The sequence below is a fragment of the Trichosurus vulpecula genome, chromosome 7, assembly GCF_011100635.1.
Source record: "Trichosurus vulpecula isolate mTriVul1 chromosome 7, mTriVul1.pri, whole genome shotgun sequence".
Lineage (NCBI taxonomy): Eukaryota > Metazoa > Chordata > Mammalia > Diprotodontia > Phalangeridae > Trichosurus > Trichosurus vulpecula.
The window spans coordinates 90,303,506-90,375,594 of record NC_050579.1 but is presented as its reverse complement, the minus strand read 5'-3'; the positions used below and the strand labels follow the sequence as shown (position 1 = coordinate 90,375,594).

Sequence of the window (72,089 nt, the reverse complement as noted above, 5' to 3'; positions counted from 1 at the left end):
ACTACTTGCTGTCCTTCTCACATTGCACTGGTTCCTGTTTGTGTGATTTGGCACTAGCTGTGCCCTATCCCTAGAATGATCTGTCTCTTCCCTTTGGTCTCTTGGAATCTTGGACTTCCCTCAAGAATCACCTAAACTACTTTCTTTTGTATGAGATTTATCTATTTTTTTTTTTACCAATCGTCTGTTGCTAGTGCCTACTTCTCTAAGACTACTTTCCATCTCCCCTGTATGTATCTTGTATCTAATTACTTATCTACATGTTCTCTCCTCCAATAAAGTACAAATTTCTTGAGAACAAGAGCTCCTTTTGCCTTTCATTGTATCCTACCACATGAGCATATAGTAAGGTCTTAATAAATTTAATTGATTGGTTTTATAACTTGATATTTATAGAGTAGTTTCAATTTGTTTTAATGGAAGCAGTACCCACATTGAGGAAATCATGGTTCATTGAAGTACCCAATGAAGATTAAGTGGTGAAATGTGTCAGGAATGACCTCTATAGTTGGTATGTGTGTGTGTGGGGGGCAGTGAAAGGGTTGGGGCTGGGCAAGTTTGGGTAAGCCAAGCAGACCCAGAGTCTGAACTTTATTAAAATCAGAGTACCTCTGTGAGTCTATAAGAAGTGTATGCAAGTGTCTTCACTGTAATGGTGAAGAGATAATGGAGCCATGTCATAGGAAGAACAATAAAAGTAATTGGAAATGTCTGTTATGAAGAAGAAAAGAAGTGAGTGGATGTGAGAATAAGAGAAGGACATGATAATAGCCTTCCAGAATTTAAAGGAGTCATGCAAAAGAATGATTAGAGTTTGGCTGTGTCATTCAAAGAGGTATTATTAAGATGAATAGGTGGAAGTTACAGAGAAGCAGATTTTTCAAAAACATATGACCAGACCTTTAAATGGCACTCAGTGCTATAGTTCATAGTGCTCATCTAGTCTAGTTTCTGGCACATTGTAGCTACTTATTAAAGATTACCGATTGACTACAAATCACTTGGTATGCACTAACTTCGCAACAATTCTGGAAGGTCGTGAGGGAAGTATTACATATTACAACAAATATCTAAGAGACTGACTGACTAATCCAACATCAAATAGTTTCTAAATGGCAGACAATCTTTTATGTCATTTTGGAAATGTAAGAAATCAGGGAGAAGACAGTGAAAATAGCCTCCAGTCACTGTCCCTACTTTTAGTCGATTAACATTTTAAATACCAGAAAGCCTTATGACTCATCACTCTCCTTGTGTCATTAGGGCATTTTAAGTCCATATTTCACATGTTTACTATCTTTAGGATCATAGACGTGATTTGAAGCTTTTCCTAGATTGGCATTCTCAAATATGACTAGATGATTGTGACCCTGTTTTTACATTGTTAGCTACCATCCATAAATAATTGTGGATGAGTTTTGAATCCTTTTTTCAGAGCAGATTTTGATTAAAAAAAGTACAGAAGAAAGGATGAAGGAGCTGGGCATTTGCAAAGTGGGAAGATGCCATCTTCCTCACTCGTCACTATTTTCCCTATGGCTATATGGATAGCTATATGGATATCCATCCTATGGATGGCCTATTCCCTAGAATCACAGAATCATAAATTCTTAGTATTGGAAAGACTTCAAAGATCATCTGGCCCAGCTCCTATCTTAATCCCTTTTACAACATCACTGACATATATTCATCCAGTCTCTATGTAATGGCTTGTGGGAAGGCAAATTCAGTATCTGCTAAGGGATCCCATTCTACTTTAAGATTGTTTCAACTATTAGCAATGTTGTTGTATCAAGCTCCTTACTTCCACTCTTTGCTTCTGGTTGTACTCTCTAGGACCCAGAAGAACAAGACTATTTCAATTTTGATGTGACACTACTTCAAATACTTTCAAATACTGGAACACAATTGTCCCCCCCTGACCCCACACACTTAATTTTTTTATTTCCACAGCCTTGATTCTTTCAACCAATCTTAGCTGAATTTCCCTTAACTTCTTGGTCACTCTCCTAAGTATGCACTTCAGCAAGCCAATGTCCTTTGTATGATGTGCTGCTCAAAATTGAATATGGTACTCCAGATGTAGTTTGACCAAGATAGAGTTAAGCAGCATTCTATCCCCTCTCATTTTTGACACTATGCCTCTACCAAGGTTGCCGAAGATAACATTAGCTTATTTTTGCTGCTCTGCCACATTTGATTCACGTAGAGCTAAAAACTCTAAAATCTCCCAATTGATTCACATGGAGCTAAAAACTAAAAAATTCAGCCTTTTTATAAGAATTGTGGCCTTGTTATGACTCCTGGTAATGGTCTGGGCCTGACTCAGGATGGTATTCTGGCAGTTTGTGGGAGTGAAACGGAGTCTGACAATGGAATGAAATGAGACAAACATAGCACATTTAACAGTTAACCAAAGGATGTTTACTTAGCCATGGACTATAAGGGATATTCAAAGATACGGAACTTAACTCAGGTAGAAGTGACTCCCTTCAGTTGTCTACTAAAATTAATCTGGTCAGCAGGATAGAGTATGGTGACTTGGACTTGGTGGACTTGGGACATCTGTTAAACATGAATTTCCCCATTTCCACATGAACTGGCATTTAATGCTCTGAGGTGACCAGAGAGTTAAGTCAACACCAACAAGGCCTAAAGTTACCATAAGGCTGGTTAAAGGTAATGGTTTTGATCCTTTGTCTCCTTGACCAATCTAGTCTTGGGAATAACTTCCTCACTTCTTAGGGAAAGAAATATTGTGACTTAAAATGTAGGTGGGATATGAAAACTTGGCAGATACCAATTCTGTCATACCCTCCCATCCTGTATTTGTGACATTTGGAGTGGGAGTGGCTCAAGTGTAGGATTTCACCTTAGCTAGCCTTATTAAATTTCCTTTTATTCTATTCAGGCCATCACCCCTCTTTGGCCTGTAATGATGCCTACTTACCTTATTTACCTTGGAGCAAGGTTCTTATTATGACCGAGTTTTGAAGTGTATGCAAGGAGCATAGAATTTGGCCAAACAAAAGTTATATTTATTAAAAAATTATGTAAGCTATTCTGAAGGTAAAAATAAGTTTGGTTTATTTGGGGTAAAGTTGTAGGTCAGATCCTGTTTGATCCAAGTCTCTTTGCTCCAGTTTTGTTTTAGAATCATAGGGAAACTAATTATCAGGCCTCAGTCATATCTACAGGGCTGTGGTTGCAGGCCTAACAATATTGCTGCACTTACTCTTTATTTATTGAATTATAACTTGTTTTACCCTGAACTATTTCAGCAATATTAAAAGATAACATTGACATATTTTTACCTGACTAGATTTAATTTGCTTCGTTATTGCTCCCTCAGGAAATATTATAATGATTATAATTATTATTTCCCAAAATCATCTGATAGAAACATCTAAGAACTACTTAGTTGTGGGCCTGGAACAGAAAATGATTATTTGGAGAAAATCTGCTTATGATACAGTTCGCAACTACATTATGCCATTTGCTTTAGGAGAACGTGGATAAACTGATTTGCAAGCAAAATATCTTATAATACTAATATTAGTAACATTATTGTGACTTGTAAAATTCTAACATTATTTTAGAGACCACTTGAATTGTAAAATTACTCAGGTCTCTTGTAAGGCGATCTTGGAAAAAATGGCACGAGCTGAGGGAAAAGCATAAGCAAAGATGTTAATAATGGCATGTTAGTATTATATTTTTAATTTACATAACCACTGCTTTTTAGTATAACTTATGGCAATGGTATACTTGCATAATACAAATATTAAAATATTTTATAATTTTATACTTTATATATGTGCATATTCACACACTGTGTATGTATATTTCATCTCTTCTTGTTCCTCATGTTGACATTTGGGAATAAATTGCTCCAAGCTGCGAAAGTGAATTTTTAATCCATGTATGTCTTAAATGAATCATGCTCACAGTAACCCTGATTCATTGTAATTAGAACCATAAGATTGATACATGCCCTGTAAGTAGTTCTCATGCATGGCATTCATCTTTGACTTTGCCTATTTTGCTTTTGATAAAGTATTTTTTACTTTGAGAATCCAACCTTTTTTCATCTTGTCTTTGTTTTAGTAAATACTACCCCTAACTCCCCACCCCTACATGACATATAGGAAGCCCAAGTTGAGGACTTGAATAGGAACTTTTAGCTATGTTTAACTTAGAAGACTTTTGTCCAAACAAAAATTATCAATACTCAAGACTGCTAAAGAAGGGCACTTTAGGGAGGGGAAAGGAGATGGAGGGAGAGAAAATTTGAAACTCAAAAACTTGTAGAACTGAGTGTTGTAAACTAAAAATAAAAAATAAATTAAAAAAAGAAGGGGAGTGTAGTAAACAGAAACTTCTCCTACACTTTAAGTAGGGCCAGGGTCACTGTGCCTAATATGTTAAATATTCTGATTAAGGGATAAATTTTATTTATTTTGTTAGTAATTTAGAAATTTGTATGCATTTTTCTAGAATAGGTTTGTCATATTTGTATGAGCCTATGTACTCATACATATGCTTAATAAATACTCTATTTCCTGTAGATTATGCTATTTATACTATCTATGACAAGTTACAAGGAAGGTGTTGATCTGCATTGGTGCGTGGAATATTTATTGTATAATAGGACTTAAAAGGTAGCTTGGAGTTAGTTTGTGAAGGAAACCTTCAAATGCCAAATACAGGAGTTTTTTTTGTTCCTAGTAGTAATAGAAAGTTACTGGTGTTAATTCAGTAGGGGACAGCTAATAGCAGACCAGAACTTTGGTACCATCACTTTGGTAGCAGCATGGGAGATGGATTCAAAGAGGGTAAGACTTGCAACAAGGATGCTGTTTGGGAGGCTATTGCCATGTGACACTTGATAGTGATGATAGTCCAGAGAGAAGTATAGGGTATATGGATGGAGAGAAGCAAAGAGAAACATCAAAATGTGGTAGAAATAAGAACATTTGGCAACCAGTTGGTTATGTATGGTAAGTGAGAACTAGGAATCAAGGGTGACACTAAGGTTGTTGCTTAGTGTGATTTGATGTACAGTGGTACCCTTAACAGTTCAGATGACTTCTGTCTGGTAAGGAAGTAGGTGTGGGGTAGATGATGAAAAATTTGCTGAAAAATATGTTTTAGGATAAAGAAATGAAAAAGGGTGAAAGTTCATCCTAAGAACATTTAGAATTAAAATTGTAAAGAAAAAGAAAACAACAACAAAAAACCAAATAGGCGTGAAATTGAACAGATCTGTTGGATTTTCTACAGTATTTTATAACTATTATCTTTAGACTCCAATAGCTCACTAATTAATATATGGAAGTAAAAATGGTTTCTTCTAGCTAAAACATACTGAAGTCCTACTTGAGTCAATATAATTTTAAAGGCACTTGGGGATCAACTTTCAATTTATCTCAAAGACAGGAGAATTTCAGAAAATTGGAAGATGAGTGCAAGCACGCTGTTTTTTGCCAATAAATTCCTATAGTACACATCTTCACAGATATATAATTTCCCATTTTTGATTGTTCCTTGATTACAAAATATTTACACAACAGAACAAAATATAGCCTTGTGAGATTTACTCCAGCAGTATAGCTCTCCAGTGTAGATATTATAGTCACATATGAATACATAAACTACATCTAAATGTGGAATCAAAATTATCCACTCCACTTAGCTTTAATATATTTATCAGGTGAAAATATATCTCAGTTGTTCCTTAGGTATGCACAAGATGTGGACACTTCTCTAGGTGCAACGAAAGTCTGTTCAGGATTAGCTAAAGGATTTGGTGGTATGCTCTGATGCCTATATAAAATGATTGAAATAGAATCAGAGATTTAAGTAAGCCAGGAGAGAGTGTCAGCCACATTCCTGAGAAGAATGCCCTTGTCCTTGTGAACTTCAAAGGTCTGGAAGATTTTGGACTTCCTGTTTTCTCACTGGCTGTGTCTTCATCAGGCTTTAAGTACAGAAAGGAAGAGATGAGGAAACCAGATTCCAGGCTCTACACCCAGCAGGAAAAAAAGAAAAAACAAACAAATGAAACTATACTATACCTAATGGGAACATCTTGAGTACTCCAAGAAAAGGATTTCCAGGAGCTAGTGAATTTACCCACTTTGCTACATGAGCTCTCTGAGCCTGAGCCCATTCCCCTGGACTCTCTGTATATACTTGTGGAAACGTGTTACAGATTTTGGGGGTGTGTGTATGTTTCATGCCAGCTGTTCTGAGAAGTGAAATTGTTTTTTTGATATACTTCTTTCTCAAATCTAACTCTGACTGATATTGCTGTCCACTGATATATTCATGGTGTTAAACAAATCAGTTGAAACCTATGAGTGATAGCATTAGAAAGACACTCTGATCCCCAGTCCCTCAAGAGTTAACCTTATAATACTGAAAAGGAGATTTATTTGGTTTTGCTCTGGGGACCAAGCCTGCCTCTGTGAGTTAGATGTTCTGAGCTTACCTGGGCTACAGAAGCAATCACACAAAAACCTTTGTTCAACAATCCTCAGAGTATCTCTATCAACAAAAGTGTTAGAGGAGAAAGATACTCTCTAAAACTATAGGCTGCTTCTACGGAGGATACCTTCCTCAGGTAAGACCCAATTGGCAGGTGGATTCTCTACTGATAGTGGAATTCTCTAGGTGTTTCTCTTTGCTAATGGCATAGTACTGATTTCATCAAGCGCCAGAATTCTATGGAGATTTGCCAATGATATCCAAGATCTTTTTAAGAGATTGATAATCTGGAATGAGAAAACCAAGTAGATAAAGCACATAATGAGCAGATTGTGAAGGGTTTTAGTATTTACGGTCTGTTGACTTAATCCAACAGTATAAGTAGCTTGGAAAAGTTAGCCATGGACAATAATAACTAAAATACGTGGAGGGGGTAGGGATAAGCATTAATTAAGCACTTATCATGTATTTTTACATCTGTAGCATTTTACATACATTTTCTCATTTTATCCTCACAGCAACCCTATGAAATAGTTATTGTTATCACCATATTATAGATCAGGAAACTGAGGTTCAATGACATTTACCCAGTTAGTGTTAAAGTTAGAATTTCTTTTTTTAAATTTTTTTATTGACCAGAACACAAATACAGAATAGAGAAAAGAAACAAAAACATATCATAAACTTAAATATTGAAACTTAAATACAAAGTAAGAATGAAAAAAGCATGTCATATGCATAGCAGAACATAAGAGAGGATTCAAAATATGTGACAACAAATTTTTATTTCAAGAAAGCCTGTGTGATAAATAATACACCTTGTGTTGAGAATTGTCTATATTTTCTTTGCTTTCTTGTGTTTTGTTCTCTGCTGTGCACTTTGAAACTTTTTTCCCTCCCCCCACCCCCCCCCGAAGACTACAATATAGTTTAGATATGTTTCTCAGTATATACATACACATATATACATGCTTATATAAACATATACTTTCCCAAACATACTCTACTCCTGACCTTTGTTTTCATGTTTGTACATATCTCTTCTTTCCTATTCCTCCTGCCTCATCTACTTTACTTCTACCCACTACATCGCCCTCCTATTACTTGCCTGCCCCCCTCCTCCACCAAACACCCAGCCCTCCTATTACTTGCCTTCCCCCCTCCAAGGATCCCTCCCCTATCCTCCCACTCCCATTGATCTAAATACCCTTTACCTGCTCCGTCATTCTCCCCTCTAAAAATCCCTCCCTTTTCCTAATCCATCCCTTGTCTTCTCCCCCCTGACTATACCCTTACCATTTTATTTCTTCTAGATTTAGAAGACCTTTATACTCTTCTAAATATATATGTTACTCTTCTAAATAGATATGTATTTTTCCCTCTTAAACGCATTCCTGTCCTCTTTTTCCAGCTGGAATCATGGTGGGTGTAGAAGAAAGAAGAAGCTACCACTCATTCCAGAATCCCTTCTGAAAAAGTGAAAGGCTTTTGCAATACTGAAGGCCAAACACTTGAAGAAGAAGACGGCTATTAAAAAGCTCCGTAAGATATGGAGAAAAGTTGTCTATGAAAAAGCTAAAGCCTACCATAAGGAGTATAGACAGATGTACAGAAGTGAAATCCAGCTGGCTAGAATGGCACGCAAAGCTGGCAACTACTATGTACCTGCTGAACCCAAGTTAGTTTTTGTGATCAGAATCAGAGGTATCAATGGTGTTAGGCCAAAGGTCCAAAAAGTATTGCAACTTCTTCATCTTGGCCAAATCTTCAATGGCACTTTTGTTTAACTTAACAAAGTTTAGATTAACATGCTGAGGATTGTGGAACCATACATTGCATGGGGTTACCCAAACCTGAAGTCTGTTAATGACTTGACTTACAAACATGGTTATGGCAAGATCAAGAAACAGAGGATTGCCCTGATGAATACTACCCTTATTGCAAAATCTCTTGGTAAATATGGAATTATCTGCATGGAGGACTCAATCCATGAGATCTACATTGTTGGCAAGCACTTCAAAGCTGCCAACAACTTCCTGTGGTCCTTCAAATTATCTTCTCCACAAGGCAGAATGAAGAAAAATACTACACATTTTGTGGAAGGTGGAGATGCTGGTAACAGGGAAGACCAGATCAACAGGCTTATTAGAAGAATGAACTAAAGTTCTCTGCCATGATTATTTTTCTAATGGTCTGTTAATAAAAATGCCTGTGACAAAATTAAAAAAAAAACCCATTCCTGATGAAAGTGAGTTATCAGAACTATCAGCCTTCCTCCTCCATCTACATCCTCTGTATCCATTCTTCTTCTTGCACCACTTTTGTACAAAATAGTTACTCTTTTTAGCTGTTTCTAAACGGTTTTACTTTTTAAATTCATATCATAGTCAGGTTTATCCCCCTCTTTCTTACAACCATGACAATTATTAATAGGAATGTTAGACATACATTTTACATTTTATGTTATATAAAAGGTAAACAGTCTGTTCTTATAGTCAGTCTTTTGTATGTACCTTATGTTTCTCTTGGTTCTTGTATGTCAAATCTTCTATTAAGTTGAGGATTTTTTTAAACAAAGTCTTGAAAGTCTGAAGGTTTGTCAAATGTCTATTTTTTTCATTCTTTGATAATACTGAAATTTGAAGGGTATGATATTTTCAGCCAGAGCCCCAGGTCTTCTGCTCTTTGATATATTGTGTTCCAAGACCTGCGGTCCTTTAATGTCTCTGCTGCTAGGTCTTCTGTAATTCTAATTGTGGCACCATCATGTTTTAATTGTTTTAATCTTGATGCTTTTAATGTTTTATGCTTGAGCTTGGGGTTTCAGAACTTAACTATGATGTTCCTATGAGTTTTCCTCATAGGATCTCTTTTAAGTGGTGTTCGATGGATTTTTCCTATTCCCACTTCCCTGCCTTGTTCTAATGCTTCAGGACAATTTTCTTTAATTATTTCCTGTATTATTGTGTCAAGATTCTTTTTTTGATCATAACTTTCAGTTACTCTGATTATTTTTATATTTTCTCTTCTTGATCTATTCTCCAAATCTATTGTTTTTCTTATGTTTCACCTTCTCTTCTATTTTTTTCATTATTCATGTTTTATTTAATTATTTCTTGCTCTCTTATAACTTTACTGGCTTCACTTTGCCCAGTTCTACTTTTCAAGGTGTCATTTTCCTCCTTGAGATTCTGGATCTCCTTTTCCTTTCATAACCTTCTTGTTTTTCTCAGATTATTTTTATTTTTTTAATTTATTTTTAGTTTTTCCTTCATCTCTGTCATTTGGTTTTTAAAGTCTTTTTTAAGATCTTCTATAAATTCTTTTTGGGCAAGTGACCATTTGACATTGCTCTTTGGGGGTTTCTTTACTTCAATATCCTCCTCTGAAGGTGAACCCTGGTCATCTCTATTCCCATAGTAGGTTTCTATGGTTGGAGTCTTTTTCCTTTGCCTGTGCATTTTTTTTGTGGTAATGATTTTTGTAATCATCTCTACCCCTAGAGTACGGGAAATGGTGCCTCTTGCCCCAGATCTTCAGTTCCCTCTGGCCTGGAACCAAAGACAAACTGCCAACCTCCTATCAGTGCCCACAGCCAGTTGCTTTCTGCCCCACTGCTTCTGCACTCACCTTCTGTATGCTGGTTCCTTCTCACCCCCACCACTCCTCACAGCACAGTTGGGTCTGGTGTTCCTCATCAGCAGAGGTTCCCACAATCTTCCTGGACTCAAACACATGACTCCCCTCACTATCCTGGGGTGCAAAATTCCAGTGGCTGGGGCTGAGGCAGCCTCTCAAGCCAACTAACCCTGGGACTTGCAACTAGTTGTTTAAGAGGCTTGCCCACTTGTGGTTAAATTGGAACCCAGTCTGGAGGTGTTTACTCCTCCCAGAGACCAAAACTGGTCCTGGGATTTTTCTTCCCACCTTCTCGAATTGTTTTAGGAAGATCCTGGTTGTGCCCCTATTCTTCTTTGTCTCCACCCACAGTTTGTTCTCCCTAAGGTGCTATTTTAACTCTTTTGTGGGGGAAAACCATGAAAGCTTGGAATTTTCTGATCTGCTCTGCCATCTTCCCAGAATCCTCTCCTAGAGTTAGAATTTCAGTGTAGGTCTTTTCATGCATTATACCACTCTGATCTCTGATGAGTGTTGAGATAGGCACAGGATTGAATACATAATGGAAGTCAAGCTGAGTTCCATTTGGGAAATTGGGTAGCACTGCTTGCTACTATAAAAGCCCATCTTGGTGATAGTATGTTTGAAATATCATGATATCAAAATAAGTCCCTTTACAAGATGCAAGACCAGGACATGGATCCAAGAAAAGGAGATGAGTTGTCTAATGCCACGATAAAAGGCAACAAAAGAACATTGTGGTTTCTACTATGTAATTCAGAAATGTCAAATGAAGCAGATTGACTGATTGATCCAACACATTGGATAGGACCTCTGGGGAGGATTGATGAGGAAATACTGGCAAGAAATCCTACATAATGAGAAGGTGTGGATGGGTTGCCTTCTGTACCAGAGAATAGTATGTATGGCATGAAAACATTGATCTCTGAATTATATTGAAGTATGAGTTCTTAGCCCCTTGGTCATATCTATGATTAAGCTAGCCATCATTTATTAGATTTAAACTGGTTGTATTCAGTTCAATATTTTGTTACCTTAGTATTATGTTTTGTATTTCACTCAACAATAATTAATGATATTTTATACAGCTGATGTACTTTTCTTCTCGCTTTCTTTTTAATGACTCCATTTCTTTAAAACCTACACTCTCAAGCAATGATGCTATCTAAAATTATCCCTGAGGGAAAAAGATAAATTCCTCTTTTATTTCTGTTTAGTTCCATGTATGCAACTATATCATGCTATTTAAAAATCCACATACATATTGTCAATTTAAGCTTTTTTTGAGAACATCGAAAATCCTCTTGAGTACTTAATAGTGCTGTTTTATATAAAAAACAGGCAATACTAAAGATAACATATTCTTTCAAATGGAAATATGATCGAGGTGACAACAGAAACATTTTTTTTCATGGATTATTTGAAGAATTTTTAAGTTGTGGAATCCAGAATAAGACAGCAATTCAGAGGACAATCTGCTAGTCCACCTTTAATGGAGAAAGCTGTCCCCTTGGCTCTAGAGAAGTTGGCTAGGGCTGCTACCTAATTTGGTTTGATAAGGAAGAGAATTTGTGGCAAAATTACATCCCTATTTTCACAGTTGGTTTGTCACCTGGAAGAAACAAAAATTTGTCAAGTATCACGCCATTGTTATCCTAAAAAATATTTCCATCAAAGCATTGGTCCATCTGTGTGTATAGTTTTATACTAAGCATTTTTGTTGTACAAAGCAATATGTCAATGTGGCCCCTGCTTTCTAATGGTTCTTAGTCTAAGACACAAAAACTAATGTAAACCTACAGGCCACACTATGCAAAGGGCTGGCAGGATCAGTGCTGGCCTTTGTAATATTTCACACATAACTGTTCCAGTCAAAAGTCAAGTGGTGTCCCATTCAATGCTTCTTATTCTCATCTCCTTTTCTTCCTCCTTCTCCTCTCTTCCTTTTCCTTGCTGTCCTTATCATCTCCCTTAACTTCTTTTCCACCTCATCATCTTCCTTTTAACCTTTCATTTTCCTCTTCCTTCTCCTTTTCCTTCTTATGCTCTTCTTTGCTTTTTTCTACTCTTCCTTTTCATCTTTTTCTCCTCCTCCTTCTCTAACTTTTCCTTCTCCTCCTACTTATCCTTCTCCTCCCCTCTCCTCCTTCCCCTTATTTTCTTCATCTATTCTTGTCCTTATTGTCTTATCTTCTTTCTCCTTCTCCTCCTTGACTTCAAAAAGACACACTAAACAGATGTGTTTTCTATATATAAGTTTACACATCTTAAATAGACATATTTAGACCTATATATAAATATATAGACATATAAAATACACATATTTATGTATAAATTTTACATATGTATGTGCACATATAAAACACATTCATAAATATAAACATTATATATAAACATATAGACAAAAATAAATAAACAATGTAGACAGACAAACAAATACAGTGGCATGAATAAGGTATCACAAACTAAACTGAGATGATTAAAGTTAAATTTTAAGAAACATACAGGAACAAAGTATAATGTTTGGGATTTAATTACAAGATGATGATGATGGTGGAGACCTATAACCTTTTAAGCTTTATAAAATTCTTTATACATCAATTAATCTATCAGTCAATAAGCATTTAGTAAGTGATTACTCTGTGCCTAGCACTGTGCTAGTACTAGAATACAAATACAAAGAATGAGACAATCCCAATTCTGATAAGGTTTATGGTTTTTAAAAAAATATTAATTTTACTTTTAGTTTATGGAATAAAACAACCACTTCTATAACGTAGTACAGGGTGTTCCTAAAGTCTGGACACATAGGCAAAAATGTATATTTTCAAGAAACGAAATGAATGAAATTCTTAACAACATTTTATTCAATTGGAATATTAACAAATACATCTTCAATATGATTTCCATCATTTGTGATGCAAAGGTTGATGCACTTTGCAAGATTCACGTGAACTTGATGCAATAACTCCACATTGCTGTCAATTTTAGCATATTCACACTTTATGCATTTAATCAAGTGTCTTGCATCTGTGATTTTCATTGGGTACACCTTCTCCTTTAGCATACCCCAGAAAAAGAAATCAAGGGGCCTAAGGTCTGTTAATACTCCAATTACATAAATGAAATGTTGTTGAAAATTTTTGCCTATGTCTCCAGACTTTAGGGATACCCTGTATAATAAAAAAGATGATTGCACATGAAACTTCAAAGCTATTATTTACAACTTGGTATTTCTTTTTAATAGATAATAAAATTGTTAGGTAAGTTTCTTTTTTTATTCTCACCACTCCACCCTGCCCTAGAGAGGGCTACCATTAGACATAAATATGCATATATATGTGTGTATATATATTTATACATTTTATGTATACTTCTATTTTTCTGTTATTTCTCTGGATTCAGCTAGTATCTTCCTTCATATGTCTTTTGTAGTTAATTCAGGTATTTATAATAGTAAAAATCACTTATTCATTCAAAGTTATTCTTAAAACAATTTTGTTGTTACTGTAAACAACATTCTCTAGGTTCTGCTCATTTTGCATTTCATTATTTTCTGCAAGTCTATCTATGTTTTTCTAAGATTATGGAGCTTATAATTTCTTATATCATTGAATCTTATGCTTTTGGGATTGAGTATATATAAATATGTGTGTGTATATATACATACATGCACACATAATGCATACATATGTGTATGTATATATGTATATACACATATGAAGAGAAGGCTTCTGTTAACAAAGAATGGAAAGAAAAAAAAATGCATTAGAGTTCTCCCTGATGGCCAATATAAAGGTGTGGAGGCAGGAAAGGGTATATCATGTGTGAAAGATAGACTTGAACCCAGGTCTTCTGATTCCACATTAAGTACTCTTTCCACTAACTCACCATAAACAGAGCCTGGGTAAATCACACTGCCAGGTGCAGGTGAACAACACCACTGAGTTCAAAGGGAGACTTTAATTAATGCATTTTGACCCAATATGAGGGTTTTTGACCCAAATAAGAGGTCTCAGTTTAACAGCTTTGAACCCAAAGAGATCCATTCTGGGACCATATAGCATATCTTGCTTTGGATTATAGGTCTGCATTGGCCAATATTATTGTGTGTTTTTCTTTTGTATTGTATTGTATTGGTTTGTGTTACTTTAAATGTTATAGAGAAGAGTAATTTAGGAAAGGGTACATTCAGCTATATAGTCTTAAATATGTCATGAAAGCAACAAATCCTCCTAGGAAGAAATTTCCCTCCGTGGTATAGCATTGCCCAATTAGGTGTATTATTACCATCATTCATGGCTTTAAACTCCTCAGGGCAGAGATTTTGTTATTGGCTTGGCACAACTTTATTTATCATACTGCACTGGGTACATTTATGGTGCCAAATAAATGTTAAATAATAATTAGAGAAATTTTATGCCTTCCTCTGAAGCATCCTTCACAGGCTACTACGGGATATAGGATACTAGACTAGTGGCTATCTCATTTTGTTACTGTTCTCTATTTATTCAAAAGCACAGATATTATCTAGTTTGATAATAATCTAAATGTGTTTTACTTATAACAACATACATTTTCAAAATTGGTGGAATGCCATTTATAAGACCCTGTAGGCTCCAAGTAATTTCCTCATAGAGGCTGCCCACTAAGTCATGCTCTTTTTGCCTTCTCTTTGGAGTGCAAGTTGCTATACTTATAAATCATTTAAAAAACTCAGAGGATATGTTTTATATTCTTTAAGTCCTCTGTGAAATTGATTGATGTTTTTCCTTGGCTTCTTTCTATTTCTCTCTCATTTCTTCTTTCCTTCTATTTTTTCATACTAGGTATTCACTATAAAAGTCTGAATTAGGTAATGATGTAATCTTGAATGACTTTGAGAAATAATATTGTAAATAGAGGCTCAGCAGAGAAATAACATCATTTCTGTACTCCCTTTCCCTAAAAAGTATAACAGTCATACAACTGCCTGGATCCATTTCACTTTAATAGACATTCATTGGAGGCCCTTTAAGTTCAAGGCCCTGTGCTAAAGGCTAGGGATACAAAGACAGTGAAAATCAGTTCCTGCCCTCAAGGAGCTTACATTCTAGTAGGGGATGAGCAGATAAGAAAATATAAGATAACTTGAGGAAGAAGACAAAACTAAAAACTAGGATTATTCAGGAAAGCCTTCCTGTAGTATGTGTCACATATATGGACGTAGGGAAATAAAGATATATAGGTAAGGAAAGAATGCAATGCAGGTCTGTTCAAAGACGTAGAGGACTGAGATTAAATTCCTTTTTGTGGAAGGATTTGGAGGGGAGCGGGGCTGGGATGAAACAGAGGGTAAAGGGAAGGATTTAGCTTGGCTAAAATTTAAACTGACTGAAGAAGAGTAATGTGAAATAATCCTAGAGAGGAAGTCTGAAGCCAGATTGTCCAGGACTTTATCCAACTGAAGTTTTTATATTTTATCCAAGAAACAATAAGAAAATGCTGAAAGTTTTTGAGCAGGGGTGGTGGTGTTGGAGGTGGTTGACAGGTCAGAGTAGCTGTTTGGAAGATGGATCCTAGAGGGGAGCAGCTAGCCAAAAGGGAACCAATTAGGAGATTATTAAGATGATCTGAGAAGGGATGAGGGCTTAAACTAAGGTGGTGCCATATTAGTAGAGAGAAATGGATGGATGTAAGATTGTGTGGTAATAAAACTGGCAAGACTTAGTAGCTAATTGGATAAGGGGGTAAGGGAGAATGAAGGGTCAAGAATACAAAAAGGATTGAAAAGACAGTTGTGTTTTATAGAAAAAGGAAATTGGAGGGTGGTAGATTCAAGAAGAAAGATATTAAGTTCTGGTTTAGACATACTGAGTTTGAAAGGTCAATGGGACTTTCTGATGATGATGCCCACAGTTGGTGGTGAGGAATTTGAGCTTATGTTTAAAGATTCGAGATCAAAAAGAGTGAGGGGATGATCAAGGAGGCAAATTCCAACAGTTTAGCACTGTGCTTGGCAAATATTTGGTGGGAAGAGAGAGGAAAGTATGGAATCAAGAATATCAATTAGAGGACTGACTTTGCCAAATATAGCCAAATCTTCATCAGAAACCAGAGCAAAGGAGGAGAAAATGGCAAAGAGGGTCATGTCATGGTTTAGAGGGGTGGAAAAGTTGAGTAGAGGGAACTCAAGAATGGTAGATTCTATTTTCTTAGTGAAAAAAGAAAGGCTAGGTTTTCTGCTGAGATGAGGAAAGGGTGGTATAAAAGAACAAGAGGAAAAAGGAAAATTTGGGGTAATAGTTGTGGGGAATGTAATAGAGAGTTAATCCTAGACACAAAATGATTGCGGTGCGGAAGTATGGACCTGGCTGAGATTTTATAACGTAGATTTGCACTCAACAATGAAGTTGAAGTTGTCTGACTTCTTCCATCATATTCATAGGAAAGATGAATGGTAGGAGTAACCCAGGGTTGGGATTCTGGAAGTATTGATTAACAACAGGACAAGGGAGTAAAGGATTACTAGAAGACTATGTATCCAAGTTATATCCAGCAATATGGCTATAAGTAGAATATATTAATTTATGTTCATTTCATGTACTCTTCTTTTTTTTGGCATGTTGGTCCAGATAAACATAAGCTGTTATTTGAGTTCTCCTGGTTCTGCTTACCTTACTTCCATCAGTTCATTCAAGTCTTCCCAGGTGTTTCTGAAAACATCCATTTCAATTCTTACAGCAGTCCATCACAGTCATATGCCATAAATTGTTTAGCCATTCCCCATCTTATGATTACCCCTCACTTTTCAGTTATTTGACTGTACAAAAAGAAGATATAAAATTTTTTGTACAAATGGGGCCTTTTCCTTTTTGATGATTTCTTTGGGGTTATAGACCTAGTAATGAGGTATCACTGATTCACAGGGTATGGGCATTTTAAAAACATTTGAACATAATTTCAAATTGCTTTGTAGAGTGTTTGTACAAATTCACAGTTCCATCAATAGCTATAGAGAAATTCTTAACTTCACATAGCAATAATAGGAAAAAAGTCACTTAGTAATGGGAAGTAAACTCCTACTTCCTTTAGTTCCTTAAAACAACATTTCCTTGGACTGTGTCAATTGAAGGGCCATTAATGGCAGGCTTCTAGAAGCTTCACCACTTTGACAGTGTTTAGAGGTCCATCTTCTCATTCTCTGAAAAAGGAGAGCTGAGTAGTTTTAAAAGAAGAGAACTCATAACTCATGAGAGAGAGAAAAATGCGTGTGTGTGTGTGTGTGTGTGTGTGTGTGTGTGACAGAGAGAGAGAGAGAGAGAGAGAGAGAGAAAGAGAGAGAGAGAGAGAGAGAGAGAGAGAGAGAGAGAAAGAGAGAGAGAGAGAGAGAGATTAAACTTTTGTTTGGATGATGAAAAAACCTTGAACACATTCACAGATGGTGTATCTATCAGGGGAGCCCCAGCAGCTAGTTATAGCAATTCATGCACTAATGTGAACAGAGCTTTTGATTTCATGGTTTAAAATAAAATGACCCAAATATAATTACTAAGGCTTATTAATTTATTTGTTCTGGGTCAGTAACCCTTTATTGGCTGTAGGTATTTTTTATAGAAGGGCAATGAGGATGAGAGTTTTCCATTTATTATAGCTTGAATCCTCTATGAAAATTGGATGAAACAACCTCTAAACTAACTCAGTGTCTCAGTGATTATGCCTTATTAAGGAATATTTGATATCCAATTTTGAAAGCATCAGTTTAATTTTGCAGGAAAAAAACATCAAAGCCATATTACACAATTCATTGCCATTATAATTCATTAGTTGACATGTGAGGAATAGATCAGCAGTCTTAATCTAGTTGGTAATAGACAGATACGCACAACACATGAAAGAATCCCATAAGCACTTTTCATTTTTGACTGTAGTATATGAGACAAAAGTGAACGGATGAGAGGAGAAAGGTCTTTAAGATCTGGACCATTGTGAACAGAGAAAAGTTTCAAAAAGACATCATAAGCTTCCATCTTGAGCCAAGTTTAAAAATCTACTTTAGACTAGAATTAAAATTTTACTTTCCAGTTGTAACTAAGAATTATTGGGAAGAAAAGTAGTGATGCAAAGTATGTGCCTAGATTTTCTTCAAATCCAAAGCTGATAAATTGCATTTAGAGACGTTTGCACTAGTAAGAGGGGTATACTTTTAAGCAGCTAATGGGCTTTATTTCTCCCTATTGTTGCCTTTTTATTATTAAAATAGACAATCCCATTAAATTATACAAGTTGTGAGACAACCAATCTAACATGGACACTCCCTAACTTACATTTGGATACTCTAAGCCTGTGATAATGATGAAGTTTCTAATTATAAAACCATTTTCCTTCCCCACGCCCCTCATCCCTAAGGAATTAATATTATTACAATTTTCAACTCAAACTTTGGATGATTTTTTTCCCCAAGAGGCATAATTTAAGCATGCTTCAGAAGTATTTGTGATAAAACTAAATGATTAGTAATATTTAAATGTGGGAGAACATCACATATTAGAAGCTCCAGTAAGAAATGTGCATAGAAGAGTTCTGACCAGAAAGAAGAGAAAGCACATTAAGTTTTGGAGAACAATATGAATATAATCGATACTTTGATAACTCTATAATTTCATTCCCCTCATTCACATTATGTGCTCTGAATACCTTCTTATCCACTGCAATTCTTGTTTGTCTAACCAAAAGTCTTCAATTAAGCTCTTCACCAAGCAGACTGGATTCCTTCCTCTCACTGTTTAATGTCCTATGGGTGCCACTGCACCACTGAGGTTGTCCAACTGTTTTAATCATTCTTGCTATATGACCAATCTACCTCCTTTTTCCACTCATACATTCACCTTCATTCTGTTCAACAAATATTCATCAAGTACCTTTTATATGTAAAATCCCATACTTGCAATGCAGGTTGTTGTGTGGGGATTAGAACCCACTCACATTCTCTAACTTCAGATCCAGCCATCTAATCCACCATACTGTGCTGGTATTTCATGAGTTTACAGTGAGATATCATCTCCAGGAGATTATATAGAATAAAGTGTCAGTTCAGCTTTTACAGCATCATTAAAAGTCCTACATAATTTCCCTCAAAATAGATTCAGCCTGATCTTGCCCTTATATTCTATTCTGATTTCCCTCTAAAATATGAGGCATTTTCTTTCTTTTAGTCATCACTGATGTTCTTTCATACTACTTAATTGCAATGCCTATTAAATCAGATTAATCTTCTCTCTTCTCTCTCAAATATGCATTGCAGTTGCCCTGGTCTCCCTTGCCTATATATGTATAATCTATCCATTGGTGATAAAACCTAATTTTCCCCTTGCATTGAGAATCCCCTTCTCCCATAGGATTAATACTGTTATAGCCTCCAACTCAACTTCAGAATCATTTTTTTTACCCCAAGAAGAATAATTTAAGCATGCCTTAGAAGAATATATGCTTCCTGGCAGTCAAGTAAAGGATGGCCAAGAGGTATAGAGTGAGACATATATCTTCAGTAAAAGCCAAAGTGTGAATTTACTTTGTGTAGCTATTTATGGGTTACAAAAAAGAGGGGGGAGGGGTAGGGAGTTGTACAGAAATAATGGGTAGGTTGTAATAGTAATGACAAAGAAAGAAAAGAACATCAATAAAGCATTAAAATGCACAAAAATATAGAAGGAAGGTAGAAAGAGGACATAGAAAATCAAAGTAGCATGGGAAATATTGTTTTAATTGAATATATGCTTAAAAAACCAAATTCTACAGGATAGAGGCCCATTGTTTCATATATACACCTCTTTTTCTATCCGTAGACTTGTTTATGTATGTGTTGGATCTGAAGTCAGTAAGATTTGGAGTTCAAGTGGGGTCTCAGACAGTAGTTGTGTGACCCTACCTACCTTAGCCTCTCTCTCTACCTCTATTGTTCCTCTGTAAAAAGAGAGTAATAATAGCCCTTGCCTCTCAGGGTTGTTGTAAGGATTAAATGAGATAAGGTGTATAAAGTGCTTTTGAAAATCTTAACACGCTTTATAAATATTATTATTACTATTTGTTTTTGTGGTAAAGAGAAATGACTAGCAACATATAAGTGTGAAAACATCAATGATTAGACATACTTAAGTTACAAAAATGCACATGGCAGAAAAGATATCTATAGTTACTCTTGTATCTACATCTGTCTATGTCTATATAGTCACATATGCCTATATGCATTTTTCTATCTATCTATCTTTATACATGAAAAATCTAACTTGGATAAGAATTTCAAGTTATATATGTGTGTATCTATATGTATGTGCGTATATATATGCCAAAAATAATAAAGGTATACATATATGATATATGTGTATATATAAATACAGGTGCTCAAACACATATATAATACTTGAACTTGAATATATATAATATTTGAAATCAATGGTTTACAGAATTTAAGAAGAGGAATGGACCTTAAATTCAAGCTAGTCCAATATATACATTCAAGGAATACTCACTATAGCATACTAGACAAGGGGTAATCCAAGTGGGCATTTACCCTTCTAAGATGTATGTCACAGACTGGGCTCTATCTGCACTTTATTTTTCCAGTGTGGATAGCCAACCAATATCTTTTACCTTACTGTGGATTCCACTAAGGAGGCTTTGTTTTTGTGTTCAGGGACCTTGTGTTAATTAGTGTAGTGTCAATTATGAACAGCAACATTTGGAGAGTCCCATTATCCTTTTTAGTTGTAAGTCCATCTAAGATATCGTCTATTATACCTTCTCTTATGACAGTAGCTAAGTGGTGCAATAGATAGCATTCAGGACATTGAAGACCTTAGGAAGACTTGAGTTCAAATCTTGTCTCATGAACTTCTTAGCTTTGTGACCTTGGGCAAGTGTCTATGCCTCTCCCTTTCCTTACCTACAGAATAGGAATAATAATAGCTCTTATCTCATAGACTTGTGAGGATCAAATGAGATAACATGTGCAAAGTGTTTTGCAAACATTAAAATGCTATATAAAGTCTATCTATTTTTTTTATTATTATCCTGGTAAACACTTTACCTCAGGGGTTCTTAATCTTTTTTTTCTTCTTTCTGTGCCATGAACCCCTTTGACAGTCTACTGAAGCCCATATTCTCCTCAAAATAATGTTTTTAAAGGCATAAAATAAATTATGTAGGATTATAAAGCAAATCAGTTATATTAAAATAGTCATGAAAATACATATATTTTAAATTTCATTAACCCCTGCCTTAGTGTATATCTCATTTGCATAAATATTTTGTTCTATTGTTTGCTTCATCATAGTGTTAATCTCTTGTCTTCATGCAAATTCTAACAGGGATTGCAAAGCTGCCAAGACCTTGAATGTGGACATGGTAACAGACTATATATTAGGTATACTGGACCATCCTAACTAAGCAGAAAGAGGTTAATCACTACAAGTTTGGGAACCAGGTGGCAAAATGTTGTTGTTGTTTTTGGCAATGATGCTTCCTGAAGTAGAAAAAAAAAGCAACAACCTTGAATAGTTTATTCAAGGGAAAAAATATTTTGGAGGCTCTTTCTGCTATGGTACATTAATTGAGCTCTTTCTGATATAGCGTTGTCTTTAATACTAGGCTGCCTCTCTAAGCCTCAGTTTCCCAATCTGTCAAATGAGAATAATAAAATAAACACTGCCAGGCCGGCTTCATAGGTTTTGTGAGAAAAGTCCTTTTGTAAATTATCAAGTGAAACATCGATGTGTCCGGTTATTATCAATTGCCTGGATTTTTATAAAAGTTTCTCCATGCTGTACATTTCAATACATTCAAAGTTCCCCCAGAGTGAACATTCTAGAAGTCATATTCCTGAAGACAATTGCCTTTTTCTCTGTCCCAACCCCTACAGTATAAATGTCAGGAAAAAATGATTGGTAACTTTCAATCATGTGCAAGATTATTTATTGAAACTTTTTCACTCTATACCATAGATAACACACACAAAAATGGATAATGGTGAGGCACATAAGGCTTGAGAAAGGGAGAGAGTCTTTCTGTTAATTTAAATGACTATTTTACTCTTTTACAGGATTTGGATCATTACGCGCAGCAGTAAAACTTTCTTTATATTGGAATAAAAGATGACACATTTGTCTCATGCAGTAAAAAATGAGCCCTGTGGATAATTCTTATATTTCAGTTCATAGGGTCATAGCATCATGGACACCTTAAAGGACTAAGTAACCAATTCTATGAGAAGAACAAGAGAGGCTTAGGAAGTGTCAAGCTTAGAGCAAATTGCCTCATGTTCTCAACCCTTTTCTTTACACTGATTTTATATTAGTTGGTATAAAGAGCACCTTTCAAATCTGCTTCCTACCTTTAAAACTTGGATATCTCAGTTTGTCCCTTGGTTAGTATAATATTCTATCTTTTTATACCTTCTTTTGAGCTCTGGCAATTTGCAGTTTTATCAGCGGTATATTCTTTTATCTTTAAAAGGTGATTGGGTTACTCAGCTATCACTGATGCAGACCTTACGAGATATGGACTGAATTTCTCATTCTGGGATATTTAGGACAGGTTGTCATGACTGACCATTTGCAAGTCAATGGCAAAATGATGAACTCATTGGGAAAAAATGAATTGACCAAATTTTTGCTGGATTCTGTGTGCTTTATTTTTGCTCATATCATCCTTATAAAAAAGGAAGGAAAGTAAAGGGTTTTGAGTTTTTTTTTCCTACTTCCCCCTGCCCTTCCAAAAAGGCAAAAGACAAACCTTTTCATGATTTTAGGAGAAATTCCATTAGGTTATAGGTATCCATGTTTATGTTACATAAACAAATAAAAAAGCAGGCACTCCAACTTTTTAGAGATTTCTTAGTCATTTTAAACTCTCTTAGAATATTTGATGGGGAGAATGGCAAACGAGGAATCAAACCAAAGAGAGTAGTTGATTTCAAGGAACATGTGCACACATTACATTCTGGATAAAATGGTTCAAGTCTGCTGGTATTGCTGGAATTCTGAAAGTCATTGGTTTCTGTTGGTCTCTTTAGCACCATGGTATGACTGACAGCAAAGCAGAAGTGCTCAAGTGGTACTGGGATCAGGATGGCCATGTTAATTCAGTGCTGTACAGAATTAGAAGTTAATTGGGAACCTGTGATCAAAAACAGATGAAGAGCCAGGAGTTCAAGAAGTCATAAAGACTAAGACTCAGAAGCAGCCTATGCTCCTTCATAGGGTGGGATTCAGGAACCTAGTTAAGTTAGTCATCAAGCATATTTTAAAGTGCCTACTGTGCACCAGTCACTCAATTAAACATAGAGGATATGCAAAAACCTATCCCTGCCCTCAAGGAACTTGTAATTTAATGGGGGATGACATGGAAACGACTATGTACAAAGAAGATATATGCAGGGCAAATTGGAGGTGATCTCAGAGAGAAGACATCAGCACCAACTGGGACTAAGAAAGCCTTCTTGCAGAAAGTTGGATTTTAGCTGAGATTTGAAGGAAAAAAATAGATGATTACATTTTTGATCACAGCAATATGTAATGACTTCCTCTCTGGGTACGGAGGGAAAAGCTCCATTAGTGGAGGAAGTACCATGAGCAGTAAAATCATGACTCTTTGAAATTTAAGTTGTTGCTAATGATTGTGATCCCCTTAAAGATGGCTTAGGAAAGTATTATAGATTATTTCAACCCTGTCATTTTGCAGGTGAGAAAATGGAAGGCCAGAGAGATCAAGAGATCTACCTATTTGTAAAAGGTAACAGCAATGTTATAAAATAGAAGGGGCATCATGGAACTATGTGTCAGAATTCATCTCTAGCCTTGAATCTCCCCATCTACTAGTCATACGATCCTGTGCAAATCACTTGAACCTGATTGAGCTATATGGGGACAGGGCTAGATTGGGGATGGACTAGAGGGGATGGCTCCACTGTCTAATGCTGAGGCATAGGACTTTATAACTCTCCTTGGATCTGAAAGGCAGAAGCCTTTTTTTTTCTTAAATGGCGGGGGGGGGGCTTGTTGGAATCTTATCCTGAAAACTCTGGCTTGGCTTAGTGAACAGACAGAATGAAACCTATATGGGAGTTTGGGTCATATCTCTGTGTGTTGTGAGGAGAGGAGGGAAAACAAAAGGTATACACTAAAAGCAGCTGCCTTGGGACCAAACTAGACCCTCTTTAAAGGCTTTTTTCTAAGATTTTTTTTTTCTTATCTGTAAAATGGTGATGATAGCACCTGTCTGCACACCTTATATAATCATTGTGAGGTCCCAAAGAGAGTGTTTTTAGAAATGTATGAAATGTATAAATTCTTGTTGATTGGTTGACCTTAATCGGTTCCCTCCATTCCCCACTCTTTCCCTCCCCCACCACAACCAAACCTGCTTTGAGGACAATTTAGGCAGGCTGCCTCTACACAAAGTGTATTTTCTGCTGTTGCAAATAGTAGGAGGAAGGAAGAGGCTTATTTCTCCTTATTAAATCTACAGGAGGCTTCTCTCTGTAGGTTTTAGACAACCCACATCTCTCGCTCAGTGAAAGGGGAGCAAATCTTGTTTTTAGTATAATTGTTTAGAGTTATACTCAACAAGGAAGTTGCAAATGAAGAATAGATCCCATTGCTGTGATACAACTAGATCGCTTCTGCTCTATAAGATTTTTGACTCTTTTATACCGAACTCCATCTCTTTTTAGCTTTTCAGGCTGACTTTCCTATTTTGATCCTGACTATGCTAGGATAACTGATGAATCCTGAGTACCTTGTGACCACAGTACCTAAGGGATTTCTTCTCATTTCAGACTCAGTCATTAAGTTGCTTGATTGCACTGCATATAGGTCTGGTTAATAGGTAGGGCTAATCATGTTAACTCAGAGGGTGGGTGTATCTTATACAGGTTATACACATTTGCTAATGTGTTGAATACTCCAAGTGGCAGTGAGTTCTGTATATAACCTAAGGAAGGAACAAGAATTAGAAGATATGCCTAAATGATAGTCTCCAAAGATTTTGAGAGGAGATATTCCCATGTAACTGGTTGTGAGAGGCAGTAGCTAGAATAACTCTCCTAAGGCAGCATATTCTCTAGAATAGTGCGTTCTTAGAGGCTGACAAGTTCTTTGACACATGAAAATCAGTCAATGTCAGCAAGTATTTGTTAGGCACCTACTGCACAGTCACTACAAAAGTAGTTGCAGTGGAGCATACAAAGAGAATTCCAAGGCCCTTCCTCTGCCCCTCAAAGAGAAAGATGCAGGGTAGATTAGAGAAGGAGTATAAGACTGGGAGGCAAGGTAGCCAGATGCTGCAGTAATCCTGTGTGAAGTGAGAGAGAACTTGAAAAATTAGGATAGCAGTAGGAAATGGAGAGGAAGGGATAAATAGAAAGAGAGGGAGACTATGCTATTTTGTGAAGTGAAGATTTCTTCACGAAGACAAATAATTTGGTTTCTCGGTTTGAAATTTTTTGAGTGAGATTTTTTATAAAATAGAATTCACCCATAAAATTAAATAAATAATAATAGCAAAAATAGCTCCCATTTGAAATAGTTTATAATTTCCTGAGTGTTTTTTTTCCAACAATCTTGTGAAGTAGGTTTGACTTCCTAGTGTGTGGGCAAAGTAAGTGAGAAAATGGTCGTACCATTAACAGAGAATTTTAGAGGAGGAAGGGAGGGAAACATGAGCTCAGTTTGAGACATGTTGATTCGCAAGTAATGGCATAGATCCAAGTAGAAATTCTTGGTATGTATCTGAAGATATGGGGTTTAAGTGGCACAATAGGACTGGAGATTACTAAAATCCTGTACCGTCCCAATAAGGTAGAAAAACAGAGTGCTAAGAATTGAAAAGCAAAAGCAACTCTTCTCCACCCTCTGCCCCGTATTCAAATAAATACTGATTTTTGTTTGTTTTTATATGAAAACACAAATCCCCAGACACTTTGTTGAAACAGATGCCAAACAAAGCACATATGTCTGTCCTCATACTGACAAGATCGGTTTTAGTCTTTAGTTTTAACTAATTTTCCAGTATTGGTTTCCCAGCACATTTCAAGCCCCATTATAGAAAGAAGTAAGGCTATAATTACACAACAGTTTCTCAGACTTGGGCCAGACACTTCTGCAAAGGCAGTTATGTTCTTAGAGGGACTGAGGTTAAATGTGGCTGCTGCTATCTTTTCTCCTTTTCCTGTATGTTTTGCTGCTTCCTACTACAGAGTCCTCTACCTCCTCTGTGAGGGAATCAACTTTTTTTTTAATCTTCCCAGCATGAAAAGACCCCTACCTAGGAAGGTATGTTCTGGGGGATAAGGATGGTATTGCTGACAGGTGTAGATAGGAGGCTGCTGATGCTAAGCCCTTTGCCACCATAATCAATTGGGTCAGCTTTGAAGTTTGGAGTGTCCCTTAATCCCAGAATGCCAGATTTGGAAACAACTTCATAAGTTACTCAGTGCAATGTCAACCTGAAGCATAAAACAATGATATGAATCATAGAATCTGATTTTTAAAAAAATCAACTGCGATAGAAATAAACATAAAGTCCTGCATGTAGGCAAAAAAAATCAGTTGAAGTCCAGAACAAGGGAGACATAGTTAGAATTTACTAGACTTTGATCTTCATTAGGTCAGGGATCTTACATTATTTAATGGTTTCCCTCACCCCACCCCAACCTTCCCAGTGTGGCTGTACTGCACAGTTTAACAACTGGACATGGAGTCAAGAAGACGAGGGTTTAAATCCTACCTCTGACAGTATTAGCTATGTTACTCCAGGCAAATCACTAAACCTCTGTCTGCCTTAGTTTCCTCAAGCATAAAGTGGGGATAAGGATGCACCTACCTCACAGGGTTGTTGTGAAGCTCAAATGAGATAATATTTGTAAAATGCTTAGCCTGATAACTGGTATGCAGTACGGGCTTAACAAAAGCATACTCCCTTTCTCCTTTTCACTTAAACTATTTGAGCTTGTTTCTTTAACTACAAACTAGGGGGTTTGGACTCAGGCAAAGGTTCTCAACCTTCAGGGGGTCCATGTACTTGAATGGGAAAGATATTTTTTTTTGTTTTCACTAATCTTTTATTGAAATTTGTCATTTCCATCAGTTATTTATTCTGAAGAATAGGTCTATCGGGATTGACCAATTGGGAGATTCAGTAACCAAAGATTATTGGTACCAGAAGGGGAGACCGGTTAGGTAATTTTTGTCCTCTAAACACTATCACTAACTGTCTGCAATTGCACTGTTTTATACCCCCAGACCCATTTTTCTCTTCTGAGCGTTTTTGTTCCCCCTTTCCATGACACAACCCATGCTATCAATCAGTCAACATTTATAAAGCACCTACTATGTTCTCAGCCCTGTGCTAAACACTAAGGATGCAAATAGAGGAAAAAGAATGACTGAGCTCAAGTTGCTTACAATCTAATGGAGGAGATGACACGTAAACAGATATACACAAAGCAAGCTATACACAGGATATATAGGAAATAATTAACAGACGGAAGACATTAGGATTGAGGAATTAGATAAGACTTTCTGTAGAAGATGGGATTTTAGTTGGTACCTAAAAGAAATGAGGAACATCAGCAGTTGGAGTAGAGGAGGGAGAGTATTCCAGGCATAGGGGACAGCCAGAGAAACTGCTCAGAGCTGAGAGACGGTGTACTAATACTAGGAAAAGTTTCTGGCTCTTCTCCTCATTGATGCTTATTATTTGCTTTTTTTTGCATCCTATCCCATTAAGTTCCAGTTCTCTGCATGGTGACAATTCCGATCCTCTAACTAGGAACACTGTCACAATATCTATACCCAGATGGGTTCCTAAGCAGCTAAGAATAGTTTGAGAGAAACCCTGTTGTTATTCAGTTGAGTCTGACTCTTTGTGGCCTTATTTGGGGTTTTCTTAGCAAAGATACTAAAGTGATTTGTCATTTCCTTCTCCAGCTATTTTATGGTTGAGGAAACTGAGGCAAACAGGGTTAGGTAACTTGCCCAGGGTCACATAGCTAGGAAGTGTATGAGGCCAGATTTGAACTCATATAGAGGAGTCTTCTTGAGTCCAGGCCCAATGCTTTATCCTCTGTACCACCTGGCTGCCCCCACCTCAAACCACATATGCAAAAAAAGTAAGGGTCAGTTTCAATCTTGCTCTGTTCAATGTTTTTCATGGATTTGATTTGGTTGTGAATTGTCTCACCAGACTTTCTTTTTAAAATTAAAAAAAAATCAGTTCATCAAACATTTGTTAATCTATGAGGTGTCAAGGGCAGAATCTAAAACTTTGGGCAAACATTTTAGGGGTATTTGCTGACACCTCTACCTGTCTTTGAAAAATACACTTAAGAAGTCTGATTGGGAGACCTACCTTCTTTGAGTTACCCACCAGTGATACTATCTTACTCCCAGGACACATGCCACACTCCCCAGAGAGGCACTGAGATATTATGCACTGGAGAACATCATGATTTTGTAAAAGAGAGTTCTGCTTTTGTTCTCTAAATTAGAGAAGAGGCCACAAGTAGCCATCACAACCAGGACTGACATTAAAAGATGCCTGCTTGAAACTATATTTATGTAGCAGCTAGGTGGCGCTGAAGTTAGACCTCTGGACTTGAAGCCAGCAGGACATGAGTTCAAATCCTACCTCACATAATTGCTAGCTGTTGTTACTCTGGGCAAGACATTAACTTCTCTCAGCCCCAGTTCCCTCATTTGTAAAATGTGAAAAAAATAATAGCACCTGCTTCATTGTGGTGTTGTGAGCAGTAAATGAGATAATACACTTAAAGTGCTTTGCAAACATTATGGCGCTTCATCAACAAGTCATTGGATTGATAAGCATTTACTGAGCACCTCTTGCATATAGCTGGCTGTACTAGGTATGTTAGAGGCTTAAAAAAGACAATTAATTCTAGCACTAGAGACATTATGATCCTATAAAGGAGATGTTGTTTTCTGTTAGTTCATGCCTATCACCTCTTTTAAGACATCTTAAAGCTCGCCAACTCCAGGAAGTCTTTCTGATTTAACTTAATTGTTGTTGAGTAGTCGATTTAGTTGTGTCTGACTCTTTGTGACTCCATATTTTTTTAGGTGGGGTTGTTGGATGTTGTTGTGTTTTTTTTGTGGGGCAAAGACACTGGAGTGGTTTGCCATTTCTTTGTCCAACTCATGTTACAGATGGGGAACTGAGGAAGACAGCATTAAGTGACTTGTGCAGGGTCACATAACTACTAAGTGTCTGAGGCCAAATTTGAACTCATGTCTTCCTAACTCCAGGCCAAGTGCTTTATGCACTGCCCCACCTAGCTAGTCCTAACTACATATTACTGATCAACTGTACAACCCTTGGACAGTTATCCTTCAAATTATAGTACTTTTCTAGGTAGACTCTAGACTTTCCTAACCTCTGCACATACTGGAAGATTTCTCTATTTCCCCCTCAGGGTACCCCAGAGGGACAGTGGGATTCTTTTAGTATTATCAACTTAAACCCCCATTTCATTGTGTTTTCCATCAGTGATTATTGGCCTAATATCATTTGCCAGTTAATATCTTCTCAATATCACTGATACTAGGGATTAGGGCCCTACCACCATTTTAAGCCATTGATATCTCCTCCTTGTTATTGAGAACCAACTAACATCAATTACCTTTTACAAAGGGATATTTATTGAGAAAATATAGCAAGAATACACATCCAAATACATCTCCCTTTTACCTCCTCAGTCTCTAGGGAGAGTGGGCTCAGTTTCAAGTGGTTGCTTCTAAACATTCACCAGGTGAGGCCTAGCCATTTGGATGACTCTCTCTCTATTGCTTGAAGGGCAGAGTATTTTGGCTACTAAGCAGTTTCACTGCTAGACTAGTTCAAGCGAATTGGTCGTTTCTCCTCAGGTTTGGCTCCTTCTCTGTCTCTCCTAAAGGACTATTGTTTGTCCTTCTGAGCTTTTGAGATCTTACATGGCCCTGTACCAATGAGAAGAAGACAGGAGACATCCCCAACCCCGACAAAGACTTGCCAAGCAGACTTTACACTCACAAGCTTCTCTAGTGAAGGGAAGGGCAGTTTCACTCTCATCCTGGCAAAGCTCAAAGAATCAGCCTTATACCTTGTGGCCAGCAGGAAGGCAAGAAAGAAAGGTTGAATTCCTCAGTTGGAGCCTTTTGTACGCACACTGAGTTCTAGCTAAGTAATCAATTACAAGGTTTTTCTTCACCCAGACATAAGTACCAAAGAAATAGTCTCAGAATTCTTACGTATGTTATAAATAGTGGAGGGAGAGGGGTAGGACTGCAGGTCCTACTTTATACATCATGTCATATTTTTCAGAAACATTCTCCCCAAATATCCTACATTGGATGGTAGCATCCGAGCACTGCCCCCCCCCCCCGAAATGCTCTTAGGACTGACTGGACCTTCATTGTCCATTTTCTCCCATTACTCTTTACTTTGTACTTACTGATTATATTTCTCAAGTCACTAGCCTAGAAAGTCCTTTAACTAGATTCTAAGTCTCTCAAGAACATTTGTATGCATCCCATACCAAAGGCTCTGCAAAGAACAAAATAGATACTCAGCAAATGTGTGGTAAGTTGTAACCGTGAGAGAATAAAGAAACAAAAGAAGTAGACATGTCCCAATCATACAGTCGAAACTGTATACATTGAGTATGGCTAGGGCTTTAGAGGAACAGATCAGTGACGAAGTCAGGCACATATGTTTCTAAATGGCCAGGCTCAAAAGTCCCAACTCTTAAACTTATATGGGTGGGAAGAATTTTACCAATTTTTCCAGGAAAAGCTTTTAAAGGAGCATTTATTGCCTACATAACTACAAAATGTACTTAAAACATTTCAAAGAAATAATTCATTTATTTTGGTACAGAGAATTTCCAGGGAGCTTAGAGTGAAGAAAATAAAGGAGTCAATATGTCTATTTATCATTGATTATACAGCTCCTGCTTGACAAATCTCATATCTTAACCTTTATTATTGCATGTGCTTGACACAAGGGAACCTAAGGACATGGGCCATTCCAGAAATATGTCAACTTGTTTAACACTCTGGCTCTGCCACAGGCCAAATACATTTAGAAGAAGTCTTTTCCTTTCTTCCTTGTTCTCTTCTTCTTTTTTTTTTAGTTTTGTTTTCCATTTTATTTTAAAAACCAGATAAAGCTTTCAAAGCATCCTACAAACTTGGTAATTGGGTACATTTTCAAAAGCAAGGCTGTGTTGCTGGTGAAGCCTTAGTCAAAAATGTTATTCTTTTGCTCCTAGAAACCATGAGAAGGGCAGCTCCTTTCAGGAGTTTCCAGTGTGAAGGATTACAAATTTGTTTCTCAAAAGCCACACCTCCCCTCCCCCTCCCCCGTTCTTCCTTGTCATTCCCTCCTCTCAGGCTGTTCTTTCCCAACCAATACGAGGAGGTTCTCAACTGAACCACCTCCCCCCCACCCCCATACACTCTTTCAATCTTGTTCTATTTTTCCATTTCCTCTTGTTTTTGATGAAAAAGAAACTTTTTAAAAAAGTAACATTGCCATGGTAGTGATTTGAGTTCTCACATCTAAAATAATGATGATGATGATTGATGATAATAGGTTCAGAAAAGCAGAATGGAGAGAAAGAAAGGGAGATAAAAAGAGAAAGTGAGAAGGAGAGAGAGAGAGAGAGAGAGAGAGAGAGAGAGAAGGATGGAGAAAGGGAGGGAGGAAGAGAGAGAGAGAGAGAGAGAGAGAAGGACATAGAAAAATAGTCAGAGGACCAGGCAACAGCCCAAGAGGTAGAGAGATCTGGGAAGACAAAAACACTGGAAATATATTCATGCTGACATCATCACCCTTTCCCACAGTGGTCATTCACTTGGGAGGCAGCAGTGTCCATTCACTGCCTTAAAGCTAGCTTTCTAGAGCCCGGGGAGGCCATCTTTTCCTGCCTGAATGCCTTTTTTGTTGTGAAACAGTGGCCTGTTTCTGAAGGCCTACATAAAGGGCTGAGTAATTCACTGCAGTTGCCAGGAAGTCTGAACCACTTGTGAGCTAACAATAGTTAACTTTATCTCCCACCCCATGCTGAAAGTTCCAGCTGCAGGTCCCGAATTCTAATAAGGGCTTTACTCCAGCTTCTGAGGTTATGGTAATATTTTATCCATCTTTTTTCATTAAGACACAGTCCTAGCTACTATTGAGACACCGGAGGCGAGCACTGCAGATTGAAGGGGACTGGGGGTGGGGTAAGGGTAGTGCTGAATGGAAATAAGAGAAAGGAATGAAAGAAAATGGCTTTTATATTAGCTGGACTGATTTGCTGTTGAATATGAGAATCTAAAGTGGTTTGGAGGAGGAAAGAAAAAAAAATTAGCTTTGACCAGAAAACCCCTGAACCTAAAAGATTGCTTTATGTGTCTACAAATTTTCCCAAGTTTCCCAGGCTGTGTGATTTCCTGCTTTTCAGTAGAATGATCAACAACCGAGGCTGATGAGGTCTTAGGAATTAGTATGAGGCTGATGTGTGTCCTTTGAGGTCCATATTTGGAGACAAATGGCACTATTCATTGTCCAGTATGAATGATGACACTGGAGATGAATGTGCTATGTATGATGATGACCAGCATCTGTGATTCATGGATTAGTTTGGCAAAAGTGGTAAATGTGGCATGGAAACTTACAAGGTGAAGGAGCAGGTCAATTTCATTGTTCAGTTTTTAAGTCATCTTCCCCTTTTCTACTTGTGAATTCAAGGAGAACAAAAGAAAGGGTTGTTAATCTACTATATAAACTATCTTTCCCCTTTCCAAGGAAAGTGAAATAACTTTTCCTAGTTTGAGAAGAACTTTCTCAAACTCAAAGGCACTTGGTTTATTGATATTTCAAGCTTCCCTCCCATTTCCTTTCTCTGGGGCACAAACTGAGAGGCTTCTCTTATGTGTGTCTAGCCATATTTGCATATACCTAAGGAATGCCATAGCTAATTAGGGTGAGTTTCTGATAATTTGCCCTTTTATTGGAAATACCCAGAAAAATATATTTCATCCTTTTGCTTATAGTTAGCCACCATGCCATAAAATATAGAAGTGAAAATTTTTTTTTAAGTTTAATTTTTGATTATGTAACTGTTCAAGACATATAACAGGTGATTTTCTTGGTTCATACAGCATGACTAAACCTTTTTAGAATTGTTTTAGAAGTGGTGCTCATCTTTTAAAATAGTCATGTACTAAACGGAAGTTTGTTGTAATTATTCACTTTGTGACACATAGTCCATGATCAGAAGCATACGAAGAATATCAGCTTAAGGCTCAAGATCAGCAACCAGCTGGGTGGTCCTGGAGGAATAATTTCTGCTAACTGGTCATTACCCTGGTTTAAATTCAATTCACTGTATCCATGAATTCATGTTTATGTTCTAACAACTTTTGGGGCATGTCTTCATCACTCTTGTGGCTAAACTCTGATTTGGGGTTTCCAGTGGTCTCAGCTCTTTGGTAAAAGGAAGGTAAAGAAAAAGTGAGTGATAAGAAAACAACAAGATAGTATCCATGTTGGCAAGAATAATGCAAGCAGAGTTGTAACTAGTTTGGCATCTCTGGATGGGAAATTTAAAGGATGTAATAAGCATTGATGGAAAGGATCAGATTTCAGATGACAGCAGACTACAGACTATTTTCACTCTTTCTCTTCACCTGACAAAGAGATACCCTGTGCTTCCCCAAATACACACACACACACACACACACACACACTTTGGCATCCAGGGGGAAACAGAGCTGTGGCAAACAACAGGAAAGGTCTCCACAATTCAGATTGTTAACTAATGAAGTAAAAACAATACAAGAAACAAATCAGACAGATTTCATAGATTGAGAGGGAGAATTTATAAACCGACAATGGTTTAGGGTATAGAATCTGAGATTTGGAAAGGACCTCAGAAGTGATCTAATCCAACCAAGGGGATTCACAAGATCTGGGGCCCAGGGCTCTTTTAACTCAACCAAAGAGGGTCCTTCTCATATCTCTTTTCTATAGTAAAAAGCTAGCCCTGGATTACTGCCCTTATAATAACATGTTACTGATGGAAGAGGCAGGGCAAGAGAGGTCTGCCAGATAGAACAGAGGGAAGCAGAAACCCTAGAGAGAAGATAGCCCACAAGTAGGTTTAATTTTTTATTTTTTTAAAGAGGTGTCAGATTTGCATTGATTTGCAACAACTATATTTCTGCTCTAGCCATTCTAGAAGAGGTGAATGACTGGCCTAAGGTCATACGAACAAGGGGAGCCTGAACTTTGTACTATACAATGTTTTTCCACCATGATCAATCTAACTAAACCAGATTCAGGGCCTAGTCACCTACAGTGTGTTTTCCTAATTAGAAACAAACAAACAAACAAAAAACATGTTGCTATTCCTTCCTTACCTCTACCTCTTAAAATCTCTCATTATGTTCAAGGCTCAGCTCAAGTATCGATTACAGTATGAAGCCTTTCCTGATTCTACCAATTCTTACTTCTCCTCTTCCGCATTTATTTGTGCTGACTTTGTATATATTTCATAACTTACCTATCCATGTGCTTACCATATATCTCCTCAGCAAAATTTAAACTTTGAGGATAAGAACTTCTCTATGTTGGCTTAGAATTCATAGTTCTAACAAGTGACTGGTACAATGTAGGTGCATAACTAAAAACTTTAAGTTTCTCATCAATAAATGCTGGTCCAGTTTGATTATTCTATTCCAGTTTAGCTTATCATTAAGTTGTTAGAATATTGGGACTGGACTTACTCATTTAGATTCATGGAAGGGAAGTCATTCACACATGTGCATGTGACATTGTCTGTCCTCTATATTGCTTAGAAAATTAGAAGCTGAACTGATACATATTCTCTGAACTTCTATCCACTCATTTTTAAAGTGGGGATAAAATGCTTGCACTGCTGACTCCTCATGAGTGCACAGTGTAAATATGAATTAATATTAAGAGGAACTGAGCAAACCTACAGGTGGCCTCTCTGTTCCGAGTTTTTCTTCTAGTCATACAGCTGGCAACACCATAGCAGAGATCTCTAAGCTCTCTCTCCAACACATTTCTTAAATTGGACTTTCTATTAAACCATTCTTTCCCCATACTTAGCTAACTACATCAGATGGAGAGCATAGCCACCTATAGTTTGTCCCCTAATCCAACAAACAAACAAAACAACCCCACTTGCAAAGCTAACTGTCTAACATCCCCCTAAGGTAATAGAAATGATAATGCAGAACATTAAAGTAAAAGGAAATCCTATTCGCCATTCTCAGACTGACTGGGCACTACTATTTTGTGTGTCATGTCTTACTTGAATATTTTACTTAACTGTAGTATGAAAATATTAATACTATGTGAGACAGATCATTTTAATGGCCACATTTAGGTGAAAGAGTTGACAGATCCCCCCTCCTTCACTTTCATTCTCCTCCCTACCCAACCCCTCCTCTTCCCTCCTTGGTTACTTTCTACATACCAATATCCTATCCATATCTATCTATTTATCTGTTAGCTTCCATATTAGAATATAAACTCCTTGAGGTCAGTGACTATTTTTACCTTTCTTTGTATTCCCAGTGTTCTTTTTAATCTTTTTTTCTGTATATATTTTATTTAATATTTTAGTTTTCAAAATTGATTTCCACAAGATTTTGAGTTACAAATTTTCTCCCCATTTCTACCCTCCCGCCATTCCAAGATGGCATATATTGTGATTGCTTCATTCCCTGGTCAGCCCTCCCCTCTTTCACCCCACTTCCCCACTTCTCATCCCCTTTCCCCTTACTTTCTTGTAGGGCAGGATAGATTCCTGTGCCCCTTTCCCTATATATCTTATTTCCCAGCCACATGCAAAAAAATAATTTTTTTAAGCATCTGCTTTTAAAACTTCGAGTCCCAAATTCTCTCCCCTCTTCCCTTCCCACCCACCCTCCCTAGGAAGGCAAGCAATTCAACATAGATCACACATGTATCATTATGCAAAACACTTCCACAATGCTCATGTTGTGAAAGGCTAACTATATTTCCTTCCATCCTATCCTGTCCCCCTTTATTCAATTTTCTCCCTTGCCCCTGTCCCTTTTCAAATTTGTTTGCTTTTGATTACCTCATCCTCCTATCTTCCCTCCCTTCTATCATCCCCACTTTTTTTATTCCCTTCCCCTTACTTTCCTGTGGAGTAAGATACCCAATTGAGTGTGTATGTTATTTCTTCCTCAATTTGAATCTGATGAGAGTAAGATTTGCGCATTCCCCCTCACCTGCCCCTCTTCCCTTCCAACAGAACTGCTTTTTCTTGCCACTTTTATGTGAAATAATTTACCCCGCTCTATCTCTCCCTTTCTCCCTCTCTCAATATATTCCTCTCTCACCCCTTAAATTTATTTCATTTTTTTTAGATATCATCCCTTCATATTCAACTTATCCTGTGCCCTCTGTCTATATTCCCTTCAACTATCCTAATACTGAGAAAGGTCTTCTGAATTACACACATCATCTTTCCATGTAGGAATGTAAACAAAACGGTTCTACTTTAGTAAGTCCCTTATGATTTCTCCTTCTTGTTTACCTTTTCATGTTTCTCTTGATTCTTGTATTTGAAAGTCAAATTTTCTATTCAGCTCTGGTTTTTTCATTGAGAAAGCTTGAAAGTCCTCTATTTTATTGAAAATCCATATTTTGCCTTGGAGCATTATACTCAGTTTTGCTGGGTAGGTAATTCTTGGTTTTAATCCTAGCTCCATTGACCTCTGGAATATCACATTCCAAGCCCTTTGATCCCTTAATGTAGAAGCTGCTAGATCTTGTGTTATTCTAATTGGGTTTTCACAATATTCAAATTGTTTCTTTCTGGCTGCTTTCAGTATTTTCTCCTTGACCTGGAAACTCTAGACTTTGGTGACAATATTCCTAGGAGTTTTCTTTTTGGGATCTTTTTCAAGAGGTGATCAGTGGATTCTTTCAATTTCTATTTTACCCTCTGGTTCTAGAATATCAGGGCACTTTTCCTTGGTAATTTCTTGAAAGATGATGTCTAGGCTCTTTTTTTTGATCATGGCATTCAGGTAGACCAATAATTTTTAAATTATTTCTCCTAGATCTATTTTCCAAGTCAGTGGTTTTTCCAATGAGATATTTCACATTGTCTCCCATTTTTTTTTCATTCCTTTGGTTCTGTTTTATAATATCTTGGTTTCTCATAAAATCACTAGCTTCCACTTGCTCCAATCTAATTTTTAAGGTGGTGTTTTCTTCAGTGGTCTTTTGGACCTCCTTTTCCATTTGGGTAATTCTGCCTTTCAAGGCATTCTTCTCCTCATTGGCTTTTTGGAGCTCTTTTGACATTTGGCTTAGTTTATTCTGTAAGGTGTTATTTTCTTCAGTATCTTTTTTTGGGTCTCCTTTAGCAAGTTATTGACTTGTTTTTCATGGTTTTCTTGCACCACTCTCATTTCTCTTCCCAATTTTTCCTCTACTTCTCGTACTTGCTTTTCCAAATCCTTTTTGAGCTCTTCCATGGCCTGAGACCAATTCATGTTTTTTTTGGAGGCTTTTGGTGTAGTTGCTTTGACTTTGTTGACTTCTTCTGGCTGTATGATTTGATCTTCTTTGTCACCAAAAAGGAATCTAAAGTTTGAGTTTGAGTCTGCATTTGAATCTGAGTTCATTTTCGCTGACCCTTGAGCTTTTTGTCATGGTATGGCTGCTTGTAGAATACAGAGTACTTTGTCCCAAGCTTTAGGGTCCAAGCACTGCTGTTTTCAGAGCTACTTCTACTCCAGCATTGCCCCAGGCTCTGTTATAGCAGCGCTCCTCCTCCCCCAAGAACTGCCAACCAGGACCACAATTCAGATCCAAGCAGGGCACAGCAAGAGAATCTACCTTTGTCCCCACAAAGTGCTCCTTGCATTCCCGCTTTGATATGCTGCTAGATTCCTCCCACTGTGTGAGCCAGGGACTGGGGAAGCTGCTGACACTGGTGCTCTGGAGGCAGCCTCAGGAGCTTCCTGGTGCTGCTACCACCACCACTGCACAACCCCCTCCACCCCCAGAGCTGGAGGCCAGACTGCTCTGAACTTGATCTTGCAGTTTCCCCCTAACCTGCTTTTTGGTGTTTGTGGGTTGAGAAGTCTGGTATCTGCCACAGCTCAATGTTTCATGGGCCCCAAGGGCTCTTCTGGATGGGTGACTCTGGGTCTGGTCTGTCCTGGCATGGCCCACTGCCGGACTACCCTCTAATCTCAGCACCATGTGATAGACCCTTCCTGGCAACCATCCAGGCTCTCCTGGGCTGGAGATCTGTTTCCCTCTGCTATTTCATGGGTTCCGCAGCTCTAGAATTTGTTCAGAGCCATTTTTTTTTACAGATGTTTGGAGGGATTTGGGGGGGAGCTTAAGCTAGTCCCTGCTTTCCTGCCGCCATCTTGGCTCCACCCCCAAACATAATTCATATCCCCAGTGTTTAGTACAGTACTTGGAATGTTAGGAAGTGGCCAATAAATGCTTTTTGATTGATCAATGTAGAATAAGATAGGAATTCTTCCTTTTGAAATTTTAAACCTTCACAACTCACATCTACCTTTCCAGTCTTAATTTATTTTATCCCTTTCTTACATTCTTAGTTCCATCATACTGGTCTAGTGGCTGTTCACCTCACATGACATTCCATCTCCCATGTCCACTTGGTACAAGTGGCACTCCAGGCCTGAAATGCACTCCCTCTGCACTTGTGCCTTGTGGAATCCCTAGCTTGCTTCAAAGCACAATTCAGCTGCAACCTCTTGCATGTGGTCTTTCTTGATTATCCCACTACCTCAGGTACACTAATGTCAGCACTCTTTCCTTTTTGAAATTACTGTCTTACTTTGTATATGCTATTAACCTTTTTTACATTTTGTGTCTCCCTCTTTCCCCCAAAGGAACACGAAAACTCCTTCAGAAGTGGTGGGGTAAGAAGATTTTTGTCTTCATTTTTGCATCTCTAGTGCATGGTAAGTGCTTAATAAATCCCCATTAAGTTATTGACTATTGTATATCATATAGTCCTAAAAATCAATCTTCTGAAAATCCTGGTATAACATCTAAAATCTCTTCCAGTTCTAAAGCTTTATGAACATATCAACATTCATATACTCACATATGTGTACACATATACATGTTTCACTATATTTCACATATAACTTTTACTTTTTAGACTGTACAACTTACAGCATTACCTGTTCTGTTTCTTGGAAATCTTAACTGCATATTTTTATATGTGTATACAAATACACTCTTTATATCAGTCTCTGTTAATTTGTCTGTTTCTGTTTGTGTCTGTCTCTGTTTTTCTGTGTATCTTTATGTGTCCTCTGACTCTTGGTCTCTCTCTTTCTGGGTCTCTCTCTTTGTCTCTCTGTCTCTGTCTTGGTTTCTTTCTCTCTGGCTCTGTCTCTCTCTCCTCTTTTCTTTCATTTATTAGCAATGGCTTACTTTCTCTTTATTTTTTTAAATTTTCTGAATTACACGCAAAACAGTGTTTATTCTCTCCCTCCCTTCTCTCTCCCCTTTTTGAGAATGCAAGAAGCTTAATATAGATTATATATGTGTAGTCATGCAAAACATATTTCTATATCAGCCATGTTGCAAAAGAAAATAGACAAAATATCCAATAAGAATAAAGTAAAAAAGGTACGCTTTGATATATATACAGATTCCTGCAGTTCTTTCTCTGGAAGTGGATAGCCTTTTTCATCATAAGTCCTTCAGAATTGTTTTGGATCATTGTATTCCTAAGAATAACTAAGTCATTTGTAGTTGATCATTGTGCAGTATTGTTGTTACTGTATATATTGTTCTCCTGGTTCTGCTCACTTCACTTTTCAGTCATTCCCCAATTGATAAACATCCCCACAATTTCCAATTCTCCGCTACCACAAAAAAGAATTGCAATTGGGGCATGGTTAAACAAGTTGTAGTATGTGATTGTGATGGAATTCCACTGTACTATAACAAATGATGAGCTCAGTGATTTTAGAAAAACATGGAAACACTTGCATGAAACAATGAAGAGCGAAAGGAGCAGAATGAAGAGAACATTGTATACATTAACAGCAATATTGTTTTAAGAATGACTTTGAGTGAATAAATTATTTGTCTATTATAAATACCCAAATTAACTGTAAAGGACATATAAAGAAAGATACTATCTGTATCCATAGAAAGAACTGATAAATAGAAGCATGTATAAAATAACTTTACACAAACACCCACGCATACATATAGAAATACATATGTGTGTTCATGTGTGTGTATCTATCTATCTATCTATCTATCTATCTATCTATCTATCTATCCACACCTAATTGTGTCTAATGGTAGCCATCTCTAGATTGGGGGGAGGGGATCTTTGCATTTATCAAATACTAGATTGCTGTCATCATTTACTACTGTTTAATTCATACTTAATCTATACCCCTGGTCCACCAATCTATTTCTTAGCCAGTACCAGATTATTTTGATGATCATCACTTTGTAATACAGTTTGAGATCTGGTACTGCTGAATCACCTTCCTTTACATTTTTTTTTCTATTGGTTCTTGATATTTTGTCCTTCCAGATGAATTTTGTCGTTATTTTTTGTAGCTCTGTGAAACATTTTTTTTAAATAGTTCAATTGGTATGGCACTGAATAAGTAAATTAATTTAGTTAGAATTGTCATTTTTATTATGTTGGCTTGGCCTACCCATGAGCAATTGACATCTATCCAATTGTTTAGGTTTGACTTTATTTGTGTGAAGAATTTTGTAATTGTGTTCATATAGTTACTAGGTTTGTCTGGGCAGGTATACTTCCAAGTATTTTGTATTCTCTGCATTTATTTTAAATGGAATTTGTGTTTTGTCTCTTCCTGTTCAGTCTTGTTAATAGTCTATATAAATGCTGATTATTTATTCAGGCTTATTTTATATCCTCTAACTTTGATAAAGTTGTTAATTATTTTAACTAGGTTTTAGTTGATTCTCTAGATATATCACCATATTGTCTATAAATAGTGAGTTTGTTTCCTTATTGCCAGTTTTTATTTATGATATTTTATTATAATGATAGTATTTTATTTAAAAATTTTGTATCAATATTCATTAAGGAAATTTGTAATATGGTTTTCTTTCTCACTTTTTGTTTTTCCTTGTTAAGGTTATCAGCACCATATTTGTGTCATAAAAGGAACTTGGTAGGACTCCTTCTTTGCCTATTTCCCCAAATAGTTTATATGGTATTAGAATTAATTGTCCTTTAAATGTTTAGTAGAATTCACATGTAAATCCTTCTGGTCCTGGGGATTTTTTCTTAGGAAGCACATTGGTGGCTAGTTCAATTTCCTTTTCTAAGATATGGTTATTTGCCTATTCTATTTTATCTTATGTTCCTCTGGGCAATTTATATTTTTGTAAATATTCATCCACTTCTCTTAAATTCTTAGATTTATTGGCTATGATTGGGCACAATAGCTCCTAATAATTGCTTTCATATCATCTTCATTGGTGATGAATTCACTCTTTCCATTTTTGATACCAGTAATTTGGTTTTCTTCTTTCTTTTTAAAAAACAAATTAACCAATGATTCATTATATTTTTTTTTCATAAAACCAACTCCTACTTTTATTTATTAGTTCAATCAGTTTTCTTACTTTCAATTCAATAATCTCTCCTTTGATTTTCAGGATTTCTAATTTGGTGCTTAATTGGGGATTTTTAATTTGTTTTTTTGCTAGTCTTTATTAGTCTCATGCTCAATTCACTGATCTGTGCTCTTTCTTTTTTATTGATATAAGAGTTTAGAGAAATACATTTTCTCCTAAGTGCTGCTTTGGCTGCATCCCAAATTTTGGTATGTTGTCTCACATTGTCATTCTCTTTAATGAAATTATTGACTGTTTCTATGGTTTGTTTTATGACCCATTCATTTTTTAGGGTTAGATTATTTATTTTCCAGTTAATTTTTAATCTATCTTTCTACCGTCCTTTATTGAATGCAATTTTTATTGCATCGTGACCTTAAAAGATGCATTTATTACTTCTGTTTTCCAGCATTTGGTTGTGAGGTTTTTATGCCCCAGTATATGGTCAATTTTTGTGAAGGTGCCATTTACAGCTGAGAAAAAGGTATACTCCTTTGCATTCCCATTGAATTTTCTCCAGTCTTTCTCTATATTTCACAGTCCATCTTGATGCTGTAAACATTTCTCTTAAAGTAGAAAAACAATTCAAATATTTTTCTTAAATGTTCTCTAATAAACTAAATTATATTTTTCAATTTGTGTTTCTTGGCTTAACAAAAGTAGGAATTTTATACTTCCATATTAAGAATGTTGTTTTTATTGTTTTTTTTTCTTTAGATGACTTGTTTTCTTGTCTGTTTCTACAGGCCCCTTTCTTCCTCTTTATTTCCCTGTTACTCATTCTCCTGTCACCAGTGTTCATTGTTTTTCCTTCCTCTCTCTGTCGACTTTCAAGGCTTTATATCTTTCTGTTTTCCTTTCTTCAATAGTGCTTAATACACTGTTGATTTTCCTTTATACTGTTTACTAGTCTCCATTTGGATCTTTTTATAGCAGATGATCTCTTAATTTCCTGTGCTAATGGTGAACAGAGGTAGCATGGATAAAAGAAATACACAAATAATCCGCAAAGTTCATTTTAATCATCAGCTTCAACCACCTTCTCAAGAGAACCTGTTCTCAGAGCCTGTAACAAGTAATAAAATTGGCAGGCAGCCCTGGGATTTAACTCCTTTCATTCTTTTTCCCACCTTCAGATGGGAGAATGAATTAGTAGTTAAAGGGCCAATATATCTGGTGGGAGCTAGGAAGAACAGAATTGGGCAAATTTAACAAACATCCCATTAAATTCTGGAATGGCATCATTATTGGGTTCATTATGACCATGTACATAGTTAATATTTGACTCATATACCCATACTATGTATTTTCTATCAAAAGAACAGGCAGAAATCACAAATTATAAGGCAAATTATTTAATTAAAATGGCATAAGGTTTTTAAAAAATAGAAAAACATTAAACAATGGATTCAGTCTCAGTACTTTATATAATTATGGGTAGAATTTTCTATAGACTGTGGAATTGATGGGGAAATAAACAGATTCTGGAAGACTCTCACTGGCTTACGTCTTGACTGGAAATTCCTCCTGTTCGTCGGTGTGGTGTGCTCTAGGGATTCTGTCACTTCTTTCCTCTACCCCACATCTGCTGCTACTGAGCTTGGATCACTGCCATAGCTGTCATTGGCTTAAGCTCTGTCTTCTGCTACTTTTCTCCATCTTCTGCGCTGATTTTCAACCTTTCTCTACTGCTCTGCTACTGTTGTTTAGGGTGAGATTTCCCAGGCCCTGTGCCTCACAATAGTAAACATTATTATTCTGTCCTTAAACAGCCTCACAGTCTCTTCCACAATGTTATACAAAAGGGGTCAGTTAGGCAGTTTAGGGATTTCTATGACTCATCTCTCCCTTCAGAAGGTCTCTAGCACATATGACTAAGTGATTTGGGTGATTGAATTCCATCTAGTTCTTCCCTGTCACCATATACTGCTTACATCTCTCTCTCTGAATCCCTCTGAGGCTGTGGAGAGACATGAACAACTGGGTCCATTTGTTCTTTGAAATCCTGTCAGCTTGGGAATTCACCTCTAGAAACACTGGAAGCAGAGAAACAGCTAGTGACCTCTGCTGGCATTCCAGCCACTGCAATCAGGGTCTTTTCCCACTTTGATAAGTAGCCTTGAATAATTAAGAATAGATTCTATCAAGGGTCTTTGAAATTATATTTCCTACCAGAGCTATGTAAGACATGGAGAATGGGAAATGGAAGTAAGATTAAATTATATTCTGTTGAGTACTGGGCCAATTTGGAACCAAGAAATATCACATCTTGCTTCCTCCCAAATCAAGGCAACATTGGAGTTCTGGGACAGTTTAGAAATACAAACTTATCTGGTCAAAGAAGGAGTTGGTCTAACTGACAAGAAGAGGACTAAGGTGAAGCAGGACTAAGCCACTTCAACATGGCCACAGGAAGTCTTGGATTCAATGTGATCACATGACATAGGAGGCTAGAGTTCTTCATTTTATCTTGGATTGGTTTTGATACATTTGATCTCGGATTATGTGGGGATATTTTGTTTTGGATAGATCCTTACTTGTTTGTATTAGTATTCTAAAATAGATCCCAGGGAACAACTTCCTCTCTTGATGGAGAAATACTTCAATCTGGTATCTACCTGAATCATCTTTTTTTTTGACTGGATTCCCCTATGACTCGTTGGTGGTAAATGTTCTCTCATAGCACCAGTTCCCTCTAAACAGGATTTTCTTTCTCTGCCCCACCGCCCCCGACTTATTCAGAATTTCGCATTCTTTACATGGTCTCCATGACTTGTACATGCTGTCCTATCACTCTCTCTTTCCTGTTACAAATTGAACTAAGCTTTCAACCATACTGCCAAAAAAATCACATCTGTTCCTTTGTTCATGATGCTTTCATTAAAAACAATTTTATTTTGACCTTTGGTTTAGAACTTCAGGGACCATCAGTGAATGCTTTCAATCCAGTACTAGGTTTCCCTTAATAATGTCATGGAAAAGAATGCTGAGTATAGAGTTGAAGTGTCTGGATTTCAATCTTGACACAGCTACTTATTGCCTGTGGGAAACTGGGCAAAGTCATATGATCATAGATTTAGCATTAGAATGGATGTAAGAGGTCATCTAGTTAAAACTCCTCATTTTTCTGATTGAAAAATAAAAGCCAAGAATAGTGAAGTGTCTTGCCCAAGGTCACACCCTATAAAGCACCAGACTCAGGATTCAAACCCATGCCCTTTTCGTCCAAATCTAGTGTTCTTTTTGCCAGCAGCTAGGTGGTTCAGTGGAGAGAGTGCTAGTCCTGGAGTGAGGAAGACCTGTGTTTAAATTTAGCCTCAGGCATTTATTAGCTGTGCGATCCTAGGCAGGTCATTTAACTTGGGTCTGTGTCAGTTTCCTCAATTTTAAAATAACATAACTAACAACTACCGAAAATCAAATCGTGATGAGAATCAAATAAAATCATCTCTATGAGGTGGTTGGCACAGTGCCTGGCCCACAGTAAGTGCTCAATAAATGCTTCTTCCATACTACAACCTTCATCTACAACTTTGCTCCTCTGGGTCACAGTTTCCTTAGTTGTAAAATGATGACAATGAATTTACTTGTTTCTAAGTTGCTTTCAAATGCTTTTGTGAGTGAACATTTTGTGTTGGGAAGGTATGGAATGCTTCTGATGCATTTATGAGCACTGACTTCTCTGTGATTCAGTCATTTATACGCTGCATGAAGAGTTTCCGCTGATATGATCACAGAAGAGGGAAACTCAGAGGCTCAGACATCCATTTTTGATGAGATTCGGTGCCTCAGCACTTGGCTTCCATGCTGGGTCCTATAATACTACCCATATAAGTCTGGAAATCTAATGCTGGCAGACTTCCTCATGAAACATCCAGTCCTTCCTGCTTCCCTGGACAGGAAACGCTGCAAAGCAGCTGTTTGGAGGTTGTTTCAGAACTTCCACTTCCCTTCTGAATAAGGCAACACTATACATATCAGCTAGAAAGTGGACAAAGGGAAAACCAACCCAGCCCAAACAGCAAGTAAAAAAAATAAATTAAATTAAACAAAGAACAACAAAATGAAACCCTCAAATCCATATAAATACATTTTTGAGAAAAAACCAAAACCAAAATAAAATATAGTGCTACAAAAACAAAAGAATAACCAGGACAGCTGGGGCAAAGATAAATAAACCCTATGCTTTGATTCTGCTACAAAAAGAAAAAAAAGAAAAGAAAACAAGACAGCTAAGAATAAAAAAGGGGATATATGTTTAGGACTAAAATTAGGTAATCGAATGTATTAGGTTTGGACACTTGAGCATATACTTCAATTTTTTTTCCAGTGAGTCACATTTTCTTGCCTTTAGCCTGATAACGTGGATTGAAATGGAAATTCGTGATAGTTCGAGACCCTTTCCTTTAGGACTATAGTATAATATTATGCAAAGAGTGCTAGGCTTAGATTGTGGAAACCTGGGGTCAAGTATTGACTTTGGTACTAGTTAACTCTGTGTCTTTAGGAAAGTGATAATCTTTTTGACCCTCAGTTTCATTATCTGTTAATTGGGAACAACAATACTTAAACTATTGGGCTCATAGAGCTAATGTGAGGGGGGAAAGTGTTTTGTAAATATTAAAACATTATAAAATTACAAATTACCTTTTCCAACAAAGTCTGATATACTGTGGGGAGTGGGAAAGCTCAAATAACAGAAAATAAGGGAAGCATAAGCCTGGGCCAGGGTTCTAAGATGTCCTCATGCAAAGAGAAGCCAGTTGTAAGCATGAGTGTTCCTAAGAAGAAAATATCTTGATTTTTTTGTTTTGACCATTTCCATTTTTACATACATGTTTAGGATTGTATGTACATGCCCTTGATGCCATCCTGAAGGCTCTTATGTGAGAGAGAAACTTCAGTGCCCTGGAGAGCTATTGTGGGTGGGGATAGCGGTGGGAAGAAATATATACAGACAACAGTAACCATAATAACGACAGTATGTCCGAGGGAATGTGATCCAACTAATTTTAGAGCTAGACAGCTCCAAAACAAACAGCATTAGCCATACAAGTAGCTACAAGAGTCGGGGGACATTCTGTAAGTGAGCTTAGTGTGAGGCAGTCACACTCTGTTATCTTCAGCTGCATGCATCCACTCAAGAACTAGCATCGTCAGGACAGTTGATATGAAAGAATAGTAAAAGAACACCAATGTCATTTTCAAGTATAAAGGACAGCCGTGTTTATATATAGGGTGTTCCAAATATATTAGTACAGTTTTGAGCTTTGATATTTTAAAACTGCACCAAGACTTTTGGAATGTCCCCCCTTCCATCCCCCACATATTTGAGTGTGTATATTTACCTATGGAAACAACAGAGACAGTCTATTTTTATACAAACATCTAAAAGACTTAGGTGATATTCAGTGTTAAATAGTAATGAAAATGATCATCAGAATAGAAACAGTGGCATTCCCACACGGTTTCTCTCTTTCTTCTCCCTCCTTCTTCCTTTCTCTCTTTCTTCTCCCTACTTCCACCCAACTTTTAAAAGCTGCGAGCAACTATTAGGCAAAGATATGGCAGGCCTGAGTTTTGCCAGGGTAATCTGGCTTGAGTCACCATCTAAGGGATGATGTGAATACACAAGTAAACTTTCTAAAGCAAGGCTTTTTGAGACTGTAAAATGCTCCATTCAGATGGACACTCAGTATAAAAAAGAAAGCTGCCCGTGGGTAAAAGAAACACAAAACGGAATAAGAGAGTAATATTTCTCAGAATTACACTGGGAACCCTGCAGGAAGTCTATGGAGCACAGAGCAGATAAAAGGAAAGCAGGAAAAGATTTTGGCCAGAGTGGGTGCAAAACAATTAGGAGTGAAACTACTAAGAACAGGCTTTCCTTTGAATAGTTTAGGGCAAGATTTGTCTGGAGGGCAGCAGGCAAGTTTTGTTCCCAAAAACGCTTGATAGTCTTCTCGACCTACTCAGAGAACTTCAGCCCTGCATTGGGGATTGTCATTTGAAATCAGCCATTGGGCCTTCATTCAGAGACATGATATTTTCCGCTTTTCTTCCCAGATATCCTCTTGGGTCTTCTTTGGCAACAGAGCCTAATTTCAAATCCATGTGTGTCCTTGTCTCTTTTGAAGGAGGAACTATTAATCACTACATCTGATTGGTTTTCAGTGATGCTTGATGCCAGGGTTACAATTTTTTAACTTATGAGAAACATTGTCAGATACAGTAACATGGTCCTTTCCTGGCTTTGGAAAGAGAAACAAAACAACTTTCCCCCCTTTTTACTTTAACTAGATAATAAAGGACATGGTACAATGGAAAACAGCAGATTTGAAGTCAGAAGATCTAGATGCAAATCTTGGCTTTTCAACATACCCCTATGAGACCTTGGGCAGGTCCTTTTACCTCTGGGTCTCAGTTTCTTTCTCTATTCACCTGTAAAATTAGGGGATTAGACTAGATGATCTCTAAGGCTTCTCCCATTTCTCGATCCTGTGAGTCCTGGAATTTTTAATGTAGAACGTTGCTTTTCATGGGATTTTCTGATCCCTTTCATTGTTACCTCCATAATAATAACTCATGTTTATACAACACTTAACAATTTCGAAGAGATTTACATCCATGATCTAACTTGATGCTTATAACAATCCTATAAGGCAAGTAGTGCCCGTAACATTCTGCCCATGCAGAAGCAGAACTTAAGGCTTAGACAAGTTAAATAATTCAACTATGGCCAAATGGCAAATAAATCACAGAGCCAAGACTCCATTGAACTCCTGTCTTCTTACTCCAGGATTGGTGTTCTTTCTTTTACTCCAGAATACCTTTCTCTACATGTTGATTATGCTCACATGAAGTATACATTCATATATTATGCACAGTCATTTTGATATATGTGTCCAGATCTATAAAGAGGAAATTAAAATATATGCCAAATCTGTAAGCCTAGTTGTCTGTAGAGTCATTGATGGGCTAAACATATTTGTCTTATTTCTCCTTTTATAAAATTAGTTTAATTGGAGGCAGCAAAAAAATGGCAAATATATTTGGGTTTAATGTTTCTTTTAGTATCTTGTTTCTTTTAATTTGGATCCAACTATTTTCTTCTTGTGATTCAATGTTGCTTTATAGACTTGTTCAAATGAATTGTATGCTCTGCTTTATGCCACAGAGTTTGTGTCGGTTGAATGAAAGCGAGGTTAAAAGAAGTAGGTCAGGGCAGGGGAAATGTACATCAGTTCCTGGGAAAATGAACCATTTCCTAAGCAGACAGCGTGTAGAACAGGACTGTGTTAGAAGGGAGAAGGCTTCTGAGACATGGGAAAATACAACCTATTCCAATACCCTTCACTGTTTCTTTCTCTCTTGTGTACCTTCTGAAGAAAGTGTTTGAACAAACACTGGACTAAAAGTGAATAAAGCAGGAATGAAAACCAAACTGTAGTGTAGGTAATACTATTAACTTCTATTTGTGGACTGGGTTGCTGGCCTTCTCTGGATCTTAATTTCTGTGTGATCTTTTAAGGTATGTGGCAGGCATGTGCTGGCTCACCATCAAAAGAAAGTACCACTGAAAACTCTACAGAAAGAAAAATGATCTTGTTTCCTGTGATCATCCTGACCTCTTGTACCTGAATTATTCCTATGTTAATTTGACCTCACCTTCCTCTTGGATTTTTTTTCTCCTCTAAGACAACTTCATGATTATTCACACCTACTTGGCAATGACATTCTAAAAGCTCCATTTTTGCTTAATTTTGGTGCCACAGCTTTCATTTCCCCTCTGCTCCCAGATCTGCTGTACCAGCTCTCTTCTATACCCCCGCCCCCGTCCCTCCCTCCACCCTCTACAAACAGCTGTTAGCACTTCAGCATGGGCCAGCCAGGCCAAACTTGACACCTAGTGGTTGGATGTCACAGGCTGTATAAAGAGATATCTTTTATATAGTTTGCTTCTGGGATGTAAGAAGAATCACAGCACGTTAGAGCTGTGATTGGTGGGACCTTTGAAATCACCTGGTCTCAATTCCTTATTTTTATATATGAGGAAACTCCCTAATAATTGGAGCTTTCCAAAAGTAGAATTACCTACCTTGGGAGGAAATGAGTTTTCATATTTGAAATTTGTTGGTCAAATGCTTAATTCCCAGTTGTGGGGGATATTGGCAGGGACTCCTGATCAGCTACAGGTTGGACTGGGTTTCAGATTTAAAATGGGACAGGACCTTTGAAGTCCTCTAGTTCAACTCCCCACACTCCATTATACAGATGGGGAAACTGAGACCCAGAAAAGGTAAATGATATGTCTAAAGTCATACAAGTCGCATGGTGAAGAATCCTAGCTCTGGTTTCAAAGCAAACATACTTCCCACTCCAACACAAAGCTGAGATTCGGAGAAGCTGGTCTGAGATGTGAAATAGTTTGTTCTAAGCAGTCCACTTTAAGTGGAAAAGCCTAGACTTGAACCAAGGTCCACTGACTACAGTCTGGTAGGCTTTCCCCTATCCTGTGTTTCACGATGACACCATTCAAGTTAGAGAAAAACTGTAAACATGACAGCTTTTACTCAAGTATCTATAGGCACAAGCTTCCTTCAGCAGCTCTGACTAAAAAACAAATGAAAAACTCAAACTGGAGGGAAATTGCTGATTAGAATACAGGCCTTTGCAAGGCTTCATTAAATAGCAGGCCCATTTCATGGCAAGCATTTTTCTTAAGAACACTACAAAAACAGCATTTTACTCCCAAGACCCTCTGGAGTCTCAGCAACAGCCTTTTCTGTGAAGCTCAGACCCTTTAAATGCCCTTGAAAATTCCATGCTATTTATTGGACCGGAAAAAAGATACTCAACAACGAAAATGTAGTCCTCCCAAGAAGAACCTATTCCCAGATACACTTTGGGAATTTTAAGTTAATCCTGAGCCAGCTTCCTATAATGTTGACTCTAGTCAATAAATCTACTGTTTCTCCTTAACACTGAGTCTTAGGGTATTTAAGCTTTCCCCCAACCCCCAACTGGGGGCACGACATTTGAATATTTAACAGTAGTTTGATTCAGTACTTGTCCCAAACTTCCAATCTTCTTGTTATCCTCAGAAGAGACAGAAGAAGGTTCAGGGGCAGAAGGAAGCTGACATTTCTGCCCTTCACACTCACACTTAGCACAGAACTTGGCACATGGTTAAGTAACAAATGCTTGTTAACTTCGGTTTCTTTGTCACCAGAGAGAACTGCCCATTTTCAGTCTTTGAGTGTCCAAGTTTCTCTTAGCATAAAGTCATTTTCTTGTCCTTCTCCCTCTTCACCCCTTCCCCCTCAGCTCCCCAGACACACGCATTTCATTTCTCCTTTCTCAAATCACTGCAAAAGGCAAGTGGCATATCGAGGACATGATAAACTCTCACCAAGTTGCAAATAAGCACATAATTTGACAGGGAGCACACCATGGGAAATGAAAACAGATTATTCTCTCTAAAGCCATAAACACTTTGCTGTTTTTTTCTTGTTCTTCACATTGTAGTCCCCCTCTCCCTGCCCCCACCTTTTGTTTAAACACAGTGTCACCTCATGACAATGTAGTCCAGACTGTACAGAATATTGGCTGGCTTTTGTCAATACTTACACTACCAGTAATTTCACCCTGTGTAAGTAAAATGCAAAGAACACAAGTTGCCTCAGGACAAATACATTCATAGCAACGAGGGGGTTAAATTCATTTTTAATTTACCCACAGATGGATGCACCCAGTTTTTCCTTTATCTGAGAAGCCCGCATCCATAGGACTGAAATAACAAATATTCAGGAAGCAGCATTGACTGTGAAATTTAACAAAGGGAATTAGCTACAGTAGGTGAACAAGTAACTTTAAATAGCGGAAGCCACAAAGAGAATTAAGGTTGATAAAAGAAAACCAGTAATTACAATATTAGTGCCCTTTGCACATGAGATTCCTAAACTATTTTCAAAACCTACCCACATTTCCTTCCTCTTCCACCTCAAAAAATGGCAAAATAAAGTAAAATATTGTATAACTAATGTACTTTTGTGGATTATTTCTACTCCATGTTGGAGTCACTGTTTGTATGTGCCTATGAAGCTCTTTTCAAACATTAGTCATTTTCTCTCAAAAATGAACTCAAAACCAGTTTTTTACATAGTTTTTTTTTTATCCAAAGGGAGATGAATAACATACCTAATTTTCTTCAGCATTTATCCAGGAGGAAAAGGACTCCAGCCTTATTCTTTAATATTTAATAAAAACTTAATTAATTTTTTAAATAAAAGATTTCATTTCTAATTTATACTCACCTTCAGGAGCCCACTAAAGCTTAAGCCATGATGTCAGGCCCACATAAAAGGTTATATATGCTTGAGGTTTTTTTTTATTGTTATTTTAACTCAGCTATAATTTTTTTAAGCTTTAAAAGGCATTGATCTGAAACAATTAGTCTCACTGAAACTGTCACATGCAGCAAGAGGCTGATAGCAAGAGAGGTGAAAGTTGAAGGAATGGTGAGGTTTTTATTACCCCTGAACTTGAAATAAGGAGTCCACATTGCTATTCTTGTAAAGGCAACTATCCAGTTGAATAAAGTAGGAGAGTTGCTACTTAGTGAGTTTCCCTAAACCAGAAACATTTCAAATGAACCTTTCCATTTCAGAGTCCTCACATCTTCAGGATTACATTGGGATTATCATCCTGGATTCGACATTTTTGAAAGGACACATGAATTGAAAAGTGCCAGAAGAATCCACAAGCAGAAGAGGAATTCTGAGCTGCAAAGGGCAGAGAAATAAGAGAAATGAGTGGATATTTAAGGGTAATAACTTTCAGTTCAAGGGAGAACCTTCCAATGTTATGTCTGTCCACAAATAGAGCAGGCTCTCTTGTGAAGTAGTGAGTTCTTTGTCACTGAAAGTTTTCATGCAGATGTGAGATGATCCTTGAGGATGCTACAGAAAGGAGTCTTACATTCAGCATGGCCTCATATGTGATGACCTCTAAATTGTCTTTCCAAATTCAAGGTTCCGTGATTCTAAGTGGGAAAATGGCAGGGTGGTGGTGATGCTAATTCTAGGATTGATAGATGAATGAGGAGCTCTACCTCGAATTTTCTCTCTTCATGTTTCCTAACCTACCCCCAGAAGGTTTACAGTCAAATTGTCTTAGAGAGGTAAAACGGGGAATAAAAGTGAGCACAAGTGGGTTTTGCTTTGATTTGCTGAGTTGAGCCCATATTTGGCTTCCTATATCATTGCCAAGAAAACCCAATGGACATTATTGGTGTGATACAGTCCAAGGGTTCACAAAGAATCGGACGTGACTGAATGACCAAACCACAGCAAAACTTGGAAAAGCAAGTGGTCAAGTCCACTGACTATGGAATTCTGTCAGATGAGTAGATACCCAAGTTTGGAAGTAAAAGATGTTTGTTCTTCCATAGTATACTCACTAGACATATGCTGTGCTAGTACTAAATTATACCAGGCTTTTTTTTTTAAATGAAATGTGAATGGTAGGGAGCTAAGAAGTGGGTGGATATATTAACAATGCATATTTTCATTGAATGGTCAGTCCATGGTATTTATATATGTGTATGTGTGTATATTATATAATGAACACATATCAAATATACATACATATATTCACATGTGCATTTATATATACATATATGGCTCTCAGTACTTTACTGTATCCACGATCTTATAATTATCATTATGGATAATTCCACATGATTTCACCTGGTTTCCTTCATACTCTTCCCCACAATGCAAATTGAAACTCATGTATCCCTTCTCACCCTAGGTAACTCTTCTTGTCTGTAGTCTCCAGTAAGAGTGCTGAAGACTTTCTTCTAGGTCTCTTGACATTTCAGGGACATCTATGCCTCATGCAGACTACCTGTCTGTTATCCCACACATGTGCTATGTGGTAGCCTACCTCCTTTTCTCCTCATACGTCTTTTGGAATATAGATTTTATATTGCTGCTTCTGACTAATCTATCACTAATAATATGCTTATCACTGCCCACTATATATTTCTCTTTTGCCCTTTAGATGACCTATAATTTAAATTTTTCAAAGATCCAGAAAATTTCAAAGTATTTGGAATTTTTTTAGCTCTATAGATACTATGTGAACAACATACGCATACCCTAAATGTACATATACATACCCTGCTTATTGAGTATACACCTATATTGATATTTCAGGACTCTTCGGGCACTGGATTACAGCTCTAGGAGAGTCCCTAGATATCATGTAGTTCAACCTCTTTATTTTATAGATGAGGAAAATGAGGCTCAGATAGATACAAGGTTTCCCCACTGTTATATCCTCTTATATATGCATATACAAAGTATACATCCAGATTTTAAAGTGATTGTGAACTTTTTCTCTTCTAAATGCTCAATCTGCCTGAAATGTTATCTTCTTGCTCTGAAAATTGATTTTATCTATCAAGAATTTACAGTAGCTTCTGTCTTTCTCTCTGGGCAGGGGTAGTAGGGGCAGGCACTGTTGTTGTTCGTCCTTCATTTTCAGAGGACCAGTGACATCATGGAGTGATGACGTATTTGTGAATTGGATCTAAGTGAGGCACTGTTGCACAAAGTCATCAGCCTCACTCTCTATTACAGAGTCATCAAAGTCTAATGTCAAGACAAAAGTCAGGATGACTGGTGATGGCCTAGAATTCAGTGGATGACCTTGGCATCTTCTATGCTTGACCAATCTCTAAGTACTCCACAGGCCACGTTCTTGGCCCTTGGAGCAAATTGTTCTTATCTATACATTTTGCCAGGGAAGGGGGGGAAGGAAGTTTTCACACGCTTGAGCTAGACATTCCCTTAACTCACCAATGTGTCTGAGGCCCATTGATTACCCTCAACCTAGTTTATCCCATTTGCTGGAGAATTTTACAGGGGGTGCGGCCACTGGGCATGCTAGAGCTTCTTGTAGCTAGAGGCAAGAGTTGTGTGGCAAGTGGATCCCAAAGGTAGATGAGCAACCCTGAAAAGGTCTGGGCAAGCCCTCGCATCAGAGGTACAAGTCCTCCTGGAGTATTCACAGGCCCTAGCAGGTACTGTTACTTTGGTAGGGAAGAGCAGAACTCACTTGGAGTCAAAATGGGCCAATAATGTCAAAGCTGACTTTAGTTTATGTTTTTCTCCATTTTGAAATAAGATTTAAATATGATGCATAAAGTTTAGAGAAACTGAGTCATCCCTTTTCCCTTAGGCAATTGCAAGTATGTGTGCATTTATTCAGAAAAAGATTAAAAATAATAATAGCTAGCAAATATAAGCCGGATCTTAATTAGAGCAAATAATGAATTCCCTGAAGTGGTCTCATGTATTGAAATCAACAATATTTAAAGTTTTAGTTATGTAAAATGTGATCATTGGTTCTAGCCCACTAGAAATATGCAGCAAAAATAGACCATTTCTGGGGGATTACATCTTTGAGGTTTGCAGAGTTTACATACATAAACGCATTTGATCCTCACAGTGACCCATGAGGTAGATGCTATTTTTTTCCATTTTGTAAATTAGGACACTGAAACACAGAGCTAGTAAGTAGCTTTCTCAGGGTCAAGCATTTAGGAAATGCCTGAGGCAATATCTGAACAGGCAAGATCAGCACAGTGCCTGGTACATGGTAGGTACTTAGTAAATGTTTATTGAATGAATAGTCTTGATTCTGAGTGCTACACTGTAATCACTGCGCCACTTAGAATTGAATCTGTCCAAGTTAATTTAGGATAAGTATATTAGGGCATCGCAATCTAGGACTGGGAGAGGGTCGTATTGTCCAACCCTGCCCCATTTTATAGATGAAGAAACTGAGGCTAAGTGACCTGCCCAAGCTCACATATGTAGCAAATCAGAGAGTGAGTATGCGAACTCCAAGTCCAACACTGATTTCTGTTGCGTTTGTGTCCTGAAGAAGCCAGGAAATTCAGCGTTCATAGTAGCAACCATGCCTTAAACAGTCCAGTTGTGAGTAAATTATTGAGTCAAAAGACACTAGAAGCTCTGTGGGAATTGTTTTGGTCTCTTACCTAAATACATACTTAGGGCTTCTTTTAGAAACTCAGTTATTGACCTGGCAGCCTGTCACATTTCCCGTGGAGCTCTGGCTCCAAGTACAGTGCTGGGGGCTGCTGTCCATTCACACCAAGACTGCCAAGGGAAAATGTACTGCGCCATCAATTCAAGAGAGGGCCCAGATCCGGAGGGTCTCTCTTTTCTTTTCTTCTAAATTTAATAAGCTCCATAGGCAGGGTGTCTGGGTGTTTGTGTGAACCTGTGAGTGACATGAACCTTAGGTGTCCTAGTGGTCAAACTGATACCAATGTAACTGGCGCCCTCTACTGGCCTATAGCTTTGGTGATCATGTGTCTTCAATTTTCCAAGACAGTCCTAAAGTCCTGATTTTCAGAAAAGAAATTGGGCATTAAAAGAGGTTTTAGAAACAGAATATCCTTCATCAGACCATGCTTGGTTCAGAAATCATATTCATCATATCTATTCAGACTCCAGTTGTATAACTTTTTTTTTTTTGTCCCAAACCCAGAGAAGAAGTTTGTAGAAAGATCCCTCACAGAGTCCCAGATTCAGGGTTAGATTAGCAATTGCTTCCTCTCCTTCCTTTCCCACATAAACAATATCCAGAACAAGTGTGAGGCTTTCAGGCTTAGCATGAAGACCTCCTCAGTTCACTCTTCTTTCTTTGCCCACTCATATATCTATAGCCTTATAGTTTATTGGAGATAAGAAATGGGACTTTTGAGATCATAGGATCTCAGACTTCATAGGTAGAAATAGCCTTAGATATTCCTTTCTTTAATCCAGTGTCTTCATTGGATGGGAGAGGAAGCTGGAATGAATTGCCTAAGGTAATGCAGATACTAAGTAGCTAAGAGTATTCAAATTCAATTCTTCTGACTTCAAAACCAGTGAATTCCCTCTGGTTTGACTTGTAGTGGTTGGGAGGACTGGAGGACACAGATTTTAGAGCTGGAAAGGGCCTTAGATGTTATCTCAGTCCAAACTATTTTATTGCCAAATGAATAAATGAAAAAAGCATTTATTAGGTCCTTGTGTGCCAAGCATTGTGCTAAGTGCTAGGGATATACAGAGAAAAGCAAGAGTCTTATTTCTCAAGAAGTTCACATTCTAATTAGCAGAGAAAATACATATAGAAGGGACCACCAGTTGCAGGGCTGAGGCAATGGAAAATGAGGCTTTGGGGATTCACTGACTTGCCTGTGGTTACACAATTAGCCTTTCTCAGAGGTCACACTTGAACCCAAGTTTTTCTGACGTTGAGTTCAGGATTTTTTCCAGTTCACCATACTGCCAAAAGGAGATGGGGTGACTGAGAAAAATGGGCAGTGTTGGGATCCCTCCTTACTTTCTTCTCTTGAGATAATTGTTCGGCAATTATGCCAGAGGACTGATGCCAATCAATTAATCTTGATGCATGTATTTCCCAACTAACCAGAAATATGTAGTTTAGGAGTGTTAGGAGCCTTGAAGTATATAACCATCGCTTTCATTGGGTTAGAGTAAATTGTTTTGACATTTGGTCTTTATTTGCACATCAGACAAATGAGAATTTACTTCTCTTTCACAAGGGAGGTGAATGTGTGTTTACAGTTTCTCAAATGTTAGATTAAAAAAGACCAGCAAATAATTATTAAAATTAGCAGAACATTAAAAGGAACAAATTAATCATGCAGGCTTTCCTTTTGGATTTTTATAACTTAGAACACTTCCAAAATCATCCATTTTGTTAAGGAAATTTAGAAAAAAAACAACAAAAAACAAACAACACACTACTAGATTGAGAACTTAGACACCATGTCCTTGTATGCAATGTATTTTTGTGGCTGATGCAACTGATCGAAATAGGAGGCTGTGGAGTACCAAATGCCTACAGAACTGGGTAATGGGATGTGTTTTATTCATAGATGGCTGGTCAAATTCTGACCCAGGTTTACTTGGGGTGGCTGTGATGCATTTCAGGCTCCAGTCCAGCTGCTAGGACAGTTGTCCACTTGAGAATTTGGCACCAAAATTGGTAAGGCTAGAAGAGGTACCAAAGTCAGAATAAGTCATAGAGCCTTAAGGAGCACTTTCTACTTGGGAATGCTTCCCCTGGGAGTAGATCTTAGGACTAACTATGTTAGCATAAGGGGAAATGTGTGGGATCAGTGCTGCTAGCTGCATCAGTCAGTAAACATTTATTAAGTACCTACTACATGCCAGGCATTGGGGATATAAAAAAGATTAAAAAGAAAACCTAAGTGGCACTGTGAATAAATTTATCACAGCCTCTCCTGTGTGGATAAACAGAGCTTTTAAAAATTTTGGTCCTGGTCAGTGAATTCATTACTATAGGGAATTTTTATTGTGGAAACTCCTGCTACCCATGCAGGTCAATAACTGCTCAGGAATTTATAGTTTTAGAGAGTTCCCCGAGGGCACTAATACTAGAAGATTAAATGACTTTCCCAGGGTCACTCATTCTGTGTGGATCAGAGGATGAACTGTTGTGTTAGAGACTCTTTCTCTTTGAGGTGTGCAAAACTGTCTCTCCCTGCTGCCCTTCAGAGCATTAAACACTCTTGGGGGGTGGGGAGTGGGACAGGGGTTTTATAATAGAAACTATGACACAGAATCCTATGCTTATGATGACACGCTGAATATTCATAAACCTAAAAACAAGCCTTTTGAAACTTTCACTCCCACTCACCAGGGTAGAAGCATTTCAGCAGGAGGTGCTCAGCAACCTTCCATGTGTCATTCACTTCAGGGGCTGAAAGTACAATGTCTTCAGTTCTCCTAGCTGATCTAGATCCCCCCCTTTTCTTTTTCTTTTTGGGTACTATTTATTTTATGTTTGTGTGCTAAGAGATTATATATATTTTTTTCCCATGGCAGAAACAAAATGACTTGCATTTCACAAGGAGAATAATTGTAATGAGAAGTCATGCTTGGAGGGGAGTGTTGCTCAATTTATAGGAAGGAGAAATAAATCTTGTCTGCTTGACACAGGGTGGATTGCTACTGCATTTTCCTAAAAGGATCATCACTATTATCATATTTTTCTCTTGGTGAGGCGACAGGCAAAAGAGCAAATTTATAGGGATCTCTCCCCTTCTCTTCCTTCTGCCCTTCCCCCTTTCTTCTTCCCAGAAACGGGAGACTTTGATGATTCCAATGAGAAATCTGTCTGACCAATGCCTGAGCTGGGTGGCATAGTTAAGAATGATCTAAAATAAGGGTGACATCATTTCTACAAAAAAAAATGACCTCTGTCCATGCTGAAAAGAGCAGATCAGGACTAGGTCAGAACTATCCATTTTCCTTGAAAAGTCAAGAGACTACAGCTGCCTTTTTACAGGACTATGTCTTAGTGTTTTTGTGGGTGGCGTCAAAGGAAATTTTTGTTCCTGTTTACGTGTATGTAGTTTTTTGGGGGGAGGAGGAAGGTGCCCTAAAACGTAGCACTTTTCAGGCACCTTTGCTACCCAAATATGGAACTGGGGCAGCTGAAACACATTATGAAAATAGCATTAAAAACCTGTAATGCACCATAAATAAACAGAAGGAGACAGCCAGGAAGTTGTGCTAATCACTGCTTTGATGTAGCATGAATTACTGTATCTTTTTTTTTTTTAAGGGCTTCAAGTTTCTGACTGCTTGTTATGACTCAGCTTTCATTGCTCTAGGGAGAGGCAGAATCCAGTTTTCCACACTCCCCCTTTCCCCCCACATTCGTGGTGACAGCTGGCGTCCTTTGACTCACAGGGAAATGATTTCTCCACCCCTTCCTCCTCCCCCTCCCCCACCTTCACCCCACTTTTCTGGCAAGTTTCCTTTTCCAAGCATGCCCCTCCATTGCTGTAGCTGGAGAAGCAACGGTGAAGATGAGAGCTTGGCCCATTTCTAGGTATAGGTCAGCGCCCCTTTTTCTGTGCTTTCCCAAGGGTTCCTATGTAAATTTCCCTGCTGCCCCAGCGTCCTTACAACACCCTACTTTTAATTTCTTGTAATCTGGTTTCCTATCAGTTGGTTTAGGTCAGTGAGGAATTTTGTAACCAGTAACATGGTGAAGGTGGGGGTGGGGGAGGGGAGTGAGGAGCAATGAGCCCCTGAAAGAACGGTGGGTATAGCACAGGCACCATGCTAAAACAGATTTTACCGCCTGTTGGCATTCATTGCATTATTAGTTTACCTTGATGAGGATGATTTGCTTAAAAAAAATCTCAAGAATAAATAGCTACCAGTGAGTCTAAAAATGCTTAAGTTTGATACAAGTTCAATGAATTCCTTGATCTTATGATAATATGAATGTCACAGGGCACCAATAAATGCCCGAGGCTGTTTCCATTCCATAACTAGCTACATAACTACTGTCAAATGTGACTTCAGGCTGGCCCCTTTCTGCTGGTTCTATTAATGATCTCTAACAATCATTACCTTGGACCCGGGTCCTAGAGTGCCCTCTTGTGTTTAGAAGTGCTTTGACAAGCAGCTGAAATTTTATTTAAAATGTTTAATCACAATTTACAATTGAACTTTAATTTCATCCAGGGTAATTTCTGTTTGCTAAACACTGTAGTTAGAAATGTCAACACTTGATTTGGGAACATTTCTGGGGTAGGATGAAGGGTGCCAAAACAGAGACTAAAGAAAAGTATTATTTGTTCCATTCTTTCATTATGTTCTTCTGCATGTCATAGTGAAAAAGGCACTGATTTTGAAATCAAAAGATGTGAGTTGGCACAGTGATTTTTGTACTTACTGCATATGTGATTCTGGGCAAAGTCAAGAATCTGGAAGATTTCTGGGGAGCAATGGTGAGTGTAGTAATTAAATATGAGCAGTAAGATTTGTTCTATTCCTTCGTTTTGTCTTCCTTCATGGCATAGGGGGTGGAGGGAAGGAAATACTACATTTGGAGTCCAAAGAACTGAGTATGAAACTTGATTTTGTTCTTACTGCCTGTATGATTCTGAGTAAGTTACAAAGGTAGTAGTAGTTGGCAAAAAGAGGAAAAATGTGTTTTGTCTATTTGAAGAGAACAATGTGGATGCACAGGGAACTCACCAATCTACTTAGAGTGAAAAAAAAAAAAAAGAAATGCACAGAAGATGAAGGTGAAGCCAGGTAACAAAGGTTGAATATGGCAGTATGGCTGAGTCCTACAAAAGAGTGTCTAAGGCTCGGAAAGAGACGAGGCTGGCGAAAGACTCTAAGGCTAAAGGAATTTTGTTTTGTTTGTTTTCACTGCATTGATAGAAAAAGGAAAGTAGGAGAGATCAGACTTTTATTTTAGTTGGGGTTAAAACAAAGCTGCTCAGTTTTTATTTTGCTTCTCTTTTCTGTGCCAAGGACAATGACCTTTGCACTAAAAATGATAGATTTAGATAGATGTTGGATTGTGAGCTCCTTGAGGGCAGGGACTAACTTTTGCCTCTCGCAGTATTTCCATTGTTTAGCTTAGTGCCTGACACATCTTATGTCCTTAATAAATACTTATTTGCTGACTAGATGGAACAAAAGCTACTAATAGGGCATTTGTACTAAAGATAAGTAGGGAAATAGCTAGCATTCAGATGGTCTGGATGAATACAGGTCACCAGGTCCAGATGAAGTAGAATTTTAGAATACTATATAACTGGAAGATGTAATTGCTGAATTTCTGTCAGTAATCTTTGGGAGAACATGGAAAACAGGACAAATGCCACAAGATTGAAGGTAAATGTTTCAATTTTCACAAAAACACAAGAGAACAGAGTCTTCAAGCTATAGGCCAGTGAACTCGATTTTAGTTTCTGGGGAAATTCTAGAATGAATCATTGAAATTAATAAATATCTTAGAAAGATAATGTTGCTGTTAAATCATTTCAATTGTGTCCAACTCTTTTGGGGTTTTCTTGGCAAAAATACTGCAGTGGTTTGCCATTTTCTTCTCCAGCTCATTTTGCAGTTGACGAAACTGAGGCAAAGAGGTTAAGTGACTTGTCTGGCATCACACAGCTAGTAAGCCTCATCAAGTGGTGTCTTCCTGATTGAAATCCTAGTGCTCTATTCACTGCACAACCTTGCTGCCCAGAAAGGAATGGCTAGATTATGAAAAGTCAGTATGAGTTCATCACGAATAGATCATTCCAGACTAACCTCCTTTCCTTTGTGATAAGATGACTAAACTAATAGATGAAGAGAATGATGTGGGTGTACTTTATTAGATTTCAGCAAAGCTTTTGATAAAGTATGTTATATTATTCTTGTCGAGGAGAGAGAGAGAGAGAGCGGGAGGCCGGGAGAGAGAGAGAGAGAAGGAGAGAGAGAGAGAAGAGAGAGAGAGAGAGAGAGAGAGAGAGAGAGAAGGAGGGAGGGAGGGAAAGTGGATAAGATGATTCTACAATCAGATGGATTCAGAAATGGTTAGATGGCCTAACTCAGAGTAGGTGGCACAGTGGATAGAGGGCTGGGCCTGGAGTCAGAAAGACCCCTCTTCCTGAGTTCAAATCCAGCCTCAGACACTTACTGTGTGACCCTGGGCAAGTCATTTAAGCCTCTTTGCCTCAGTTTCTTCATCTGTAAAATGAACTGGAGAAAGAAATGACAAACTGCCTCGTTATCTTTGCCCAGAAAACCCCAAATGGTCATGAAAAGTTGGACACAACTAAAACAACAACCACATCAGTAAGTCGGTGCTCCTTCCACTTTATTTCAAATTTGCTTGCCCATAAATGACCGGCAGTTCTGTGACGAAGATGAGCATGTTATAATTTCCTCATTTGTGAGCTCTGACAACAGTAAACTTAATCAATCTTCTGGGCATAGGGCAACTTTCATTTTGTAACCTGTTTCCTCTCAGTGCCAATGTGTGCTTCTGGTAAGAGTTGGGATTGTAATCTCATTTTTAGTTTCTTTGAAGTCTATTAAGTTGAAAATGTATTCAGTGGGGTTGGCAATTGTGTTCTTGTCAATCAAAATACAAAAAATATAAACCAGTCAACTTTAATTTTAGATAAAAGCTTTTATCTAGGCTTCAGAATGGCATCCATCATTTGCTAAATCTATAGAATATATCTCATTAATGTGTACCATGTGGTCCCTAATGTGCTTACCGTGGCTTGTTTGTAGCAGTAGACCAGGTGAATTTTTAAAAAAATATACTGCAGGTAAAATTATAGATGGTTCCCTGAGGTGCTTTAATTGGAATTCATCAAATGATGTTGCTGTACACTCCCCCTATTATTATTGGGCTAGATCCTGATTAAAAAGTGACATTTTCATTATTTGAAAAGAAAAAAGAAATTCTGGAAAATATGGTATATTTTCATTTTTATTAAACTATCCACCTTTACCTCCATCCCTTCATTACAGAGATGGAGAATTATGGGTATATAATATTGCATATGATGTTATGTATGATTGATACTGGTTTTGCTGAACTAGTCCCTCCCCCCCTCCCCACTTTCTTTTCTTTATTTTTTGTCAATGGAATCAGGGCTAAGTGATACGTGATACTACTTAAGTTAAGTGATACTACTAGTTAAGTGATAAGTGTCAAGTGTCAGAGGTCAGATTTGAACCCAGGTCCTCCTGATGTCAGGGCTGATGTTCTTTCCATTGAACCACATAGCTCCTTTTTTGGAAGTCTGGTCATTCATAACCAATTTTAAATACAACATCTTATTCACATTAACAACTTGTAATCCTTTGTGATAGAATCATCACATGCAAAGAACTTTAGAATTCAAAATATGTATGTGGTTCACCCCCTCTACCCACCCAGTCATTAAACATTTATTAAGCACCTGTTGTGTTCCCAGCACCAAGCTAAGTACTTGGGATACAAAATCCCTGCTCTTAAGAAGCTTACAATCTATGGAGGAAACAATATTTAAGCAACTATGTATAAACAAACTTTTTACAGGATAAGTTGGAAATAATCAACAGAGGGATGGCATTAGAATTAAGAGAACTTGGGAAAAGATTCCAGTAGAAGGTGGAATTTAACTGGAATTGAGGGAAGCCCCAGTAGCCAGAAGGCAGAGATGAAGAGGGAAAGCATTCCAATGCATGGGACATAGCCAGTGAAAATGCCAGAAAGCTGGAGATGGCATATCCTTTTTCACCACATACCCTAGCAAAAAAATCAAACATTTATTAATAACTCCAATTTGATCTACAACTCAAGGGCCCACAGACAAAATCACAGAATCACAAAATCTCAGAGTTGGAAACAACCTTAGAAGACAACCCTTACCTGAGTAACAATGCCCTCTGGAACACATCAGAAAAAAGGTCAGGCAGCCTTTGATTGAAGATTTCCACAGTGGGGGAATGCATCTCTTCACAGGGCAGCCCATTCTATTTTTGAACAATTAATTATCTTCTTTACATCAAGGCAAAATTTATGTCTGTTTAATTTCTACCACTTGCTCCTACTTCTGCTTTCTGGGGATCTGTTTCTTCTAAGGACAAGCCTTCAAACACTTAGGTATGGCCAACGTATCTTCTCACGGTGCTCTTTCTCTATCACAAATGTACGTAGTCCCTTTAAGCAATTCTCACATACTGTGATTTTAAGGCTCTTCATCAGCCTGTTTGCCATCCTCCAGAGCAAGGGATCTTAATCTGGGATTAGTGATTTTTTGGGGGTAGCTTTTTCAATTTAATTGGATTCCTTTGTAGTTAAGCTTATTTTATTTTGTGCATTTAAAAATATTCTTCTGATAAGGAATCCGTAGACTTCACCAGACTGCTAAAGGGGTCTGTGATAAAAAAAAAACAACAATAACAAACCCCAAAACAACCCTTTGAAGCTTCTTTCCAAGTCAGAACTGAACACGATACTTCAGGTAAGATCTGATGAGGAAGAATTTACCTGTACTATCACATAGTCCTGGACCCTATTTCTCTATTAGGACATGCTAAAACTCCATTAGCTATTTTGGTAGTGATGGCACATTGTTAACTCCTACTAAGCTTGGAGTTCAAATGGAAACCTTAGAAAAAGGCTAAGGGGGATGCAACTTATATCAGCAATGATGTGTGACGTCTTCAGATTAGTATAAGAAGAGGGGGGACTGCATGGGACGGATAATTGGGAAGACTTCACAGGGTTATGTCTAATGGAGAGGTTTTGGGATTTGGCCATATAATTTTGGGAAGGCATGCCCTTCCCCCCCCCCCCTCAGATATTAGAAGATAATGAACTTCCTGTGAGCTATTTGTTCTCTGATCCAGGAAGGGTCTCTCCTAGACTTTCAGATGCCACCCTGGCAGTTCAGTTCTGATAGGGAAAAACCTGAATGAACCGGATCAATCTTGGTCCTCTGTGTAGTTTTCACACCTAGACTGTAAGCCCACCCCCCCAGCCAATGGTGAGAAGGGATAGAGGTGGGTGGGAATCTTTTTCATTAAGACTATAAATTAAGGCAGGTTCCCTTTTACCTCGCCTCCTCCATTATGGAGGTGTGCCCAAATCTTGCAAGGTTTGTAGAATAAATTTACTTTGTTTCTCTTAAAAAAAAATCTATTTTTTTCATGCTACAACTAATGGCTAGCCAAACCTTCCCTGTATTGTAATTGTGAAACTGACTTTGAATTCACACATAATTTAATACATGCACTTAGCACATTGTCTAGCAAAAAGTGAGCACTTATTTTTTTTTCATTCATTCATTCATTCATTCGCTCCATCCATTTAGTCCTATTAAGCTTCATCTTGTTCAATGAAGTTTTAAGCTTCACAATTTTGGGTAGTCCTGATTCTGTCATCTGGCGTGTTTGCCATCCCTCTCAACTTTGTGATATCTACACACATGATAAGTAATCTTTCTCTAAGTCATTGATAAAAATGTTAATGGGAATGCCCAATATTAACATCAAAGATCCATGGGCAATTCCCTAAGACACTTCCTTCCATGTTGATGTTAAATTATTATGACTACTTTTGTTATCTGGTTATTCAACCAGCTCCAAGTCATAAACCTAAGAATAGTGTAAGAGACTTTGTCAAATGCTTAATTCAAATCTAGGTAAAATGTATCTGCAGCATTTCCCCAAATTGTAATCATAACTCTCCCCAAATCATATGTAGTTTTCACCACTAACAGGACTACTGAAAACAATTAGTTGTCTTCACAATTTAAATATACAATCTTGAAAGTACTTCAAAAGAGATTTTGCATTTTACTTATACATTTTAAAATACATTTTACCTATACAAAGTTCATTATAAGTTGTCAATATTCTTTCTGTGAAAGTACAAAAAAATCCTGTCAGATAACAAGACCAAACATACCTACTTATAAACCAGGGAAGCAAACTGATAATTTATGGTCAGTGAGTATTAAGTTATGAATGTTCATGAAAGGCAGTTTAATTTTAAAAAGTCCATAAAGAACATTTTAAATTCAATTCCAGGAAGTAAAAATTTAGAAAATACTTTTTTGGGGATATTTTGTATAGGAACTACTTAAACTATAATATGGCCTTTATAATAATAATTTATTTTGTTAAAACCATCTTTATTTGTGCTTTTGCTTATCAGAATGGACACTTACCACCTTAGTAGACTGCTTCATGGGTTGCTGTGCCCTGTCTCCATCCAAAAGAACCTCCATCTAATTATCTGATAACCAATATGCAAAAGGTGAGCCTTGGTGCATTTAGAAGCTAGCCTAAGACTTGGATAATAGACACAATCTGTCATGGGAACCATATCCAAATCATTTCTAGTTTGGTAGAATCTGTCAGAGGTGGTGCTTTCCTGGAAAAGGCTAGCAGAATCCAATGATACCTCTGTGCCTTGGTAGGGGATAGGAGTAGGAAACTAGTGAAGATTTCTAAATTTGGAACTGAAATTGACAATTAATGATGGATTTGTCATTCCTGTAAATACTTTATACCCTCATTAATAAAATATTACAGTTTCAAGTTAAGATACAGAAACTACCAAGAAAGCGAAAGAAAGCATATTAGTGTTATTAGCATTTTTATTATTGTTATTTTGCAAATAGCAGTGTTCGTAACTTTAGGAGTACTTTTCTAATCTAACTTTGTTGTTAATTCAATTACCAAATATTATAATGCAAGGCAAATAGATTAATAACCATCATTCACATAAGAAACATAATGCTACTTACCGACCATCAGCAGGGCATGCAAACAAATTAGAGGGATGTATTAAAAAAATTAATTAAACTAGAAATACTGTGAAATCATTCACTCTCATTTTCTTCAATTGAATTATTATAATAGACATGAGGATGAGGGGCTAATATTTGCCTTGGGCATTATATCTAACAGTTATTTTTAACTAGTTTACAATTTACTTGATGCCTGTTATTTGTAACTCTATTGGGCATTATAAGGAAGCAAAATAATTAGAAATCATTGTTATTGTTAAGGAACTTGTCCTCTATTGTAATAGGAGATGGTGGGTAGAGGAAAATTAAGGAGATATGAAACATATACAGAAAATACACTGGAGAATCTATATACAACACATCAGCTAGTATAAAACTGAAGATCCAAATGCTGAGAAAATACTGAGTAGGATCAACAGAAAGGACTTCTGTTTAAAAAGGTTGAGGGGTGGATAGGGACTAGACCTATGAATTCTCTGATATAGGGAGCTCCTTCTACATAGGTAGGCACTTTCTCTGCAACCAATGATTGCCTAGAGAGCAATGCAAGGTGAAGTGGTTTGTGCAGTGTCAATAGCCAGCGTGCTTCAGAGGTAGGATTCGTTACTACGTTTTCTTGTCTTTGAGGCCAACTCTCTAACCACTATGCTATTCTGCCTTTTAAAAAGTTATTAAACACCCCTCCCCCAAAACCTTGATGCCTTTTTAAAAATTCCCCAACATAGACTTACCCTTGTAGTTTCTTCCCTAACTATATTTTTAAGCAAACTTGATAAGCAAAGTAACTACAACCTGACGATAATGAAACTTTGCACGGCTGTAACTTTCCCAACCACTCTTTACCGAGAGGATGGATATTATTTATCTGAAATAAGATTGCTGATTTCAATCAATCTATCAGATGCCTTTTATTGTTGTCTTCACTTGATTCATATATTGTTCCAACAATTCTGCTTTCTTTGTATACATTCCTCTATGTTTCTCTGAATTCTTCATGGTTTTCATTTCATATGGTGAAATAACAAGAAGATTTAGAAGAAATTTCCTCAGTTGTGAGTTGACTAAACTAATAAAGTCAGAGCTATAGTCCCTTATTTCTGTCCCTTAATAAAATAGTTCCATTATATTCATACTTATTCAGCCTTTGCCCAATCCATGTGTGACAACTTCATTTCTATACTTTTGCTGTACACACAGACACATACATACACATACATATGTATATGATTGTATTTACGTATACATGTGTATGTTTATATACATGCTTCCCCTTTGTCTATAGTTCTTAGAGGATAAATCCAACAATGATATGCATCAAGACAGACAAACAATTTAATCACTTTTTTGTTCTATCTCCAAATTGTTTTCTGGAGTTATTAAACTAATTCATAACTTCACCAAGGGTGTAGTATCATTAATATCTTTGAATTATAGTTCCAACACTGACCATTTCTTTCTTCTATTATTTTCTCTGATTTGCCACTCTTTAGCCATCTTCCTGTCAGTGAACTCTGTCTGTGACCTCACACTCCAATTTGTGCCCTGGGACCTTGAACTTTCGACTGGTAAGCCCTGATTGTATCTAGCTTTGACCAAGAACCAACATTTTACTCTTTATTTTTTGCCATCACTTGTATATCTTTCTCACCATCCCCTCCCTGACCCCTTTACTATATATTTAACCAACACCAATAAGCAAAGCAACCACATCTAGCAAAATTGAAGCTTTAAATAGTTATACCACCACCCAATTTTGAGGATGGTTATAAAATCAATGCTGCCATTCCTGGAAATGATGTGTCAACATTGCCTATGATTTTAATTGCCATCCCTGAAACTTCCTTGACCGAGATAGCTTAGTAGCACCATGGATAGAATGCTGAACCTAGAATCAGGAAAACCTAGGTTCAAATCCAGCCTCAGATATTTACTAGCTGTGTGACCCTAGGCAAATCACTTAACCTCTGTCTGCCTCAGTTTCCTCAACTGTAACATGTGGATTATACTAGCACCTAACTCCTAGGGTTGTTGGGAGCACCAAATGAGATAGTAACTATAGAGCATGTAGTAGGTGCTATGTAAATGTTAGCCACTATTACTAACTGAAATAATATTTCAAAACACCCAACCAATATCTGGTTCTGGTGCCTGGAACATAAATGCTAGGGGTCACAAAGAGTTGGACATGACTAAAATGACTGAATAGCAACAATAAATGCTTATGTCCTTCCATTTCCTCTCTCCCTCCCTCCTCCTTCCTTTTTTCCTTTCTTCCTTCTATCCTTCCTTCCTTCCCTCCAAGCCCCCTCCTCCCTCTTTCACTCTCATATGTGTTGTTTTCCTCATAAAAATGTAAGCCTTTTATGTGAAGAGATTTTTTTGCTTGTTTTTCTTTGTATCCCCAACACTTGGCATAGTACCTGGCACATAGTAAGCACTTAACAAACATCATTTCATTTTTTTCATTGATATAAGAAGTGATGCCATTGAAATGCTTTAATATATATTTTAAAAGTTATTAGCAATTTAGAATATTTTTCCCACAAAATGCTAGATAGTTTTCATTTATTCTTTTGAAATGTCCTTTGACAACTTATAGATCAGGAAATGACTCTTAGTCTTATACATTTATATCAATTCATTACGCATCTTGAATATGAGACACTTATCAGAGACAATTGATAAAACATTTTTTCCTAATCAACCAATAATTTCTTTTCCTATTCTGATTATCTTATTTCTTTCATGAATTTTTTAAAAATTGCAATGTAATCTCTTTAAATGTCTTATGTGATATACTCTACCCCTTGTTTAGTGATGATTATTTCTTTTAAAGATAAATCCAAAAAGTGCATCTTTCCATTTTACTCTAGTTTTATGTGTGTATATACATGTGTAGCCCCACTTTTTGTCATAGCGAAACTTTAGAAATTAAGTAGTCACATCAGTTGGGAAATGGCAGCATAAACATGAATATAAAATAAAATATTATTGTCCTTGAGGGAGCAGGGAATAGACTTACGATTTAATTGGTGTAGAGAACTCACAGGTGAGGAAACTTCTTCCAATGTCTCTTATTATTATAATACCAGAGGAGATGAAAATTATCAAGAATTCAGAGAAACATGGGAGACGTATGTAGAGAAAAGAAAGCAGACCCGGGAGAACAATACACAAAATTAACTATGCTATAAATGAAAACAAATAAAAAAGCAACAGAATTGAGATTAATTATAATGAACAACCTTTTATATTAAGATTACTTATCTAGAATTTATTTTGATGAATGGCATAAGATGTTGATCTTAATTTAATTTCTTTCAAACTTCTTTCTATTTTTTTTCCAGTGTACTTGTTTAAGTAGGGAGTCAGTTTTCTCTCCTGCCCCCTTCCTGCACCACCATTCCAGGAGTTTGTGTCCTTAAGTTTATTAAACCCTGGATTTTTTTTCACTTGCACATAGATCTTATTTATGATTTACTTAAAATTTTTTAAAGCAGTACCAAATAACTTTGAAGATAGCCACTTTACAATTTAATTTGAGATCTGATATTAATTTCTTTTAATTCCTATTTCATTATGTCCTCTGAAATTCTTGACTTTCATTATACTAAATAATTTTTTCTATACTTCTATAAGGTGACTCTTTGGGAGAAAATGAAATATGTGGATTAATTTAAGCAGTATTGTAATATTGTATTGGCATGACTCAATGATGAATTGTCAATCTCTACAATTATTTAAGTTTTCTTTTATTTCTACCGAGTTCTGGAATTGTTTTTTATAGGTCCTAATTATATCTTTTTATGTTAACTTTCATGTATTTTATGTGTTGTGTAGTTACTTTGAATTGATTTTTTTTGTCTTCCTTTTTTGGCTGTTTGTAATGTAAAGAATACAATATAAATTATTATAAATACTATTTTGTAGGCTTATTTTGCATCCTCTTCTTTTATGAAGTTATTGTTTCCATTCGTTATTATTAATTTAAAGGGATTCTTTAAGTAGACTATTATATAACCTGCAAATAGAAATAAGTTTGCCTCCTTGTTGCCTATGCACATTCTTCCAATTTGTTTTCCTTGTTTTACTGTTATGGCTGGCATTTATTGTACTGCCAAAGAAAAGAAATGATAATAAACATCTTTGTTTTACCTGTGATAGATTTGAGAAACTATAACCTTCTCTGTTATATGTTTTATATACTTCTGTTAATGGAAAAGGAAAGTCCTTTGATTCCTGGGCCTTTTTAGTATTATTAACATTAAACAAAATTAGTGCTCTATTTTGTCATTATTTTTTATTCTGCATCTCTTGAGGCAATCATGCAATTTTTATCAATCTTGGTACTAATGTGACTTACTATGTTTGTCATTTTTTAAATTTTGAATCTATTTTTCTTGGTATACAACCAACTGTTTAATAGTGCATAATTTTGAACGTATCCCACTGTAGGCTCTTTGCTAATATTTTATCCTTCATTTTTCCATCAATAGTGATATTTTTCCAGAATTTTTCATCTGCTTCATCTCTTCCCATCTTTGTATTTCAATACCATATTTATCTCATAGAATGAATTTGAAAAGATGTTGTCTTTACCTAATTTGGAAACAATCTATGGTATAAAACACATGTGCTGATCATTTAATTTTAAATGTTTAATAGAATTCACTTATAAATTCCCTTGAAATTGAAGTATTTTTTTTTTTGTGAATTCACTTATGGCTTGCTAAGTTTTTCTTTTCTTTCTGAGACTGGGTTGTTTAGATTTTTTTATGGTAAGATTTTAAAAATATTCAATAAATTTTCAAATTGGGTAGCATATAGTTGCTATTATTTATGATAATTTAAAAAAAACTTTGTATTAGTTAGGAATTTCCTTTCCTTTTTTATTTTGATAATGTATTTCTCTTTCTCTTCCTCCTTTTTGCTCTCTCTCTTTTTCTTCAAATAAGATAATAATTTGATTACTTTTTTAATCTAAAAACCATATCTATTTATCTTGTCAACAGTCTTTCAATTTTGTGTATCAGTTTCTTGAATTTTTTAGATTTACATT

At 37.1% G+C, this 72,089-nt stretch overlaps 1 long non-coding RNA gene and 1 pseudogene across 1 annotated transcript; both read left to right on the top strand.

The window, feature by feature from the left end:
• Nucleotides 1–7,893: 7,893 nt before the first annotated feature.
• LOC118858703 lies at nucleotides 7,894–8,651 on the top strand (annotated as a pseudogene).
• A 30,259-nt stretch (nucleotides 8,652–38,910) lies between these two features.
• On the top strand, nucleotides 38,911–68,605 carry LOC118856007. The gene is made up of 4 exons (XR_005010828.1): nucleotides 38,911–38,991; nucleotides 39,093–39,164; nucleotides 66,433–66,534; nucleotides 68,521–68,605. It is a non-coding gene; the product is annotated as an uncharacterized LOC118856007 (long non-coding RNA).
• The last annotated feature ends 3,484 nt before the right edge of the window (nucleotides 68,606–72,089 follow it).